At 45.7% G+C, this 72,089-nt stretch overlaps 1 long non-coding RNA gene across 1 annotated transcript; it reads right to left on the minus strand.

The window, feature by feature from the left end:
- Positions 1 to 19,443: 19,443 nt before the first annotated feature.
- LOC140711970 (uncharacterized) lies at positions 19,444 to 54,348 on the minus strand. Its single transcript, XR_012093306.1, has 3 exons — positions 54,180 to 54,348; positions 25,857 to 25,919; positions 19,444 to 19,657 (listed from the first exon to the last, which is right to left on the minus strand). It is a non-coding gene; the product is annotated as an uncharacterized lncRNA (long non-coding RNA).
- Positions 54,349 to 72,089: the final 17,741 nt, after the last annotated feature.

Below are 72,089 nucleotides of genomic sequence, written 5' to 3' on the forward strand. Positions count from 1 at the left end.
GCTGAACTGTCAGCTATCAGGAGAAGAGGAAGGCCATCGGAAACAAACAGCACATCTGTGGTTCCCTTAACTGATGCGTCCTCCCCCGATGCTGCTATTACTGGTTCTGTATAAGGTGCAATGCTGAACGGGACCACTGGCCTCAAATTCCAAGGAAGCAAACATGTAATTAACATAATCAAAAAGCCAAGCACCATGGGATTATGGGGTACTGTGGTCAAATCTCAGAAATAACTGGACACTTTGGGGTTCTCAGACAAGGAATGGGTAAAAAGATACGCTCATTTTCCTTCTAGCGGGCCAGGCAGTTCAGAGTACGGACTTGACGTTGGCTCATTGAAATCCCTGTCTTCCTATCTTATTCTCTTTTGAATTTGCCTTAATTTTTAGTACTTTCCTCCTATTTTTTTTTTTTTTTTTTTTGCCAGTTTTTAAAAAAATAGCTGGTCGTGGACCCTAGATCCCCGTAATCAATTCTGCATTTCTTACACTTTTAAAATACCATTTCCTAAAAGTAAAAATGGTGTTTTCCATCAGCACCCATATTTTCACATTTATAAATCCTTTTTCTATTTTCCACTCCCTACAATTTGTAAGTATACCTTCTTGCTCTGATTATCCCAGATCCCCCCAACCATATGCGAATATTGCTTGCAAACAGATATGATTTTTTAAAATTAGCAAATTATTTGGGGTACTGCTCACAGATATGGAATGAATAACATTGACTGATACCCTATTATTATTTTCTAGTTTTAGAATCCTGCTGACTTTGGGGGTGGAAATTTTAGTGATAGAGCTAAATTTCTGTCCTGGAATAAACAATGTAAATAATAAAACATTTTTCAGCCATCTAACATTAAGCAGACCACGTCAAATGTATTTCAAGTCAGATGCTAGAAAAATGGGAGCATTGTATACATTTACCAGCGGCATCTTGAGTGGGTTGGATGGCTGCATGCAGGGATGCCAGGGAAATCGTCCACTCGGTCTCCTTACCAGGCCTGAGCTATTCCTGGGCATTTCAGGGACAGAGTGGCCTATAGGAAAGTTATTTTGTTCATGTCTTGCCATTCAGTCCCCAATTTATTTCCGATGTGAGCTTTTATCAAAATGTACCCACTGAGGGAGGAGGCAAAGGCAGATAATAATAGAGATAGCTAATGGAGCAGGGTTGCATTGGAATTGGACCAAATCCTCCTTTTGCTCGACTTTGAATGCTAAATGAATCACTCAGATTTATATGGAGGTAGAGGCTCCACAAGGTCCGCATCAGGGCAAAATAGGGTTACAATTCAATAAAACGCGTGGCAATGCTTTATTGACTAATGAACCTACCGTGCCGCCAACTGCTGTATTTTACTGTCGCAGCCCATAACTGCCTGGCAATTACATTGTGAGTGTTTGCTAAAGATGTGTCTGTCTTTTTCCCAGATCTGGAAACAGGTTCAGCAAGAGAAGCTCCGGAAAAGCAGGTCGGACACCTTTCCCAAGTCTTCTGGGGCTAGAAGCCAGGCACAGATAATAACAATACAAACAGTTGATGCTGCTATTTTTAAATAAGCTGTTATTATTGACTAACAGAGGTTGTCGTGGGTGGGATGACAAAGCCTCCAGTGCCAGAGAGTTGCTGCAAAGACTTCCACCAGAGAGCTCGTTAATGAGCAACGGCTAAGTGCAGAGTTAAATGCCTGCCGCCATGCTTTGTGCTCCCTCTTCTGCGGAGGAGAGCTGACTGCTGGCCGGGTGCTCCAGCCATAATCCCTTCAGCCCCTACCATCCTCCAAACATGTTGCCTATGGGCATATCTTGTCATTAGGTAAGGTGGGGAGCCCAGGACATGAGACTTTCCACAGCAGAGAAGGTGGCTGTTTGCCAGTAACCAGGAGTGTTTTTTAATATTGAAAAATACAGTGGCTGCCACTGTAGGTAGCTCTGCTCTCACAACACACAGTCCACATGTGCCCTAATGCATGAGCTAGAGCAATTCCGAAGGGACTCTTTGCACACTTGCATGCATGCACACATTGCACACATGCATGCACACACACACACACACACACACACACAGATGGACTAAGTTTCCTCTGAATTGTTCTTTGCCTTAGTGCATTTAAAATGAACTTCAGTTTAGGAAAGTTCAGTGCTTATGGTCCCAGGTCCCTACTGTGATGTAAAAGGCACTTGGAGGCCCCAGCAGGGCAGAATCAGCAGAGAGAGCTTCTGTAATGCTGTGCTCTGAAAGGCTGGGCCAGAGAGGACCAGTGGAGCAGGAGGAGGATGAGCCAGCATCACCCTTTGTCTCGGCTCTACGTGTCTGCTTTTGTTTGTTGGTTTGGTTCGTTGGTCGGATTACAGACAGGATCTCATTCTACCACCCAGGGTGGAGTGCAGTGGTGTAATCATGGCTCACTGAAGCCTTGAACTCCTGGTCTCAAGCAATCCCCTGCCTCAGCCTCCCGAAGTGCTGAGATTGCAGGCACGTGCCACTACGCCCAGCTAATTTTTGAATCTTTTGGTAGAGACAGAGTTTCACTATGTTGCCCAGGCTGGACTCAGACTCCTGGACTTAAGCAATCCTCCCACCTTAGCCTCCCTAAGTGCTGACATTACAGGTGTGGGATGCCACACCCATTCAAATGCTGCTTCACATCTACTTGGCACGTATGTAGTGATGTGTTGGGGAGGAAATATTGAAGCTCGTGGATTATTTAGAGCAAAGGCTAGTTGCAGAATGACTCAGGAAGTATGGTTGCATCTTTAAACACTTTTTTTTTTTTTTTTTTTTTTTTTTTTGAGACGGAGTCTCGCTCTGTCGCCCAGGCTGGAGTGCAGTGGCGCCATCTGGGCTCACTGCAAGCTCCGCCTCCCGGGTTCACGCCATTCTCCTGCCTCAGCCTCCCGAGTAGCTGGGACTACAGGCGCCCGCCACTGCGCCCGGCTAATTTTTTTCTATTTTTTAGTAGAGACGGGGTTTCACCATGGTCTCGATCTCCTGACCTTGTGATCCGCCCGCCTCGGCCTCCCAAAGTGCTGGGATTACAGGCGTGAGCCACCGCACCCGGCCTCTTTAAACACTTTTTAAAACATCAAAACATACTGAATATATTTGCATGTTAGTAAATGTGTACAAATGATCTGGAAAGAGGCACATCAACCTGAGAGTAATGCTTGCTTACATTACATGTGCTAACATAGTGCCAGGCACTGTTCTAAATATTTCACATACATTAACATGCCTATGATCCTCGCAGCAATTTTATAGGGGCGGTTACCATCCGAGTTTTATTTTACAGAATGGGGAGTTGAAGCACAGAGTGGTGAAGTCACTTGTCCAAGATCACACAGCACAAAGCAGCAGAATGATGACTCCACCCCAGGCCTCTGGGCCCTGGAATCCATCCCGAGAATCCTGCAACATCTGCCTCCGCTTTGGACAAGGCTGTACGTAGATGGGATGAAGTTCATGACAGTGATGAAGGAGAGTTTCAGCCTGATCTCTACGTCTCAGCTTTTAACTGGTGGATTATAAGCTCTTACTATTTGTGAATTGTGTAATGTTATGTTGACAAGGATTATGGAAGCCCAGCCTGAATGCCACCATGTGATGTCAGAGCTGGTGTTTGATTTTATGGTTTGATCAGTTTGGCAAAGTAGTGCAGTCCCAGTTGTTGCAGACTAATGAGAATTGCTGAGAGAGACTTGCTATGAATAGGTGATGTGTTCTGTCCAAGGATAGGCCGCCTGGCACACAGTGGCTGGATGTGTGAAGGTTTCACTCTGTTAGGTGAGGGGATCAGCCCATAGTCCACGCCAAGGCGGGCTGGCCAAACAGGACACAGCGCACTGGGTGGCCCTGATTGCCACTCACACACTGTGAACAGCCTTTTGTGTCAGAGCAGGACAAATCCATTGTGCTGAATTAATATTGCTGATTTAAATTCCATTGTTTTGTAATACCTTCTATTTAAATGTAATAGTTTTGTGGTTTTGTTTACATTTAATTTGCAAATCTGTTTTGGCTGCCCTTGTAGAAAAGCTCTGAGTTTCAGTTGTGTAAAATGGTCAGATGGGAAGAAACTACCAGGGTGCTTCCCTAGCTTATGTTTTTCTCCCCCACCTCCCCCAAGGGGCATTTGGCCTCTAAGGTTGCTCATACTCCATCCTCATTTTGCCCACTTGCTTCCCTCCTTGGTGGACCTGCAAGTCCCCACCTTGGTCAGTTTCTCCCCCAGGGTGGGACTGCCCCTGATTTACCTTTGGGTCCCCCTCCATGTCTGACTTTTGTTTTTGAAGGCAAGGTCTTGCTCTGTTGCCCTGGTTGGAGTGTGGCAGTGTGATCTTGGCTCACAGATCCGAGAGAGATAATTCAGGCTCACTGCTGTAACCTCTGCCTCTGGGGCTCAGGGGATCCTCCCACTTTGACCCCCCAAGTAGCTGGACTACAGGCACGTGCCACCATGCCCGGCTAATTTTTGTATTTTTAGTAGAGATGGGGTTTTGCCATGTTGCCTAGGCTGGTCTCGAACTCCTGAGCTCAAGCGATCCGCTCACCTCAGCCTCCCAAAGTGCTGGATTACAGGCGTGAGCGACAACAGCCGGCCCATGTCTGACTTTTAGTAGATCTTAGCTTAGTGTTTTAAAATGCACTTTACAGAGGTAATTGGAAAACTCATTTATGCTGAAGAGTTGGTGGCTTGTGTTGGAGACAGTATACATTCTTTAAAGAGTATGGCATATTCCACATAAAAAGTCTAAAGGCAGGATTTCAAGTACCATAGAACTTGAGAAATATGGCGCCCATCTCTCCATGTATCACATTGACTTTTGGGGTGGTGAAGATGGGGGAGGTCGTTAGCTGTCTACATATTCCTGAGATCTCCAGCTTCTACGGAAAGGGAGTTGTCGGAAAGAGGTCACAGAGAGGGAACGTGGCTTATGGGACATTTGGACATTTGGCTAAAAAGGAGCTTTCTGTAGCGAGGTGTCCAGGCTTCTGTGTCTAGGGCATGCCTCTGGCATAGTGGGAAGGTTCAGGGATGCAGCTGTGGTCCAGAGACACACCATACATGCTCTCTGCAACTCTGATTTCCTAGCAACAAAATCAAAGGTTTGAAGACGTGATTTCCAGGGGCTCTCCAATGTGACATCCGTGAGACTAGAATTTAGGATGATGCCTGGGGAGGGGAGCTGTCCAGTTTCAGTGGCTCAATTCCCTTCTGCCAGCCAGGGCACCCCATCAACAGTGTGTCTGCTAATGAGTTTTCTGCATTTACCAGAAGGAAGGCTGGCCCAACCCTGCCTCATTGCCAAGTCAACTGGGAAACATCTGGCTGTGCAAAGGGGACCATTCACCTCTGCTCACATTCTAAATGCAAAGCCCAGCGCTGGGGACATAATGGGAATTTGTGACACTCGGTGGAGAACTTTAGGCCCATAAACCATAGACAGTATGTAGTCGCTCATCTGTGACAGACATAATAGGGATAATTGTCACTTAATAAGTAATCCAAGGCTAATTAAATGTTACTAATATACATTGCAAAGATTCTTTTTTTTGCTTCTCACACTATTCAGAGTGTCCTGCATAAAAGGGTGCAGGGGATACTCCTGCAGGTAGAACATGAGGAAAACAGTGAAAAAATTCCATTGCAATGGGGCTGAGAAAAAATCTATCACTCGTTTCTTGGGATCCCTTCAGTACCTCGAGAAGGGAAAATATCCTGGGCCCCCAAAATCACTAAGGAAAACTCAAGCTGGAAACTGCCTGGGGCAAACCTGCCTCTCATTCTATTCAAAGTCACCCCTCTGTTCTGTGGGATAGATGCATATCTAATTTGCTTCCTTTGGAAAGGCTAACCAGAAACTCAAAAGAATGTAAGGGTTTGTGTCCACCTATCTGTGACCTGGAAGCTCCCTCCCCACTTCCAGTCTTCCTGCCTTTGCTTCAAGTTGTCTCGTCTTTCCAGACTGAACCACATGTTTCCCTAAAATGTATAAAACCAAGCTGTGCCCCGACCATCTTGGGCACATGTCATCAGGACTTCCTGAGGCTGTCATGGGTGCGTCCTCAATGTTGGCCAAATAAGCTTTCTAACTTAACTGAGATCTATCTCAGATTTTCTGGGTTCACCACCTAAAAAGGCAGGTAGGTCCACAGAGCTTGGGGAGGGAATGGGGAGGAAAGGCCTGGATCTCCCTGCGGACATGTAGTCAGTGTGGCCAAGGTATAAGCCGTGCCTCGCCCGCCTCTCTTCCCACATAGTGGTCTCTTTACAGGCAGATGCCATGTACCTGATGGATTCACCTGTACAGCACTAGGTACCCAGCAACGCACTGGAAATTCTGTTGCAAAAACTGAATCCTTTATGTTTGAGATAAATTGACTCTGAGGGAAAGCTCTGCTTGCCCCAGGATGGAAAGGCGTAGTAGCTACACCGTCCTTTAGGAAGAAGAGATGCATTCTCCGGCTCCTGAGAAGGCTGGTCCCTGACAGCTTTCAGCTGAATTCCTTCTAAGAATTGACCTCTGCTAGAGAAAGCTGGCTCTCCAAGGTCATACCACTCCCTGGGGGCAGCCCACACCCAATTACTGGTTGAGACAGGATGCAAAGATGGGGCCCTTCCAAAGGTCTTAGTCCATTTTGGCTGCTGTTGAAGAAAAAAAAATAGTTCAGACTGAGTGGATGACAAACAAGAGAAATTTATTTCTCACAGTTCTGAAGACTGGGAAGTCCAACACCAAGGTTCTTACAGATTCGGTATCTGGTGGGAACAGTTTTCCTGGTTTATAGACAACCATCTTCTCCGAATCCTCCCATGGCGGAAGGGATGAGGGAGCTCTCCCGGGCCTCTTTTATTTACGTATCTTACTGTATTTTATTTATTCTTTTGAGACAGGATCTTGCTCTGTCACCCAGGTTAGAGTGCAGTGGCGCCATCATAGCTCACTGCAGTCTCCATCTCCCCTGCTCAGGAGTTTCTCCCCACTCAGCCTCCTGAGTACTTGGGACTACAGGCATTCACCACCATGCCCAGCTGATATTTTTATTTTTAGTGGAGACAAGGTCTTGCTATGTTGCCCAGGCTGGTCTCGGACTCTCCAGCTCAAGTGATCTTCCTTCCTCAGCCTCCCGAAGTACTGGGAGTACAGGCATGAGCCACTGTACCTGGCCATGGGGCCTCTTATAAGGGCCCGAATCCCACTCATGAGGACTCCACCCTCATGACCTACGCCCCTCCCAAATGCCTCAGCTCCTGGTACCATCACATTGGGGGATAGGATTTCAACACAGAATTTGCAGAGGACATAGATATTCAGTTCAGAGCTGCCTGTGGGACTGGCCGAGGCCTCACGTGTGCCTGAATCCCAGTTCACCTTCTCCCTCTGCTCAGTACTTTCCTCCTTTCATTAAAATGTTGACTCCAGAAATCCCTCTTTTTTTTTTTTAATTTTACTTTAAGTTTTGGGATACATGTGCTGAAAGTACAAGTTTGTTACATAGGTGTACATGTGCCATGGTTTGCTGCACCTATCAACCCATCATCTAGGTTTTAAGTTCCACATGCATTAGGCATTTGTCCTAATGCTCTCCCTCCCCTTGCCCCCTGGCAGGCCCCCATCCCTGCATCCATGTGATCTCATTGTTCAGTTCCCACTTATGAGTGAGAACATGGGGTGTTTGGTTTTCTGTTCCTGTGTTAGTTTGCTGAGGATGATGGTTTCCAGCTTCATCCATGTCCCTGCAAAGGACATGAACTCATTCTTTTTTACGGCTGCACAGTATTCCATGGTGTATATGTGCCACATTTTCTTTATGCAGTCTATCATTGATGGGCGTTTGGGTTCAGGGACCCCTCTTAAGGAGATGTCTGCACATGAATCTACAGTGCAGAGTTTGCTTCCAGGCTCCCCTACCCTATGCCCTAACACAGTGGCCCAGGCATTCAGAGGACCTGGCTGAATGAAAATTCAATCAAGTGCTCCTGCACTCACTTCTCTGCCTGCTGCCACTGTATGGTGGGCTCTGATAAAGCAGGGCCTGGCCCAGGGATTTTTATGAGATGACCTCTGAAGGAGTATCCTTGTGCAAGGCCTATTAAGAGATGGAGGGAGAGCCAGGCACTACTGGTGGTATGCACCTGTAGTCCCAGGACTTTGGAAAACTGAAGCAGGAGGATCACTTGAGCCCAGGAGTTCAAGGCTGCAGTGAACTATGATCCTGCCACTGCACTCCAGCCTGGGCAACAGAGCAAGACCTTGTCTCTAAAATAATAAAAATAGAAAAAGAGATAGAGGGTGCAGGATAGGGCTTGAGAAACACCCCAGCAGGACATGGTCTCAGGGAAAGCCTCACCTTGGATCCAAGGGGAAAGGGTTCTGGAGCACAGCCTGCAACTGGTGGCAAGGCCCTGGCCTTTCATCTCAGCCGGTCACTGACTGTGGCTGCCCTGGGAGCGGGTGACAGGGACATAACTTCTCAGGCATGGCATCTCTGATAGCAGAGGCGGTTATCCACAGAAGGGGCACCTATGAGCTATGGCCGTACTTGCTGCACTTGGAGGAGGAGGGCACTGGCTGCCAGGAGCCATCTGGAGGGGACCATAATGTTTTCCCCAATGCCGGAGAGCACGTGTGTCCCCTATGAACTGTGTCCACCCGGGCCCAGCTGACTCATCCACCCATTTCCTGTTTCCACTGCTGAATCCATGTCCGCTTTTCACACCACAGTTTTTTTTTTTTCAAGAAAGATAACTTTTACGTTTGCACGGGGCTTTTGGGTTAAAAGCCCCTTCTCATCACAATCATCTTGTTTCCTGAGCACACGGAGGGAGGTGGGACTGGGATTGCGATTCCATTTCACAACCAGCCAGCACTGAGCCCTAAGAGAGGCAGGGTTCCACCTGAAGCCACCCAGTTAGAGGCAAGAGCTGGGCTCAAACCCAACCCTCCAGTGTGGGACCTATAGCCATGGTTCTGGAAGCCAGGCAAAGGCTCCCATAACGCTGCCACCAGGAGAGCTGCCCATGTCATAATTTGTGCAGTGTGCAGCTTGTGCAGTCGTATACCACAGGCCTCCCCCTGTTCATACTGACTTGAGCTGGCGTCAGACCCCCGTGGTGAGCTGGATGATAAATGCTAGCGTACGCCAGCCACATGGCATGGGTCTACTGCATCCTTCCCTGCATCCCACTAGCCTTGTTTCCTTCTCACAGTTTCCGTTCCTCAAAACCCCAGCTCTCATTGGTTGTTGGTTTGCCAATGTGGCTCTGGTTTTAACTGGATCTGTCTACTTGAAACTGGCCTGCCACCTAGAAGTCCCCTGCCCTCTGACACTGATCTTAGCTCCCATTCCTGGAAGGACGGTGGTTCAGCTTATCTTCTGCTGCTGGGCCAGAGGTCACTGGCCAGTGTAGGGATTGTTCCACGTGGGAACAATGCAATGAAGGGCGTGGCCAGGACACAGGGCAGGCGTATCTGGTACAAAAAGGTGGCCGGTGCCCTTCACGAGGTCTGTGCATAGGACAGGATCCATGCCCTCTGTAGTGCAGGGAGACCAGAGCATCACCGGTCAAGAACTTTGGGAGAAGATTCTTATGCCGATGGGAGGCTGAATGAAGGCTCCCTCCCATTCTGAATTCTGTGATTCTAGGGCCCAAACTGTACCCCTCAGAAATAAACAGAACAACAACTCACCATGTAGATAACTGGCCCATGTGGCAAAGTCTTTCCAGTCCAGCCATCCAAGAAACAGTCTGCCAACAGGCTGTAGCTAGGATTCTAGCAGGTCCCGGTGATCTACAATGGCCATGAGGGCCAGACACATGGTTTTCTATAGGATTGGAAAGAACAGCCAGGTGCATGTCACCGTCCTCTATAGTGAAGTGGGCTTTAGACTCAGGCTGATGGACCTACGTTGAAAGAGAAGAAGAAAGAAGGTTTTATTTAAAAAATAAAATAGGGCACTGGATTTTAGGTCAGAAGACCTGCACCTAGTTGCATTGGCCAACTAGGAGGATCTCTCCAAGCTGCTGTTCTTTCCTCTGAAAAAAAAGGGGGGCATAGTGATTCCATCTGGCGTGGCTCCCAGGTGGTTTTGGAAATCAGGTTGTGTAGATGTTTGCAGAAGCTGAGTATGCCCATGGGGGCTCAGCACAAGTGAGTGTGTGCATGACGGTGACAGAACTCTGGGACTGTACCTGCCCTGACCCTCTCCCGGGCTGGAGTTGAAGGAGGCCCGGGTGTCACCTCTGTCCAACTCCTCACTCTTCATGTGCCCCCAGACTCTCCCTTCGGAGTGCAAGCAGGCATCCTTCTTGTTGGAGGGAAGCCGCCCCACCACCTCCTAGCTCCACCCGCATCCCTCGGGCTTCCTGGAGTCAGTCATCCTCATTCTGCTTTTTTTCTTTTAAGGTTTGCTTCTCTTCAAATCCCCGCACAGAGTAGGGGGGAGCCCTGCATAGCTTCCACCTCTTTTATATACAGTAGCTTGTTTTATGACTTTGTTTTAAAAACTATTGGCTTAGGGTGCAATAACACAGATGTCTTTGCCTCACAAGAGAACCGTGAATTTCCACTTCTCTCTCCTTGGTGACAGCTACATTACCTTCCATGGATAGTCTTTTCTTTGGCCCTGGAATAGGGAGGAGAAAAAAAACCCCGCTGTTTTCTCCTGCAATTGTCCCTTGCAATAGGGCATTCAGATCGATAGAGCTGGCGCCCACTCTCCTTCATGGGGCCTCCTACCAAGTCTTCGGGAGGCAGCCGTGTCAGCAGCCTCCTGGTGGTGGAGGAAGACTTAATGTCCCCATCCCCAAAGGAGTGCTAAAGCCATCGCAGGAGAAATATCTGTTTTCTCGTGTGCGTTCTGCAGGCGCTTCCATAAGTGGTGGCAACCCAGTGGCGGGGACACTTTGTTGGCTGCCTCACTAAATCTTCACCTCCCTGACCCCAGCCTGACAACTTCTTCACACGCACGGAGAACAGTCAATGCTCTGTGCAGAGCCGAGAGTTCCATCAGCCTCTCTGCAAATGTCGGAGTCCCGGTTGGATGAGAGGAAGGAGCGGGAAGGCAGATTTACACACACATCACGGCCAGGCGCGGCGAGGAGGAGGCGGCCTGTCTTGTGCTCGCATGCAGAACTCTTCCCGCTCCTAACATGTCAGGCTGTCAGGCTGCCTCTTCCCCGTGTGCAAGTGGTTAAGGTGTGAGTTTAATTAGCATGGAACAAAATTTCTTCCTATCTAATAATAACACCTTGGGTTTTTATGTTACCTGCTCTCCAACGAGCTCAGAGCATTCCAAATAAATGTGCTTCTTCATGGGGTCTCTTTGTACTCCAGACATGAGGATTGATTGCGCCCCCATTTCACAGAAAGGGAAGTCAATGCAGAGAGCTATTGGTGGCTCACCAAACCATGGAGGGAACCTAACGGCAGCCTCCTAACTTAATAGATTTTTTTTTAGTTCTGTGCAGAATCTGTGGGCTTACATTTCTTGGAAAGAAGGGTGATGGAAACCACTTAGGGGTTGCAGCCACCAGGGCCTTCAGATGATGGGTAGGTGACCTTCGTGAATGGAGTGGACCATGTGTGAGACAACATGGAGTCATAGGATCTGGGCAAACTGGAGAGGGCCAGCTGCCTAAAAGGGGAAGCTTAGCCCCAGGTAATTACTGACATGCAAGAATGCAAACCTAGCCTTGTCAGGCCTTCTGATATTTAGATATACACATTTTGACCAAAAAGAAAAGGAGAAGAAGAGGAAGAAGAAGAAGAAGAAGGAGGAGGAGGAGGAGGAGGAGGAGGAGGAGGAGGAGGAGGAGAAACAACAACTATCCCTGGGTTGCTGCTATGTCTCCTTATTGGGCATAGCCCCAAGGCCTCCAGTGTGTGACTTCTAGACTAAAGCCATGTTTAAACTAGATGGGCACACTGGCCCTTGCTTGGCGAATGAGGGTGGGCTGAAAATGCACCGGCTCGGGAATAGTTGGAGGTTATGCTGCTAGGTGAGCGGGAGAAGACAGGTCTCTGAATTACAGAGTGGCAATGGCATGGAGAAAAGGAGGAGGAGCCCAAAGAAGTGGAGGAAAAAGCACTAATGAATGTGATCCACTGAATGACGGGTGAGCTCACGATGGTTCCGGCAGGAGATTCCTGGGTCAAGAGGTTAGAGAACAGATGAGCCCAGAGACCTCCCTGTGGGATACAGGATCCAGAAAGGTGGACCATGAGGTCTCAGCCTAACGCACTCCAGGTAGCAATAGGACGGGTAGGTAGAAATGTCCCGTGTCCTGGACATGCTCAGGCTTCGGGATTCCAGGTCAGTCCACATGATAAAAATGTGAGCATAAATAGCTACCATCTCTATGTTGTCTCGGAATGAAAATGCTCCCCAAATAACAGATAATCCTTTAAAGAAAATACATTTATCTTTTTATGAAAAACTTATTCCTTGGAAGGCTGGGCATGGTGGCTCACACCTGTAATCCCAACACTTTGGGAGACTGAGGTGGGCAGATTGCTTGAGGACAGGCATTCAAGACTGGCCTGAGCAACACGGCAAAACCCCATCTCTACAAAAAAAGAAAAAAAAAGAAAGAAAGAAAAAAAATTAGCCAGGCGCGGTGGCATGCACCTATAGTCTCAGCTACTCAGGAGGCTGAGGTGGTAGGGCTGCTTGAGCCCAGGAAGTTGAGGTGTCAGTGAGCTATGATTGCACCACTGTATCCCAGGCTGGATGACAGAGCCAAATCCCATCTCAAAAAAGAAAAGAAAAAAAAAACTGTTTCAAAAAATATTTTTTAAAAAAGGTGGCTCCCTGGGCTTTCTTTTTATTTCATTGAACACAAATGACACAGGTGTGTGAATTGCTGTTTGAGAGCCTCTGCTCTGGCTCGCAAGAGCCAGAGAAGAAACTGGGTGGAGTTTGGCAGTAGTCACGAGAGGGAAGATGGGAAATTTGGAACGACACAGGAGCCCCCCAGCACCACTCAGCCTAGGGGAGAGAAGCAAAAATCAGGAGGCTAGGTTTTAAGACCTGGAGGATATTCTCAGTCAAGGCTAGAAGAGAGAGCAGGAGACAAAGAGGAAGGGGTGAGTGTCAGGGTTGCAGGGCAGCATGACGATCTCAAGTGAGATGCGTTCGGAGGGCTGAGGTGGCCTGGTTGACTCCATGGGCATCTCAGACTTCCAACTTGATTCAAAATCACTGGAGCCCCACCCTTTTCACTTTAGGAGCCCAGACACAGGCTCCTGCATCCCTACTGAGCATAAAAGCACACATCCGAAATTCCAGGAACAACACAGCCGCCTCTGGACACCTAGAACAGGCAGGTGAGCTCAGCCAGGCAGCTGCTTGGGGCTGCACCAGTCTCCCTGCTGCCCAGAGACTACCCCAGCAATGGCTCCGCACAATCCATAATCCAAGAAGGCCGCTGAGCAGACGCCTTCGGGAACCATTGTCTGTCCCTGCATTGGGCCCTTGTGCTGACGTTGATGAAGCTTCTCCAGACGCTTGGGCAAGAAGCTTTTCCTGGGATGAGGATTAACCACGGCTATTAGTGTTTGTGAGAGGGGAAGTCTCCTCTTCCTTCATCAGAAGTGCGTGCTTCCTGGGGATTATGAGTTAATGTATCTGGAATGGCGTCCGCCTGTCCAGGTTTTGTGGTCTCCTTGGAAGTCATATTCCAGGGCTCCCATGGGCCACCTGGCTGCAGTTCCACTTGGATCAGGGTTTGCCATTAAATGCAATGAGGAGCTCAGGCCATTTATCACAGTGAATCTCGTGCCTGAATCTGGGAGGAAATGGTCAGTGCTCCAAATCAGAGCTGAGTTCCCTGCCAGGAACTAGGTAGGGCCAGCAGTGCTGGATTTCTGGGACTCATTGAGTTGTCTGTTTGCAAAAATGGTACCATTCATCTAGCCTTTCCTTTGTGTGTCGTCCATGAGGCAATGAATTCCATGGATCACACATCTATTCATTCACTCATGAAATGTTCACTGAACTCTCACTGTGTACCAGGCCTTATTCTAGGTGCTGTCAAGAGATAAGATTCCTGTTTCATACTCCAGGGGAAAAGAGAGACATAAACAAAAGCCTGAGTAACTTGAGAAAGTAATGAATGCTCATAAGAAAATTTAAAAGAGGTTACTATCATAGACAGATATTTAAAAGAGGGCTACTTTAGACAGAGTAGTGAGGGAAGGGCCTGCTCAAGGCAGTGGTATCTAAGTGGATCTGAATCCAGTCAGAGCTGAGGGTCAGCAAGATTATCCAAGGCAGAGATAACAGCAAGTGCCAGGACTCTGGGACCGGAGTGAGCATGGCATATTTGAGAAACAGAAAGTTTACTGTGGCTGAAACCAAGTGAGCAAGGCAGGACCAGTGGACGATGAAGTTGGAAGGGAGAGGCAGAAAAAATGAAGCCTTATAGGCTGTCATGGGGATTTGAGATTATACCTTAGTTGCCAGGGAAACCACTGAAGAGTTTAAGCAGAGATGTGCTGTGTGGGTCAGCATAGGAGAAGTTGTGCTGCAGTAACAAACAACTATATGAATTCATGAACTTAGAACAATTTCTCCATCTTGGCAGGGCAGGGTTAGATGGAGTTGGAAATCTGTTCCTCATGGTTTCATCAGAAATCTCAGATTGACAGGCAATCTGCCTCCTGGAATGTTGTTAGTCCCCATGACATGAAGAAGGGCAGGTCACGCTCTTTCAAAGGTATCCACCCTGGGAACAACACAGGTAATGTCTGTCCCGTTTCCTTGGCAAACCTAGTCATTCATGCTTGCCTTTCTTCAGGAATACTTGTTGCTGGCACTAATGGCTATTACATAGGGCATGTGTTGGTAGAAGGAGAGCCTAGGGACCCAGCAATAGTCCCTGTCACCCCAGCATTCATGGGCCTGTGTTCCACCATTGAACCACTTAGAAACATCATCCCCTCAATAAGGCCAATCCAGGTGTGGAGTTTGATTGCTGATGTGGTACTAGAAATTGCAGTTGTTGCTCTGACCTTTTTCAAAATAACCAGGAAGGAGCTCCAGGAATGCAGCTTTTTGGGAGTACAAATGCAATACTGCAAAATACAATAACCCCTGAGCTGCTGCTGGCCATCCCCACGCCTGTGAGCACTCAATGCCACCCACCTCTGCAGCAACCTGGGAAAGACACTTCCTGGCTTGGGTGACCCTCCCCATAAAAGCACCAGATGTCCCCACCTTCATGGAAAAGCCTGGGATGGCCCAATGACCCAAAGGCTCCCTCCTTTGCTGTTGTTGACTCTAATCTCTGGTGGCTTTCAATCCTGCAGGGCTGTAGCTACTGTGATCTTTACCATGTGGATGTCCCCACTGCTGGGTCTTCCCTCTGTTTCCCTGATGTCTCCTTCTTCAGCCTTGGCCTGCCTGTAGCGAGTGGCCTCCTTATGAATTACAACCTCCTGACCATGGCAGGTCCTCTGCAGAACTCTGGATGCCACCAGAGCATCAAGGATCATTGTCCTCCAGTGTGACCACTCATTGACTGAACTCCAAAGAGAGTGGCGTTTTCCCAGGCAGGACAGGGGCCCTCCACAGTGACCATCAGACACAATTCTGTCCTTCTGCAATGTGACTTCCTGGCTCACCTCAAGTTCTGCTAAGAGGTGCAGGGGTGCCCTGCCTGGTCCACCTGCCTTAGGCAATCCCTTTGTCCTCCCATACATCTTTCTTGACATCCTTACACTACTGCCAGGACAGAAAGCCATTCCCAAGCCTCATCCACAGCCTCTCTCCTGGCCCACCCTGAGCAGTATAGACCTGCCCCTCGGGTCGGAATATGCTCGCAGGGTGTTTGCTTCTGGCCTGCCTGGCCGTGCTCTCCCTTTGCTCTCTGGCTATGGCTTTTGTTTTGTTTTATTTTGTTTGGGACCATCTCTCACTCTGTTGCCCAGGCTAGAGTGCAGTGGTGTGATCTCAGCTCATTACAACCTCTACCTCTTGGGTTCAAGCAATTCTTCTGCCTCAGCCTCCTGAGGAACTGGGATTACAGGCACACACCACCCCACCTGGCTAATTTTTTGTACTTTTAGTAGAGATGGGGTTTCATCATGTTGGCCAACCTGGTCTCAAACTCCTGACCTCAAGTGATCCACCCACCTAGGCCTCCCAAAGCACTGGGGTTACAGGCGTGAGCCACCATGCCTGGTCGCTCTCTGGCCATGGTTTTTGTCTCCTGGACCAAAGGCAGCACTTTGACTCCTCTCTTTCTTGCTTCCTTGTAGCCTGAGGACACTACTGAGCAGTCAGTAAGAACTCACGAAAGCCTCACTGGTTTCAATTGAGTTTTGTGAAAGTGCAAAATTTTCACAAAGTTGGATCTACAGTGCAGTGTTGATGGGAGAGGAAGATGGTCACCTGCAAGGCATAGGCCAAAAAGGTGCTCTCAGATCAACCCTAGACTGGGAGACAGCATCAGTGGCTCTACTCTTGGCTCCATATGCTGCATGACACTGAGCCACTCCTTTCCCCTCTCCAGGTCTCTGCTCCCCTTCTGATCAATGAAGAAGAAGGGCTTCCAGATTGGACGTCTGAGTTTGTAGAATGCAGGTGGTTCAAGTAGAATATATAAAAATGGCCAAAGAAAAATGAAAAAATGCTAACCTTACTAAAGTCACTAATGATCAGGGAAATGTAAATCAAAACCACAATGTGATATCACCTTACTCCTGCAAGAATGGCCATAATCAAAAAGCAAGAAATAAATAGATGTTGGCGTGGATACAGTGAACAGGGAACACTTCTACCCTGCCGGTGGGAATGTAAACTAGTACAGCCACTATGGAAAATAGTGTGGAGATTCCTTAAAGAACTAGAAGTAGAACTGCCATTTGATCCAGCAATCCCACTAGTGGGTAACTACCCAGAGGAAAAGAAATCATTATACGAAAAAGATACTTGCAGGTGCATGTTTGTTTATAACAGCACAATTCTTAATTGCAAAATGTAGAACCAATCCAAATGCCCAACAATTAACAAGTGGATAAAGAAACTAACCTGTGGTACACATGTATGATGGAATACTACTCATCCATGAAAATGAATGAACCAATGGCATTTGCAGCAACCTGGATGAGATTGGAGACTAGTATTCTAAGTAAAGTAACTCAGGAATGGAAAACCAAATATCATATGTTCTCACTCATAAGTGGAAGCAAAGATGTGAGATGCAAAGGAATAAGAATGACACAATGGACTTCAGGGACTCAGGGGGAAAGGGTGGGATGGAGGTGAAGGATAAAAGACTACAAATTGGGTGCAGTGTATACTGCTTGGGTGATGGGTGCACAGATCACTATTAAAGAACTTACTCAAGTAACCAAATACCACCTGTTCCCCAATAACCTATGGAAATAGAATTAAAAGAAAATAAAAGTAGAATAGCCTTAAATTTGACACTTGACTCCCTCCTAAGCCAGGCAAGATCAATGTGTTGGGGGTTACAGAAGGCATGACTAGAAGAATTCACATGGGTTGCAGTCTTCATTCTTTACTCCTGTTTCCCATCAAGCCAGATAGCTCTCTGGCTACCATGGCTGATGCCACTCCGATCACCTTCACTGTCAACCCTATATGGTGGCCGCTGGGAGGGGCTGTGTAGACCTCCTTTCGGGACTCATACGCCTCTCTGCTGGGAGAGCCCCTGACAGCCCTCAGCTGCCAGTCCCTTTCAGGATTGCCTTGGCTGAAGACCACTGCCTCGCCCAAGCTCTACTGCTGTCCCAGGTAATGGTGCCTAGTGTTGATTGATGGGGACAGGGTGTGTAAAGGCCCAGTCAGCACTCTCTCCCTTGAGCTGGGCAGCTCTGAAGGCTCATCCCATCTTCAGGACTCTCTGCCGGGCTGGTTGCAGTGTTTAGCAGAGACTTCATGGCAGCCTGACTTCCTCCTCTGCTCAATCCTATTTCCTTCCTTGTCATAGATGGGATCTCAGAAGCACTCATTAGCAAACTCCTGCACACTAATCTCCTTCCCAAGAGTCTACTTCCCAGGAAACCCAGCCTATGTGCCCCACAAGTGGCCTGCAAAGAGAGAAGAGACTGGGGAAGGGAAGAGAGGTGAGAAGAATCACACACACACACTGAGGACAGGCACCGCCGCCTCCTTCCACTCCCCAGCCATCCTGGCCAGCATTCCAGCCCTGACTTCTCTCCAGGGAATGCCCTCAGGCATGAGTTCTGCTCTCCAGTGCTGTCTGCAAGCTTGGGTTCAGAGGAGCAAGTCTGCTATTCCTGAGTTTTACAAGTGGTTGAGTAAACAGCCTTTACTTTGATCAGGCATCTTAAACAAAGGCATATATCTGCTCTTTTTATCTAATATGGATTATGTGATCTGACAGTGCCAGGGTGGACACCAGGGGTCATTCCCACTGCATCCAGCAGCCTTGTGGCCCTGAGGCCCCCAAAGGTGACAGGATAGCCAGAGATCTCAGCTTGTTGGCCAGGACTGTGTCCTTTTCCTTCACAGCTTTTCCCCCTGCAATCCCTGAACCTCTTACAGACCATCTTTTCAGTTTCTTTTGGCTTCTCTGGTCCTGCAGATGCAGAGAGGTCTTGTCTACTTTTCAGAAGTATTTTCTGAGTACCCGCTTGGAGTCAGGCACTGTGCTGGACACAGAAGGTTCAAAGAAGACCGGAAACATTGTCCTGGTGTTGACACACACGATCCTATGCAGAGACAGACGAACAAGCTGAGAGGGAGGCCACTGAGAAGTGACTGGAGACCCAGAGGAGGGGACTCCCACCAAGTAGGGGTACATCGCACCAAAGCTGGGGGCAGCAAAGCCTTCTGAAAGAGGTAGCATTTGGGCTGGGCCTGGAAGGAGAGTGAGTTTCCTGGGAGTTCACCTACTGTCCTGAGTTGCCAAAAGCCCCAGGGACTCTTTCAAGTGCTGCTAATCAAGGCTTGCTGATCTGGGTCTCTCCTGGGCAAAGCAGCACCCCCTTATGCCTAGACCTAAGCCCTTCACCTGACTCCTATTCTGGCTTCATTTTAGCCATATCCAGAAACCTGCCGTCAGGTGAGCTCTTGGGGCCAGAGAGGAAAATGGATCTGTGGCAGCTGCTGAGAGTCGAGGGAGCCACAAGGGCCCAACATATTCATGAGGAAAGATCTCTGCCCTTCTATTGGGAGGCCCCGAAGGTCCAGTCTTGGAACTCGAACTCCAGATAAGACTCCCTGGTAAAGACAGAGTGTGGCTGCCCTGTTTCAGACAGCAAGAAGAGGGGCTGGGCGGGGCTTTTACCTGGGGCTCAACAACCCCACCTTGGCCAGAGCCTCCCAGCCGACCATCTCAGAGGCTACAAGCAAGTCTCAAATCTCCCTTCTACCCTGGGCCTCTGCATCTCAACTGTAAAACGTAAGCCTTGATCCAGAAAAGCTTCCTGTTTGTTTGTTTTGTTTTGTTTTTTATTTTGATGTAGAGCCTATTTCAGTAAACAATGCATAGCACACATTTAGTGTTCCCCACCCTGTGTCCAGCAGTGGGGATGAAAGGGTGCTCCAGTTCCAGTCTTCGTCCCTGTGGGGCTTATGCTGATTCATTCATTTCTCCATTCTCTCTTCCACTCATCAGTTCCCTCCACAGTTGTGTGACACGTGCCAGGCTCTGTTCTAGGAGTCGAGGATACAGTGGTGAGCAAAATGTGCAGGTCCCCACCTTCATGCGCCGACAGAGTGAGGAAGAAACTCAGTGAACAAACAAATGAAGTGAAATCTCCATGCTCTTCCTCCCCCAACCCCAAGAGTCGCTGCAGGAGCTAATGAGGACGCTATCTCCGCACTCCCCAAGGAGGCCAGATGCTTTAATTGAACTTAACTTTCTCTTAAGTTTAATAGGAAAAAATAGTTTGTTTTTAATTATAGAGATAATGAATCCTGAATACGCCTCTTCAAAGAATGCTGCCCTTCCCCACAGATACTGATCTGTTCTGACCCCTGTTTTAGACTCATGTTGGTAAATGGACAACAACGATTCCGTGCTATCAAGGAGAAACCGAGGCAGTCAGGCAGGGAACTCCCCCACGGCTGACATCTCGTTGGATGTGCTGCCAAAGCCCATCTCGGGGCAGCTTCGGAAGTGGGGGGTGGGGGGAATAACTCCACCCCCCACTTTTGAGCTGGTCTCCTCCTTTCCACTTTGAGCTGGTCTCTTCCTTTCCACTCTGATGCCCTGTCTATCCCTGGGGAGGTCAGGGAAGGGTGGGGCCGTGTGTAGGGAATCTTGAAGTGATGTGGTCAGTTCAACGAAGTGGGTGGTCTGGACTGGCGTAGTTAATGAACATTTTTGTCTTGTTTGGTTTCTCCGTGCTTCTGTTTATTTTTGCCTAATAGAACAGGCTGACTTTTGATGCCGTCCAACAACTGACTTTCTCTCTTTTTCCATCCAGCCTTACTTTGCCCTGGACTGGAAATTATTTCTGTTTTTTTCCCTCTACAGGTTCTAGGGTTTCAGGAACCGCTCAATTGAAAATAATTCTAGCTGAGAGGACTTCTCCAGAATACCAGGGGTGGGTTCCAACATGTGCGAGGGGCGGTAGCCCTAGGGCACAGCCCAGCTGGGCCTGTTGCAGGGTCAAGCATCCGCTAGGAGATTGAAATCACCAGCTACTTAGAGTCGTGCAGAAGAAATAACCCTAGGTGCTTGTAAGTTTTAATTTGGGAATATAGAGATACTTTCATTGACCCAGATGTCGTAGAAAATTAGATAAAATCCAAAAGATGTGTAGATAATAAATTTAATTCCAAACTTTAGAGTCTAAGACACAGACTGATTTTCAGGCAAAGAAATGAAAAGGCACCTCCAGGTCTGTCCCTGTGGATACTGATGACTAAGACATCGACCAACTCGACTGACACCTCCAGAGAAACTATTTGGGCAAGGTGTGGTGCTTGGCAGGGCTCCAGCAATGAACACAACAAAGCTTCAACCCGACACAGAGTACTGTCTTCCTGGAGTGGGGCCTGATGTGGCACAGACATGTCATCAAGGCCATGTGATGTGAGCTGCCACGTCTGGCTGTCATGCTAGTAACAGAAACCCAGGCCCCAATCTCTGGGTTGGGAGGTTGGGAGGTGGGGACAGACATTAGGGAGGGCTACACAGAGGAAGCAACAGTGAAGCTTAAACCTGAGGAGTAAAAGGGTAGACAGCAGTGTTCTAGGTAGAGGAAATATCACGGACAAAGGCCTGGAGATAAGAGAAAAATCAGAACTTCAGGAAACTGAATGAATTCAATGTTTCTGGATTAGAACCTGTGATGTGGGTGGGCAAATGAGGACCCACCCTAGGCTGATGTGTCGTCATAAAGGTTCTTGTAAACTGTGTCAAGGATGACACTGCTGTAGTCTGCAGCAGCGTCTCAGCGTGCAAGCGACAAGATCAAATTTTGCTTGAGCCCAGGAGTTCAAGACCAGCCTGGGCATCATAGCGAGACCCTGTCTTTACAAAAAGTTTTTAAAAATTATCCAGGCATGGTGGGGCATACCTGTAGTCCTAGCTACTCAGAAGGCTGAAGTGGGAGAATTGCTTGAGCCTAGGAGGTCAAGCCTGCAGTGAGCCATGATTGCACTACTGCACTCCAGCCTGGGCAACAGAGCAATACTCTATTTCAAAATAAATAAATAAATAAAATTGCATTGAGAAAAAGGATGCTGGCTGCAGTGCGGAATATGTTGGGTACAGTGAAGGCTGGCAAGATGGAAGCTGTTGTATTAATCAAATGAGAGAGAGTGGTGGTGGTGGATCAGGGTCATGGCAGTGGGAATGGCAAGAATGGACAGATGGGGGAATCAATATAATTTGGTGATTGATTAGACAATGGCTGTATTGGAGAGGAAGAAATCCAGGATGACCTCTTGTCATTCATCCCTAGAAAAGAACCGAAGTCCATTGAACATGGGAGAGAGATGGCAGGTTAGCTTTGGAGATACTCATGAGATATCCAAGAGTAGATGCCCAAAAAGTTTAGGCCTAAAGTTATTTGAAGCCCAAAAGAGAGGCCAAGCTTGCCTATAGAGTATGTAGGGTAAAGAGAAAAAATACAATAAAACCCCAAGGAAATGACATATTGTATGGAGAGAGAGAGAGGGAGAGAGAGAGAGAGGAGATCATGAGAAGTAAGTCTCTGAAGGAGCCCAAAAAGAAATGGCCAGAAAAAGGTAGCAAAGAAAGAACCCAGGGAGGCTGTGGTGTCTCATAAGTCAAATTTTTAAGAGGCAGTTATGCCCTCATGATCGCAGAAAAATAAAACAGGTTAGCTGAAAATTGAAAAGTGTTATCTGTCCGCAAGCATTTAAGCAGTCTTGGTGAGAGTTGGAGGGCTCCAAAGTCAAACAGCAGTATGTTAAAGAGGCAATGGAGCTATGAGAAGTGGGTCCAGCAAGAGATGATAACTCTTTAGAAACTTGCTGGTTGTGAGAACAAAAAGGTCTTTAGGACTGTAGGAGATCTCTTTCTTCATAAGGATGGGAGATGTTTAAGTATGCTTAATTGTTGGAAGGAATAAGCAAAGAGAGAGAAAAAGTGAGAGATGATACAACCTAGAAGAAAGCTGGGCACGGTGGCTCACGCCTGTAATCCCAGCACTTTGGGAGGCCCAAACAGGTGGATCATCTGAGGATGGGAGTTCAAGACTAGCCTGGGCAACATGGTGAAGCTTCGACTCTACTACAAATACAAAAATCAACTGGGTGTAGTGGTGCATTCCCGTAATTCCAGCTACTTGGGAGGCTGAGGCAGGAGAATCGCTTGAACCCAGGAAGTGGACTTAGCAATGAGCTGAAGCTGAGATCGCGCCACTGCACTCCAGCCTGGGTAACAGAGTGAGATTCTCTCTCTCTCTCTCTCTCTCTCTCTCTCTCTCTCTCTCTCTCTCCATACAATATGTCATTTCCTTGGAGTTTTATTGTACTTTTTCTCTTTACCCTACATACTCTGTAGGCATATCTGTATCTATATCTATATCTATATCTATATCTATATCTATATGGGGAGAGAGAGAGAGTTCTCATGATTCCTGGTGAATGGCAATATTCCCCATACATATATGAAGGAATAAATCCACCCAGCCATCGTGCTCAGGAGGCAGGAATGGGAAGACTGGAGCAGAGGGAAATTGAGATGCCCTACCTCCAACACCAGGGTACAGGATTTCTGCTGAGAGGGGAAAGAAGGAGGAAGATGAGGGAGGTAGGTAGGGGTAGGAGACCTACTTCCAACATGGGGACAGGCTTCTCACAAAGAGGGCAGAGAAGGAGAAGGGTAAAGGAGGGAGGTGGCAGTAGGAAAAACATTGGGGAGTTTTGGGATAATCACTCAGAGGATTGATTGTCCTGGGGAGAAATCTCGCAGGAGTAGTCATCAGTGCAGAAGACTCATCAGCACCTAAAAAACTTGTGTTTGTGGTGCCTCCAGTTTGCAAACTTTGCAAAGTTTGTGTGATGTTTCTCTAGTGGTCCTTGCTAATTCAGTGAAATTAGAGGTAGGGGATGAAGAGACTGCTTCAGGAATAAGAATTTGCCTGGGTGAGGCATAAACAAGCAAAAGAGAAGTGTCATAGAGGAGACTCAGGTGTGTGAGAATGGTTGAAACAGAAGACCATGGAGAGGAGATGGAGAAGCAAAGGGAGAAGGCACTGCTCAGAAGGAAAATAGTATTGGCATCTGTATTAGTTCGTTTTCACACTGCTGTAAAGAAATACCCAAGACTGGGTAACTTATAAAGGAAAGAGGTGATAGGGTTTGGGTGTGTTTCTACCCAAATCTCGTCTTGAACTGTAGTTCCCATAATCCCCACATGTCATGGGAGGGACTCAATGGGAGGTAATTGAATCATGGGGGCAGTTACCTCCATGCTGTTCTTGTGATAGTGAGTTCTCATGAGATCTGACGGTTGTATAACCATCTTCACTCTCTTCACTCTGCACTTCTCCTTGCTGCCACCATGCGAAGAAGGACATGTTTGCTTCCCCTTCTGCCATTTTTGTAAGTTTCCTGAGGCCTCCCAAGCCCTGCAGAACTGCGAGTCAATTAAACCTCTTTCCTTAATAAATTTCCCAGTCTCGGGTATGTCCTTATGGCAGCATGAGAACAGACTAATACAAGAGGCTTAATCGACTCACAGTTCCATATGGCTGGGGAGGCCTCAGGAAACTTACAATCATGGCAGAAGGTAAAGGGGGAGGAAGGCACCTTCTTCACAAGGCAGCAAGAGAGACAGCAAGCGAGTGAAGAGGGAAGAGCCCCTTATAAAACCATCAGATCTGGTGAGAGCTCCCTCACTATCATGAGAACAGCATGGGAGAAACCTCCCACATGATCCAATTACCTCCCTCCAGGTCCCTCCCTTGAAACCTTGGGATGACAGGTCAAAATTTGGGTGGGACTACAAACCATATCAGCATCTGAGACCCAGAAGTCTCAGAAAAATAGAAGTAAATGTACAAAAATTAGTACATCTTTAAGGGAGCTAGGATAAGACATTGGATCTGAGAATGAGATGGTTCTAGTAGTTAAGACTTGAGAGAGTTGTAGTTTTGCGGAGAAGGTGTGGTGCACCTAGGGACGCAGATGGCCCAGCACCTGGCTGGCTGGCTAAAGTAGGGTGAGGTCACTGAGATGGGCAAGTGGATCAGCCATCTGTAATGCAACAGTGATGGGCTACAGATCATCCTTGTTAAAGCTGAGTTCACCCTTCATAATGACAATATTTGGTGATGAAGGAAGATGTTGACCCGGTTCTCATGATTCCCGGTGAATGACAAAAGTGCCCAGGAGATTGGTAAATGCTGGGGATCACAAGAAGTAGAGGGTAGCAGAGCCAGATGGTGCTAATCTAAAAGGTGCAGAGGCAGAAGTAGAAATAGTTCTCAAAAGCCTTGGGATACAAAGAAGACACAAACTCCTGATCCTGACATGCCACCCTTGAGGGTTGCAGGGAAAGTTTCTTCCTAAAGTGATTCACCAAGACCACAGCATTCACTGTGACAGAACAGGGACATTGAGGATATAAGGTGTATTTAAGAAGGTTTGTTTATCAAGAAACGTGGCTTCCATAGATTAATTTAGAAGGGAGAGGAGCACAAGGTATGTGCTCAGAGAAAAGCAAGCTGTGTATAACATAGGAATAGAAGATGACTAGAGGTCAAAGACAGCAGGAAGGGGAGGACAGTGAAGTCAGCCTGTACTGGAGAGATACTAGTGAGTGGAGGAAGAGCTCCCTTGCCCTCAAGGACCAGCCAGCAAGCGGCAGGATTCATTGATCCATTGGATTCTACCAAGTGTTGGAAACACTTATTGAATCCCTCCCTACTGTCTTCAGAGGCATCTAACCTGATGTGCCCCACTCCTGTGGGGACCCTCAGGACCAGCCAGGTGTCCATACCCATGGTGGGCCTGGTGCTGGTCTCAGAATTTCAAAACTCCCACTACTGCTTCTTCTGTGAAGCTCCTACTTCATTACTGTCAATCTTAGTCTCTCCTGGAAAATTCATTCCACCTCACATAATGAATAAATGATTCTTTTCTTAAATTAGGATTCAACGGAGTAATTGTAAAATTGGTATTTTGCTCAAAAACCCTTTCTTGGAGCTTACAAAAATGACATTAGAGAGAAACTTTCTCAGCGGTGATTTTTACAAAATGTAGCATATTAAACTGTATTTAAATACATTGAACTTACATAAATTATCACAAGCAAAAAAAAAAAGGACAATTATTATGTTTCCAAAAGATTTCAGTGGCTTTCACATGAGCAAGACCTAATGACTCTGTCTATTAAAACGACTAATGTTTAGAAAACTGTTTTGTGTACCTTAGGACAGGACATCTTAGCCCTCAGGAAACAGACCAGACTGCAGGACATACATTCCATGTCCTGGGTGTTGAGAATTGAAAAACAAACAGACAAACACACAAACAAAACACAGTTTTAAAATTATAACAGCTTTTCTAAAATTTACATAATTTTCAAGGGCATAGACCCTAATTTATTGAATCTTTTTGCTCCTAAACTAGTATCCAGTGCATAATAGTCCTGCCAATATACTTGATAAACTGAACTAAACTCAATTCTCAAGTAGCCAAATTGGAATTCAGTGCAAAAAAGTCATTAGAGTAACTCTTGGGAGAAGGGTGACTTAAGACCAGTATGGATACATAAAATGTGCTTATGGGTATGGTTAAGAATGCAAGGCTTTTTCACTCTCCTCCATATCCACCATGGGGACTTCCTGGAGTACCTTGAGAGGGGCTTATCTTGAGATAGATAGCATTTTCCACACTCTCCCTCTGCTCTCTCCCTCTGACCCTCTTGTTCATGCATTGGGCTCATGCCATGCTACTGCATGCAAAGTACACTGATAATGGATGAATGGATTGATGGACGGACGGACGGACGGACGGATGAATGGATGGATGGATGGATGAATGAGTAAATGGATGGATTAATGAGTGGATGGATGGGTGGATGGGTAGATGGATGGATGGATGAATGGATAGATGGATGGGTGGATAGATGGATGGGTGGATGGATGGGTGTATGGATGAATGAGTAAATGGATGGATCAATGAGTAGATGGATGGGTGGATGGGTAGATGGATGGATGGATAGGTGGATGGATGGGGGGATGGATGAATGGGTGCATGGATGGGTGGATGGGTGGATGGATGGATGGACAGTTGGATGGGTGGATGAATGGATAGATGGGTTGGTGGATAAATTGGTGGATGGATGAAAGGATGAATTGGTGGATGGGTGCATGGATGGATGGAAGGATGGATGTATAGTAAATGAAAGGAAAGAAGAAATTCACCCCTGAAATACTCTCACTCCTAGGTTCAACATCAGTCTGTAATAACCAAGAGAACATGCTGATAGGTCCCTGAGAGGCGGTATCCCAATGTGAAGCCACCACCACCAACTCCCTACTGGCCCCAGGTTAGAAAGACATGGACTTGTCAGTACAACAGATCCAGGATGAGAAGGAAGAAGTGCCTTCCCCTTCTGCATCCACAGTATGGATGCAGAGAACCCAGATTTGTTTGGCAAATCTTAGAGTCTAGAACTGAAACCCCACGTGGTGAAGCCTTCCAGTGGTACCAATCTTCCTATGCTCCCTCCTTGCCAGAGGCGATAAGTATTGAATTTAAGGCCCACCGATAAGTCTTCTGGCAGGCTGAATGAGGAATAAAGTCTGAGAACCCATGACTCTTCTTGGTAGTCCTGGTTAAAAGCCCACACTCCTCAGATGACCCAGACACAGTGGACGATAAGTCAAGTTGGAAAGGTTGAGGAGGATGAGATTCCAGAATCCGTGTCTCTTCCTCCCACCCTGTGTGTTCACCTCCCATTCTTCCTCCTGTTTTTCTCTCTCCCCTAAGTCTCATTTTTTTTTTTTTTTGAGACAGGGTCTCACTGTGTTGTCCAGACTGGAGTGCAGTGGCATGATCTTGACTCACTGCAACCTTTGCCCCCAAGTTCAAGTGATTTTCCCACCTCAGCCTCCCTGGGTAGCTGGCAGTACAACAGGTGCATGCCACCATACCCGGCTAATTTTTGTATTTTTTTTATAGAGATGGGGTTTCACTATGTTGGTCAGACTGGTCTCGAATTCCTGACCTCAAGTGATCCACCCACCTCGGCCTCCAAATTGTTGGGATTACTGGCGTGAGCCACCATACCTGGCCCCCCCTAAACCTCTCACTCAAAAGGGGAAGTGCCTTGGTCTGACCCTGTTGGAATCTGTGATCTCTCTCCCTTCCCCTGCCTTCCTTAACACCTCCTCCACCTCCTCCGTCAGCCAGAACTTGTGCAAATGACACTTGGAGTTCCACCTTCCCTGGCACGTCGGATGAGGAAATGACTGGAAACCTGACAGTCTATCACTACCAGGGAGTGACAATTTAAAAAAAAAAAATGATTCAAGTTATGAGTGTAAGTTTAAAAATGTAACTAAAAGCCTTCATCAAAGTTTAAAGAGCTTCTTGCGCTTTTAGCATTTGCTTATTCTGATTTATTGACAATGACACACCTAGGAACAGTCATCTCTGCTGAGGCAGTGAAGTAATGGACTGTAGGGGGAGAGAGAAAAAGAGAGAGAGGGGGAAAAAGGGAAAAAAAAGGGAAGGTGCAGCTCACAGAAGAGAGGCCGCTGATTACAGCCCACTAATTTGTTATGCACTCCGGCAAATCAGCGGTGATTCATATGACAAATAAGGAGAAAAAATTAACAGCTGTCATGTTGTGATGTGTTAATTTCCTGACAGTCTCTGCACTGAAGCCAATTACTGATTTAAGGGCAGGGAGAGAGAGCCCTGTTCAAGCTTCTAATTAGGCTTCTTCAAGACTAAAAGGATAAAAGCAAAAATAAGAGCAAGAGAATGAGGCAGGTAGCTGGGCTCCAGGAAGCTCACATGCTTTTAAAGCCCCAGTTAAACAGCTTTAGGCTTAAGTGTGTTTAAGATAAGAATTTAGAAACATTTATTCACTTTTATCCCTGACCTGGTGGTTTAGGCTTTTGTGGACTAATTGGGAGCTGAGCAGGGCCCAGGGCTCTTGTTGCCCTCTTTCTGCACGAGTCCAGCCTCTCAGATGTAATCTACTAATAATACCTTTGTTTAGCCGTGTCAACAACCATTCATCACCGTGGTAGACAAAGGGCGGTGGGCCCTCCACCAGCTTCCTACTCAAGGATCCTGCTGAATGCTGGACCTCCATTGTACTAACTGGTCCTGTGGCACTGGCCCCAAAAGAAGGCTGGCGGTGAGAGGAAGTTATTGGGGTCTGGCTGCTCAGACATCTAGGAAGCCTCCACATAGACTCAAGGGAAAGGAGAACTCATACGCTGTTGGTTTGACTTTGGTTTCTTCCAACATACTGTCATGCCTGATCCCAGTTACCTTATTTGTCATGTCCACGGATCCAGCTATCCAGAGTAGGAATGGATCTTTTCTAGGGACCCAAAAGATCTTCCATGGGAAGAGTTAAGGGGTGCTGGCTGCTGAGAGAATCATTCTTGCCCATTCTAGACACACTGGGGATTCAACAAAGTTATCCATAGTAGGAGCTCCTCTCTAGCCATCATCATCAGTCAGAAAAATGGGACTTCGAGAGATCATGTGCCTCTGAGTATGACCAGCTACACAGATAGTGGTTCTTGTTTTAATTTGTTTTCCAAGAAAGGCAGTTCCCTTCCCATCTGTGCCCTTAATTCTTTCCTAGGGCTTTTAAAAAGGCTATTTGTAAATTTACTGGTTACTACTCAAAAGCAGTAGTCATGGATTGGTGCTGTGGTCACAGGAGCACGGGAGCCCTTCCTCAGAGGATTCCCAGGAAGGGCTTCTTCCTCAGATGGAAAGAAGCCTTATTTCCCAATGCTAATGGGTTTTTCCTTGTAGGTGGGGGAAATCCATCAGGATTCTTTGATTGCCTGTGACAACAGAGAGAGAGAGAGAGAGAGAGAAAAGTAGGAGAAGAAGAAAGAGAAGAAGAAGAGGAGGAAGAAGAAGAAGGAGGAGGAGGAAGAAGAGATGAAAGAGGAGGAGGGAGGTGGAGGGAGGAGGAGGACAAGGAGGGAGATAAAACCAAGGCTAAGTGGCCACAGTGAAGAGAGAATTTCTTGGCTCACAAACTAAAGAATCCAAGAAGATCTTGCTTGGGGGTCAGAACTTCAGGTAGGAATCCTGAGGCTTGAAATCACTGCCTTAGCCTCTTATCTCAACCTCATTGGTGTGGGTCACATTTTCAGATGGGCTTTCCACCAGCTAATGACCAACCAGAAACATACTCCACAGGTCCATGTCTGCTCGGAAAGAGAACCAGGTCTTTCTCTGTTAGTCACCCCATTAGAAGTCCTGAGTTGACACTCTGGTTGACAGGATGAGATTCATTAGGGAATCAACTACTGACTAAATTAGACCTTGATATCATTGGAATGTTTTGTACCCTTCTCATCTCAGGCTGAAATGAGATCCCCAGTGTTGGAGATGGGGCCTGGTGGGAGATGTTTCGGTTAAGGGTGTGGATCCTTCATCAATGGATTGGTGCCCTCCCCATGGTAATGAGTGAGTCCTCACTCCTATTAGTTCACATGGGAGCTGGTTGTTTAAAAGAGCCTAGCATGTCTCTTGCTGCCTCTTGCCATGTGACCTGCCTGCCCCCCTCCACCTTCTGCAATGAGTAAAATCTTCTAGAGGCCTCTCCAGAAGAAATTCATGGTGCCGTGCTTGTACAGCCTGTGGAACCGTGAGCCGAATAAACCTCTTTTCTTTGTAAACTACCCAGCCTCAGATATTCCTTTATAGCAATGCAGAACAGACTAATACAGACCTGAATCCTAGGTCCACCATGAAGCTAAGAGAAGAGCACACTCAGACAGGAGCATGAGGAAAAGATGAATTTCCAAAGAAAATCTGGGGATGATCCGTAAAGAAGAAGGAAACCATAAATGTGCCTCAGAGTGAATCAGTGGACACAAAAGAGAGCCTTGCAGAAAGCTTCTAGGTCAATTCTTATGTTTCTGGATTCCTTTCAGCTTCCTAATATTTAAATATATTTAAGGTGATGTTAGCTAATTTTTCGGAAATTTGCAGGCTGGGGAGGAGGGAAGAGCAAGGGGTAGGGGCAGAAGCCCATTGGCGGTCACATTTGCAGCCAGCTCCTATTTTTGTAACAGTGACCCTAGAATTCAGATGCAGAGCAGGGCTCATTTATTGCAGGGCTTTCTTTCAATAGAGATTTATCACATGTCTGGGAGTCAAACAGGCCCCTAACCTGGAGGCATTTGCACGGCCCCTGGTGATGCAGCCCTGCTCTGGGACCTGTGCAGCCCCAGCTGAGGTCACGCCAACCCTCTGCCCCAGAGAATTGCTGCCTCTTGCTGCCCGAGTGTCTGGGTCCAGGGTAAGCACATCATTACTACAATTAAAGAATCACTCATGCGTTGACCGGTAAGGGGAAAATAGGTCCCTAGAGCCCCAGCCTCCTCTGGATGGCTTCCTCCTTTTAGGCAGGTGGTCTGATTAAAAGGCTTCAATGGTTTATTTCATTAGGAGTCACTGTTGGTATTGTCTGAGACAACAAGAATCCTTCGACATTGATTTTGTTGGTGACTGCAACCCTAAACTGGAAGGGATGGCTAAAAGATAATTCACTCTATAAGCTTTGCTCAATCCTGACCCATTATCAATTGAGTTGAAATATGTCAGCACGGTGAGATACGGAGCATATTATCTTTTTTAGGAAGGTTCACTGAGTGAATAACACACATGCATTTACCTATCTAAGTGCTATCCAACAGACTTATGATCCATTGATTTATATAGCACTCTTCATCTGCATCAAGATGTTCTCCAAGAGAATGCCACGGCTGAGGAGAATTCTGTGCTGGCCTTGGGGAGAAGAGGCCACCTCCAGGGTGGGCAGTTTCCACTTTGTCAATCCCCTCTGAGCTTGGAGAAACACTTCCCCTGTCAGGGAGACTGTGCTGGCCAACTGGGGTTCCTTCTATGGGGTGGAGATGATGGACTGAGCTGAGTTCTATCAGAGTGGTGGAAGAAGCAGCCAACCAGCTTTGGTCTGGGAAGGCATCAAGATAATTCTGACCTAAAGAGGAAGACAAGGTTGGTCGGGTGCAGTGGCTCACACCTGTAATCTCAGCACTTTGGGAGGCTGAGGAAGGTGGATCACTTGAGGCCAGGAGCTGGAAACCAGCCTGGCCAACACAGTGAAATCCCATCTCTACCAAAAATAAAAAAAATTAGCTGGGCATGGTGGCGCATGCCTGTAATCCCAGCTACTTGGGAAGCTGAGGCACGAGGATTGTTTGAACCGAGGAAGTGGAGGTTGCGGTGAGCTGAGATCACGCCACTGTACTCCGGCTTATGTGACAGAGTGAGACCAAAAAAAAAAAAAAAGAAGGAGAAGGAGAAGAAAGGGTAGACAGATACAGAATTGAAACAAAAAAGGCAGATGAGAATCCCAGGAGGAAGGCAAAGATGCTTGACAAAAACACAGAGGGAATTCTGGTTTTGATGAAAGCAAGAGTGCTTTTGCAGGCTGAAAATCTAGGCCTGGGATGGGTAATAAAGATAAAGAGAACAACATGAGAAATTCCAGGGTATGTGATCTGAGGCCCTAAAAATCCAGAAAATGGACTGAGTCCTCCATTCCACTGCTTGCCATGTTGCACACCTGTTTGGTTTCCCGAACTCTTCCAGTGTCTTTGAGAAGGACTTGGAGAGACGCTGCCTCTGTTTCCATGGCCCTGCCTCTTCTCTCCTTCTGTCTCTAGCTCTCACTTTCTCCACAGGTTCCCCTGTCTGCCTTAATTTTTCTTCCCTTCTCCTCCCTTTCTCACTGTTTCAGGTCCCTTTTACCATAACCAATTCTGACTATTTTAATCTCTGATGGGTTTTAATTACTACTCAAGGGTTGTAGGATATTTGTGGGAGTGAGAGAGGTCCTCAAAGGAAACAAAACCCAAACAGACTGCATGAGAAGTATGATCCGATGGGCCAGGCAAAAGTCAGGTTTAGAGTCTGCTCACTCTGAAGGTTGACCAGGTCCCTCCTGCCCTTCTGCCTCCTCTTTTCCATGCACAACCATCCTTGCACTGATGTCCATTGGCCAATGAAGAAGATGCTTCCATCGTGGTGGTCTTGGTGACAATTGTGGGACCTTGACATAGGCCATGCATGAAAACCCTTTTCTTCTTGGCTGCTTCTTTTCCATCCAACAAAAGGTATTTTTCTTTCATCTTCCTCCTCCATAGGTACCTGTAGATATTTTTCAGTGCTGTGATTTAGCACCAGAGTTAGGGGGCTGTTGCATTTAAAAGGCATCATTTTCTGATGAGCATGTGGCCTTATCAGCTCCTCTCTCCCTGCGTGGCTGAGTGTTATCAGTGCATGCTGGGAAGCACTTGTGTTAGGGAAGCGAGCCTCAGCTGAGAGGTGCTGTGTTACTACAAAGCTTTCAGGTGATGGAGTGGCTGGTGCAGAGAGACACATCAAGATAGCAGGAATCCGGAGAATGTTCTCTGTAAGATTAAGCAGCAAGAACAGGTCAAACCAGAGACCCACTGTCTAAATGTGTAGGGAGAGGAGAAATAGTTAGGTATGTGGTCCTTAGAAATAAAAAAGTCAGAGTTCTCTCATTGACATGGAAGTGCCTGGAAAGGATTCTGCATTTTACAGGTGTGCAAACTGAGCTTTCATGACTTTCTGCCAGGTACCAAGCCTGTCTGGGCTCTTGGCTGGAGAACCTGCCAGACTTGCAGGTGACCTGAAGGAACTGTACACCCAACAAAGGATTAACATCTAGAATCCACAAGGAGCTCAAACAAATCGGCAAGAGGAAAACAAATAATCCCATTATGAAGTGGGTGAACGACATGAGTAGACATTTCTCAAAAGATGACATACAAATGGCAACAAAGATGAAAACACGTTCAACATTGCTAGTCATCAGGGAAATGCAAGTTAGAACCATAATGAGATACCACTTTACTCTGGTCAGAATGGCCATGTTTTAAAAGGAGAAAAAAAAAAAAAAAGACGTGGGAGTGGATGTGGTGAAAAGGAATCGCTCAGACACTGCTGATGGGAATATAAATTAGTACAACTTCTATGGAAACACAGTATGGAGATTTCTCAAAGAACTAAAAGTAGAGTTACCATTTGATCCAGCCATTCCATGCTGGGCGTCTACCGAAAGGAAAAGCAATCATTATATAAATAAGACACCATCAGGTGTATGTCGATTGCAGCACAGTTCACGATGGCAAAGATATGGGCCCAACCTAACTGTTCCTCAGTGGATGGGTGGATAAGGAAAAAGTGAATCTGTACCATGAATTACTACTCAGGTATCTAGCCCTCTTCCAAAGAAGTGCCATGGCGGGAGGGAGGGTAACACTGAGAGAGCGGAAGGATCTGACAGGGGCACACAGACTCGTTACTCTCCAAGTCCCCATGGGCTCAGAGAAAAACAGGTCAAATCCCAGCACTGTAAGAAACTCCACTCCCCCAAGTTCCACTGGAACCCATTTCAAATTCTGAGTCTGGCAAATCTCAGCTGCCAGAAAAAGTTTATGAAGGAAAGGCAGGGCAGGAGACAGAGCATTTGGTGAGGTTGCAATTGATTTAGGCCGTGTACACAACAAAAGCATCTGATTCCAAGCTCTCGTGAGGGAGTTTCTGACCTGGATCACAGAGACTTGCGTTGATCCAGACATGAGCCCCAGCTAGTCCTAGCAGATCATAAAATGGAAGGTAAAATGCCGGTGATGTGAGAAATAGGCACTTCCTGGGGGAAGTGGGTTGGGGCATAGATTTCATCCCATTCTTAAAAGAGATGGTGACCCCAAAGAGCTGAAGATGTGTCTTCTCACTGCTTCTGAACTGGGCTCTAAAGTCAGACAGACCTGGTTCCAACCTCTGCTCTTGCATGTGAAACTTATACAACCAGAGGCACTTATTTGTCCTCCATGAGCCACAATTTCATAAAAACTATAAAGAGAGGTAACAGTACTGCTACCTCAAGGAACTACTGTTAGGATCAAAGAAGGCATTGCACGTGAAATGATTCCCCAAGCGCCTGGTGCACGGTAACCTCCAGTTGGCACGTGTGTGTGGCAACTGTGCTGGTGGAAGTGGTGGAAGCTGCAGGGCTCTAGCCCTAAGCCTGACCATAACTCAAAAGCCCCTTCTTTCAGGATTGTTGCCTCATCTGTAAAATAGGTACAGTAGTCCCAACCTGCTGCCTCATAGGGATGCTATGATGATGATAAGAAACAGTGGGTAGAAAAGAGTGTAAGGCTAGAACAATGATACATGTAGCCTTTCCCCACCACACAGTTTATTGGGGTGGTTCCCCTGACCCCATTACCAAGCATGGGAGCTGGGCCAGCCTATGCCAGAGGAGGACTGGTGAGCTGGCAGAGGATCTGTAACCCTGATCACCAGGTGGTTTCCCAGAGCCCATAGCTCCAGATCTTCACCTTTTATACAAGCTCAAGGGTAGCTGGGGGCGGGGAGAATTGCCTTTTAATTTAATAGGGAAAATAATTCACGTGCTTATAATGAAATGCGACAAGCAGAACATAACAAGTAAATACAATACAAACTACGTTGCAAGCCTCTAAGGTAACAGAAAATAACTAGTTTTAGTTGCTTTTTTATCTATTATGAGGAATGTCAAGCATTTGACAACAGAGTATTTAATAAAAAATACTATAATTTGTGTTTAAGCGATAGCAATAGATATTACATTTATTTTATTTCTATCCAAGGAGACAGGTTTGGGATTTCTTAAAGGAATTAGGAAATACAAAGTGAGAGGTTTAATGGGCCTGAGATGCACAGGCCGTGGGCTAGGGCTCCCTGGGGCTTGCATGTGGGGACACAGCCAGCTGGAGGGGTGTGTGACCAGCACGTACATCCTCAGTGGAGAGCTAAGGGAGAGATGTGACCACACATGCCAGGGAAAATACTGAGGGACCAATTGGGGGCTGCGCTGGGTATCTTCACATGTGGTCCCTAGGGGCCCCCAGAAGGTCTCAGTACCACTGGGGAGAGGGACCATGACACATTTAGAGAGCAAATAAAACTCTAGGCAAACCTCATTAGCAAACCCCAGAAAAGATGCAGTGTTGTTCTAGCTTTATTGGTGATAGTAAAAAATCCACAATGCACATGCCCATCAAAAAGGGATCAGGGGGCTGGGCATGGTGGCTCACGTCTGTAATCCCAGAACTTTGGGAGGCTGAGGCAGGTGGATCATGAGGTCAGGAGTTCAAGACCAGCCTGGCTAATATGGTGAAACTCTATCTCTACTAAAAATACAAAAATCAGCTGGGCATGATGGTACGTGCCTGTACTCCCAGATACTCAGGAGGCTGAGGCAGAAGAATCGCTTGAACCTGGGAGGTGGAGGTTTCAGTGAGCTGAGATCATGCCACTGCACTCCAGCCTGGGCAACAGAGTGAGACTCTGTCTAAAAATAATTAATTAATTAATTATAAAGGAGATCAGGTAAACAAAATTGTATATCCCTCAGAGGATGGGATTTGGTAAATCTTGCACCTGGATTTACAGGTGCAGGTGGGAGTTGACCTCTGTATTAGTTCATTTTCATGCTATTAATAAAGACATACCCAAGACTGGGTAATTTGTTAAGGAAAGAGGTTTAATGAACTCACAGTTCCACATGGCTGAGGAGGCCTCACAATCAGGGTGGAAGGTGAAGGAGGAGCAAAGGCACATCTTACATGGTGGCAGGCAGGAGAGTGTGTGCAGGGGAACTCCCCTTTATAAAACCATCAGATTTCATGAGACTTACTATCGAGAGAATAGCACAGGAAAAACCCACCACCATGATTCAATTGTCTCCCACCAGGTCTCACCCATGACATGTAGGGAATATGGGAACTACAATTCAATACGAGATTTGGAGGCAGGGACACAGCCAAACCACATCAACCTAAAAAATGCAATGGTGATGGAAAAAAGCAGAAGTGATTTATGTAGATCTAAACACATGCATGTAACCAAACAACATATGTAATTTACAAACGTGTGTGTGTGTGTGTATGTGTAAACATAGATTAGAAAGATTTGGAGGAAAAGTCACAATAATGCTTCCTTCTGGAAGAAGAGAATGGAAGGGGATGAGGAAGAGGTGTGTAGAGACCTTAAGAGTATAATGAAGCCAGCTTCCTGGATGGGACTCAGAATTCCTTGATTTTCTTTTTAAACATCTGCAAGAAATACAGGAAATTTTGATGTTTGGTTAATTTTGAATGTTGGGCATTTAGATATTTCCCTTTTCTCTGTGTTTTTGGTACTTTTTCCCCGAAAGAGCAAGCAAGGTGAACATTCAGATAGCAATATGATCAGGGTGACTTCTTGGGGCCAGGAAAGGGTCTGAGAATGGGGTCAGTGACATAGAAGGTTAGGCACCCTGTCTCACCTTAATTTCATTACTACAGACAAGAAGGTTGGATTTAGATGTCTCCAGGGTGCATCTAGCTCTGGTGTGCTCACCTGCATCAACCAGCTGAAAAATCCTTTTGGAGCTTAGGAAGGAGAAGTTGGGCAGAGGAGTTGCTGAAATGATCAGAGCTCGACTCGAAGCCAAGAAAGGCTTGGACAGAGACAGAGAAAGTGTATGGACAGGACGGTGATGCATGGGTGCCCCAGGAGGAGGGGGCAGCAGTAAGACTGGGTTATGGGAGGGTTAGAGGAGGGCCACCGGGTCATTGAGCAGAGTGAGGATTTGGAGGGTCAGTGTCTCATTGTGTGTACTGGCCAAAATGTGTCTCTTGAGCCTGTGAGAGCTCAGACCCCTTTGAGTGGAGCCAGTATCATGCACCCAGTATCACCACGGTGAAATGTCAGCCCAATGGCCAGATTCCAAGTTTTCAAGAGAAGCCCAAATCCCTTCCTTCTATGAAAGCTTTTAATTTTTAGATGTTAGCTCAACTTATTTTTGTAACCCTTTTGGAGCACAGAACACAGATCTGGGAGCTGCATAGAGCTTCTAGAGATGGTCATGGGTGCTTGGACTCTGAGAACTTTCCATCTGTAGATTTGATAGGAAGAAAGCCCCTAGATGGTCCCACCCTTTCTGCAACTAAATCTTATGGTGGCTGAGCCACTTCCTAAGCATGTGAACTCAGCCAAGTCTTTCAAACTCTCAGAGCCTCAGTTTCCTTAGGGAGTCAAATGGGAATCGTTGGACCTAACTCATGGACTGCTGGGAAGATTAAACAATATCCCATACACATGGGAACGTGTTCAGAACATTGTGAAGTGCTGTTCACACACAGAGCATTAATGCTACCATTCGTGTTGGGTGTTGTGAGTTTTTATAAGCAAAGGATCTGTGTCAAATCCATTCAGTATCCTTGTATCTTAACAACAAATGGTCAAATGTGCCTAACAATTTCTCTTGCGTGGCTCCATGCAGACGATGCTAGCATTTGGGCTCTTTTAAGAAGCTGTTTCTGGTGTGGTCAGACATGACCCTTAAATAAGCGGGAGTTTCCTGGGATTTCCTGCTGGATCTGGTGCCCAATCAACATCAGGTAGCGGCACTGAGAAAGGAGCTCCCTTATCTTGCTCCAAGTCTCATCTCCAGGAGCCCCACTTGGTACTGCTGCACCTGCAGCTGTTCTCACCTGGCTGGGACCGCACCACAGAAGAGAGATCAGCACTGACCTCCCACCTCCCAAGAAGACCACAATGGCGAGAGGCCTGCAAAGGCTGCCACCGGAGAGGCACCCTGGAGGATGTTTGAGGAGAACATGCTCCCTGTCCTCAGGTGAACAGAGGGCATCGTGTGTGAGGGAGACGTAGTTCTGGTATTCCATAGGATCCCAAGTGGGAGGAGTAGGATGCTTGAGTTGTGCAAATCAGAGTTGCATGTATAAAATGGGCAGTTTTGCAAATGGAGAGCTGCGTCTCACTGGAGGAGTTCCAGTCAAGGCGAGTGGCCCTGGAAGAGGTATCAGTTACCATCTGAAGTGTAATCTGGCCACACACCCTGGAGAAAGGCTCCTTCTAGCGTAGGCTTCCAAGATACTCTAGCAACCAAGCATCACAAGCATCCCTGTGGAGCACAGACTGGGGCCTCTTCTGGCTGATCCTCAGAGCAGGACAGACCCCGCCATATCCATGGCCGATCCCATAGCCCACCCCCCACCCCAGGGTCTGTCCAGGTAGCCTGTGGCATAGCCAGAGCAATTAATAACTTTGGCACCTGGATGAGAGGCCCTGGCAGGTTTCTCCCATCCTCCATTTCCCTTCCCAGTCCCTGTGAATAAATTAATCCCCTAATACATAATTAACTTGGAGTTGAAAGGTGAAGTCAAACTTAACCAATTTACTGTTCTGGAGCTGGTTTAGTTCGGATCATGTGATTTTAATTCTTTCCGTATGACCAGGTGATGGTGAAGGAGGCAGGGGGGAGAGGAGAATGCACAGATTAATTTCATTCCTTAACCTCCCTAATGTGCCTGCTTGCTTGCATCGTGTTGCAGACAGCAGATCATCACATGATTTATGGGACTGACCGCTGCCTGCATCTCTCAGGCTAATGACACACACACTAGAGTCATTGATTTGTATGAGTAGCCCCCACTCTTCATTTATCACAATTTAATGTAAGAGTTTGCAATGCAGAAAAAAAAAATTCACATGGGAAACATGGACCCATAGGCCCCGCCGCTAACCAGTTATGAATCATTTGCTGCCTTTTAATATATAGACTCTTCTATTCTGGAAAATGCCCCGTAAGGTCATATTCTTCTCCTGAACATCCCGACAATTAAAGTCCCCAAGAAGCTGTTTGAAGATGCATGGCCCACCAGCACCTTTGTTAGCTCACGCTCTCTTGTAATGCATGCTATCGATTTGCGTCTGAACTCTCCGGAACCCTTCATAAGCCATAACCCGCAAAAGTTTCCGAGGGCAGCACTGTGCAAGCTGAGTGTGTGATGCCCAGGAGCTCCGGGCACGAGCCAGCCAGGCCGCATGTGGACGTGGGGCCTGGCCCCTTCCCCACACAAGCACTGGGGCCAGCCCAAAGGGGCTTGTAGCTCTGAGGGTCAGATCAACTCCCCCAAATTAAGGGCATTTACTTTCTGATTATAAAAAGTGACAAAAGCTAAGAAGTTGGAAGATTTCGAAAAGGAACTAAAGACATGATGAGCAACAATACTGGGAGAGCCTGTATTTTTCAAACTGGGAGAAGGCATCCTGAGCTAACACCTTTGGAACGCTCAAAGCCTCAGAACAGCCTGGCACATCTTCCTGGAGGGACACTTTTAGTCCATACATTGGGAGGAAAAATATATAAATTTTAATTAAAATATACATAGCCCTGTTATATAATGAAATGGAAAACACATTTTGTCAAGATGAAACCTAAGCCTTCAAAATAATGCACTTATTCAGGATCCTTGACTATTCCCAGAGCTGGCTTGACTGTGGAGGGGTGATCTGTGCTCTAGGGTATTAACGGGGGAAGGTTGGGAAGCATAGTTCTTGTAAACCAGCGTCACAGACAAAGAGGCCTAAAGAGCAAAGCAGGCCGGGTGAGGACCCAAGCAGGCAGGACCTAGGAGCCCATCTGCTGGGGAGAGCATGGCTCAGCTCTGGTTGGAGAACTATAGGCCCAGTGTGGACTTGCTTCCTAATTTTCCAGTTATGTATCACATCCTGATTTTTTTTAATGAAAAAAACCCCTATATTTTTAAACTAAGATAATGGAAAGAACACAGTTTAGCCCAAACTGAATGCCGGAATCAGTGAGCAAGTCGCACACTGTAGTGTGATCCGCTCATCACATGCATTCTCTCTCCCTCAGGAAGTACCTCTCATGCCACAGTCAGGAGCAGACTTGTTGCAAGCTGTAGAGATCTTTGGAAAGCAGTATTATTACCCCCAGCAGCAATAGAAAGAGCATTTTCTCAGGCAGGGCACGGTGGCTGTCACCTGTAATCCCAGCACTTTGGGAGGCCAAGGCAGGTGGATCACCTGAGGTCAGGAATTCGAGATCAGCCTGGCCAACGTGGTGAAACCCTGTCTCTACTAAAAACACAAAAATTAGCCTGAAGTGGTGATGCGTGCCTGGAATCCCAGCAGAGGTTACAGTGAGCTGAGATCGTGCCACTGCACCCCAGCCTGGGCCATAGAGTGAGACCCTGTCTCAAAACAAAAACAAAACAAAACAAAAAACAAAAACAAACAAACAAAAAGCGTTTTTGTGGATCCCAGAATAGATTACAGGTCAGGTTCAATCCCAAGGTTAAGAATCCCAAATTAGAAGCTCTGGGTTTGGAGTAAGGAGAAAATAGTTGTCTATTCACCATATTTTTAACAATTAGTGGGTATGAAAGTTTGGTTATGCTAGATGAGTAAATTATGGAGATTTGCTGTACAACATAGCGCCTATGGTTAGCAATATTGTTCACTCAAAATTTGTTAAGAGGGTGGATCTCATGTTAAGGATTCTTATCACAGGTCAGGCACAGTAGCTCATGCTGTAATCCCAGCACTGTGGGGGGCCAGGGTGGGTGAATCATTTGACCCCAGGAGTTTGAGACCAGCTTGGGCAACTTGGTGAGACCCCATCTCTACAAAAACTATAAAAAAAAATTAGCTGGGCATGGGGGCTCATGCCTGTAGTCCCAGCTAATCAGGAGGCTGGAGTGGGAGGATGGCTTAAGTCTAGGAGACAGAGTCTGCAGTGAGTTGAGATCACGCTCTGTGCTCTAACCTGGGCAACAGAGCGAGACCCTGTCTCAAAACAAACAAACAAGCAAAGAGTTCTTACCATAAAGAAAAAGGCATCATGGCAACTCCAGGAGATGTTAAGTGCACCTGTTACCTTGATTTTGGGAATGGTATCACAGGTGTTTGCATATTTCAAACTCATCAAATTGTACACATTAAACATGGGCACAGGGAGGGGAACATCACACACCGTGGTCTGTTGGGAGGTTGGAGGAAAAGAGAGGGAGAGCGTTAGGACAAATACCTAATGCATGTGGGGTTTAAAACCTAGATGATGGGTCGATGGGTGCCGCAAACCACCATGGCACATGTATACCTATGTAACAAACCTGCATGTTCTGCACATGTATCCCAGAACTTAAAGGAAACATTTTTAAAGTACTTTTTTGTGTGTAGTCATTATATTTCAATAAAACTGCAAAAATTGGTATCTAATTATAATATATTTGATACTATTTTTTAAAAATTTATAATAACTGCCCCCAAAAAAACAAACAAAAAAATCCAAACACTCTATCACACTAAGGCTATTTATCAATTCTTGAATGAATTATTTTCTTAAAATAATCATTCTGAAGATGTCATCTGGGTTCATTTAGTATTTTCATACCATCATGTTTATTTTGTAGAAATGTCTACCTATAATCCCCCATTGTTTTTCCAGAAGCACCCCACCCTCAGATTTTAGGGAAAGGGGGAAGTAGAAAGAAATTCTGAAGTAATGACCTGGTCTCTGACTGATAAACTCTGGCACTCTAATAGGTGGGATATACATATAGAAATCCACACCAGGGATTGCAGGGCCTGTGATGCATCCACCTTTGTACCAACCCCTGTGCTGCCTCTGGGGTGATGCAGCAGGTGATGTGAAACATCTCGAATGAATGGGAGGCTTCACCCCTGACTGGAGCAGTCAGCTGCTGGGTGCTGAATTATGAATCAGAAAGTGAGGGCAGCACAGTCCTGACCAAAGTGATGTCAGGGATGGAGAAGATGCCCTTTCCAGATGTCCAGCGGGGTTTCACTGGTGGGTAGAGGTGGGTCAGAGAAGGAACCCAGGGGAAAAACAGCAGTGTCGCTGGCTTCAGGCTGTCACTCTGGCTGGTGAGCCCTCTTTGACTCGAGTGCCTCATCTGTTACTGGAGACAGTAATGCCTACCCGGTCCTCCCACCCGTGTCTGTCTTGAGGCTTTTGGTAGGATTGGTTTGTTTTTTCACTGATTGGTTTATACATTCATTAATTCATTCATTCACTCATTCATTCAATAAATACATATAGATACCTCCTATGGGCTAGGCCCTGTGCCAGCAACCCGGGGGTAGAGGGCGAACAGGATAAGCAGGATTTTTGTCCTTATGCTCTAGAGTGGAGGCAGAGCGTGCATTACTAAGAAAACACATCAGATCGTTTCAGACGGAGGGAGTGGAACCTTACAGTGGGCGGTCAGGGAAGTTCTCTAAAGAGGTGATATGTGAATTGAGACCTCAATGACAAGAAGCGTGTGAGGCCCTGTGAGAAGTGCATTTTTAGTAGAGCTAACGAATGTGCAAAGGCCCTAGGGCAGCAATGAGTCTGACACAATTGGGGAACAGCAATCCATCCAATGTGTCCGGAGCTGAGCTTCACTCATCTGAAGTCACCCTCAGGGCAGAATGGGATGAGGTAGTCGGGGGCAGGGAGCAGAGAGGCAGCCAGGGACACAGCCAATGCTGACCCCTGTTCACAGCATCTGGGCTTGAGGGGGCAGTTGACAGAGACTAGGTGCTGCCCTCTAGGAATCCACAGGCTGACGGGGGAGGTGCATCCCAGAGTCATCAGATGGCAAGATGAGGTCTCTGCAGGATATCTGGGGGACAAGAGGCTCTTGAAGGAAGACGATGAATTTGCAGAGAAGCAGAGGGTGGGAACTGGATGTCCAAGACATGGCCTGGAAAGTGTAGGGAACCAAATCAGCTGTTGGTGTGGCCAGACCTGCAGATGGATGCACAGGAGGGGCTGCAGGTAGGAGAGGAGGCCAGCAGGGAGTGGTAACAGATGAGGCAGAGAAACAGAAGAGTGAGTGGAAGGACTCAAGCCTGATCTGCGAGGCTCCCCATCAGGGCTGAGCTAGTAGCCATAGTGGCCCATGGTTTCCAGAGTGGCCAGTCAGAGAACCCCAAGGATCCTTTATCAGACAGAGGATAGCTACCTAGAGACCTCCTGGACCTCAACTTTCCACCCAGAACAGGAAACTTTAACATCCCCAATAATGCAGACAGCTGGGCCAGCACCACGACAAAAGCCAGGTGAGTACCGGCCCACGGCCGACCCTGGCCTATAGATCTGTGTGTTCTGCAAAAGCAGGTAGGATCTCATTGTCAGCAGCTGTCACACTTGCGCTACCTCACCACCACCTCCAGGCCAAAAGCCAGTCTCCAGGCACCTGGGTGGGCTCCTTGAGTGTGCCACTGCTTTTTTTTGTTTTTTTCTGAGATAGAGTCTTGCGCTGTCCTTCAGGCTGGAGTGCAGTGGTATGATCTCGGCTCACTGCAACCTCTGCCTCCTGAGTTCAAGCAATTCTCACGCCTCAGTCTCCTGAGTAGCTGGGATCTCAGGCATGCACCACCACGACAGGCTAATTTTCATATTTTTAGTAGAAATGGGATTTCACTGTTGGTCAGGTTGGTCTCGAACTCCTGACCTCATGTGATCCACCCGCCTCAGCCTCCCAAAGTGCTGGGATTACAAGCATGAACCACCGTGCCCAGCCTAACCACTGCCTTTTCCTAAAACTGTTGCTGTATGCCATCGGCTCATTTAGTCCTCCTATTAATTTGTAAGGTAAACACAGTTACCACTATTTCATGCAAGCAAGCAGGCTCAGAAATGCTAACTGGCCTGTTCCAGGTTTCACAGTTAAAAGGTAATGGAGCTGGTGTTATAGGACTCATGTCTTTGGGGTGCACAAGGCAGTTTTAGGGGCTAGAAAGATACTATGATTTATCCTACATTTTCCTGAAAGGAGAGCTGGAGCCCAGGGTTATGTGGAGGTGGCCTCCTTGGGAGATGGCTCTATGGAACAGGGGTAAGGCACTAAAGGAGATAAAATCATTCTACTTGGTATTTATCCAAAGGAAAGCATATGAGTATGTCAAAGGGATACCTGGATCCCCATATTCACTGCAGCACTATTCACAATTGCAAAAATATGAAATTAACCTAAGTGTCCACTCATGAATGAATGGGCAAAGGAATAGTATTCAGCCAGTAAAAAATAACGAAATCCTGTTCTTTGCTGCAACGTGGATGGAACTGAAGGTCATTCTGTTAAGTGAAATAAGCCAGGTACAGAAAGACAAATATCACATATTCTCACTCATATGTGGGAGCTAAAAAAGTTGATCGCATGGCAGTAGAGGGTAGAATGATAGTCACCAGAGGCTGGGAAGGGTGTGGGGGCTGTGGGCAGGGCAATGAAGAGAGGTCAGTAAATGGGTACAAACATACAGTCAGAAGAAATAAGTTCCAGCATTTGATAGCGCAGTAAGGTGACTATAATTAACAAGAATATATTGTGTATTTCAAAATAGCTAGAAGAAAAGATGAGCAGTGTTCCTAACAGAAAGAAATGATAGAGATGCAGGGTGATGGCTGTGCTAATTACCCTGATTTGATCATTACACATCGTATGCCTGTATTAGAGTATCACATGTACCTCATAAACATGTGCAATTATTATGTATCAATAAAAATAAATAAATTCCATTTTAATTAAAAAAAAAAAAAAAAACAAGAAAGGAGAGAGGGCTGATTCAAGAGCAGCCCAGCCAGGTGCCCTGAGGGCAGGAAGCAGGAATGTGGGTTGGGGCCTGGGTGGGGATTTTTAGATCAACTTGCACAGTACAGGAGAAAAAGGCTGGCCAGAGACTTAAAGCTGAGGCACAAAGTAGCCCATGATGTAGATTCCATGATGAGAAAATTACCCCTCGACATTTTTCATTCCATCCTGAGACTCTCTGTTCAGTGATGCCTATCTCAGAGCTGGGGCATGAGACCGAATTTAGCTACAATTTACAAATAATGTTTCATCATTGTATTTATTGAACTGTTGTTTCCTATTTATGTCTAATAATAGGGGCTTCCCATTGGTGATCATTGCAGAATGTTTCTTTTAACCACACAGGTCCAGCATGGTACCTCAGGCCTGTAATCCCAGCGATTTGGGAGGCTGAGGCTGGAAGATCGCTTGAGCCCAGGAATTCGAGGCTGCAGTGAGCTATGATGGCGCCACTGGACTCCAGCCTGGGCGACAGAGTGAAGACCCTGTCTCAGAACAAAACGCTAACAAAAAAAACCACACTTGGTTCTGTAAAAGAGGTAAGTGGACGTAATGAAAATATAATGAGTGTGGAGTAGAGGGCCCAGAGACGTGGTGGATGTGGTAAAAAGAGACCCAGGAACGGTGAGAAAGCAAGTGAAGGCTGCGGCTCCATCCTGCACTCATTGCTCCCTGCAGACACCCTGATCCTGAGTGCAAGCCTGGTCCTGTTTTCCAATCAGGCCGTCTCCTCCAGATAAGGCTGCTTGTATTAATGATGGTGACAGCAACAACGACTACAGTAAGAACAATAAGCATCATAGCAGAAATTATCATGTCCGATTGAAGTCTCTTGTTTGCCAAATGCTCTAACATCCATTATGGCATCTGAAGGGGACCTCTGCGTCTGTACCTTCCGCAGAGGCCATTTGGGCCAGGGGAGCCCTGGACAACCAGGCTGGACTCAGTGAACAGCTATGAATTGACTGATTGATTGATTTATTGTAAACACTTACAAGAGGCCATGGGGGGAAGGCAGCCTTCCACGAGTTCTGTTTGCTCATTAGAAACTAGTGACTGTAAGGGTACTTTTGCCTTTACCTGATTAACGTACATCTACTGCTCTGGACTGACAGCCTCATGAGGGCAGGGTCTCTTCCTGGTCCCAGTATACAGCAGGGGCTCAGCAAATGCCGAAGCATGAATATTACCGCTTTTAAAGAGGATTTCTTTCTTCCACGATGTCTTGTGAGGATGCTGAGTGAAGGGGTGGGACTCCAAGCTACAGGAGTTCCTTCCCTGATAGCCAGGCCCTGGTGCCTGGCAGATTGTCGGGCATGTTAAATGCACCCATGATGACGAAAAAGCTCTGGACAGCTTAACTCACTGCCAAAAACTGAGACCTTGGTTGTGTGTCATGATTGTCTTATTATTATTGTCAAGTCACATTGTGAAATAAGCTCATTTAACCAGCACGAATTCAGCAAAATGCAGTTGTAGAGGGAGAAGAGCAGAGAAAAATGTTCACATCCCACCCTCCCATCTCTGACGACATCTCTTTGCTAAATTGTGCACCCTTCATCTGGTCCTTGGAGGTTTGTCCATGGAGGTCACCTCCAAGGAGGCTTTGGTCCTGCCCACAAGCTCCATCAAGTTTGGCATTCTGAACTTGTGGGTGTGGAGGGGCCACTCTGTGGGTCCTGCTTCATCCTGGGTTTCCCTCTGACCTGGAGCCTGTGTGCATGGACACACCACCCAGCCAGTGTAACTCAGGCTGGCCCAGGCAATCAGGCCCTGTCTCCTCTCCCTTTCCTTCTACAGCCATTGGTGGATCCCACAAAACCTACTGGGGCTGTGCTGCCTCTTTGCACTTGGCCTGGAAACAGAGCCCTCACCCTTCTGGTTTCCCTTCCTTCACTCCTCCCAGCTTTAACTCAGACTGTTTTCCAATCTGGCAGCACACACTCCTGGGCCCTTCGTCGTCTCTCTCTCTCCTGAATCTGTCCTTTGAGACTTGCCCCTGCTGTAGGGGTTAGGCTTCTGGAAAGTTACAGTCAGAAAAGATTCCTTTCTTTGCCTGCTTTCTGCTGCTATATTCTGCCCAGGGCCTACGAGATAGAAACAAAATGAACTGAGGGATAAATGAAAAGGAGGAAGAAAAGGGAAGATTGGTTAATATTTTAGAATATTATCCCACTACTCTTCTCAGCTATAATGCATTATCTCATTAAGTTTCATTTTTACTCCCATTTTATAGATTAGGAAACCGAGGGTTGGTGGGGCTAAGTGGCTTCCACAGGGTTATGATTAGTGTATTACAGGCCATTATTTACACCCAGGTGTGTCTGAACCCAGAGCTTATTTCACAAGGGCTGTAGCCTATCCATCCCTCCAGAAGAAAGCTAGCAGCTCAGGAGAGGAGGCAGCCAGCTGGGTCAGGAAGTAAGAAAATAAGGTAGCTCTGAAGCCCCCAATCTCCAGCAGGCATCGTACATGGTGTCTGCAGACAAAAACCACTCACCACTTAAGTTCAACACTTGAAGTTTGCAGAAACAAATTTCCTTAGTAACCTAGTCTTTGTGATTTGAGGAGCTCACATAAAGTACAACTGATTTTTAGTTTAATTTCCTTCTTGGAAAAGAATCAGTTATGTCTGTTGGTGTTGACACAGATGGGCATCCTTGTTTTGCTGCTGTGGTTCATTTTGACATCTGCTATTGTTTGCTGGCGTCACAGAGGGCCAGACTATGAGTAGCAAGCAATGAGTTTGCTCAGAGCTGGGAAACTGTTCACTTTTAGCTCTCTACTCCTGACAACCTTTTTCTGGTGTTCGGCCTTTTTCTGGTGTTCGGAGACTGTGTCCCCTTGCTTCATGTGTGCCAGCTATGGTGGGGCATGTATATCATGCTTTATTTTACTTATTCTTCATATCAAGCTTGTTATTTTACAGACAACTTTACCATGACCCTGAGGAACAGATATGTAAAGTGATTTGCCTAAGATTACATAGTGAGTAAGTAAAAAAGCCAGGATTTGATCCTGTTCTCTATGATTAGAGGCCAGGCCATTTTCTTAGTTTGGAACTTCACATTAAAAGTTAATAATAAAAGTAATTAAATATATAAGAACAATAGCAAAAAGGAAAGAAATGCAAGTATACTGTTCTAAGATTCTTATAAAGTATGTTAAGTGGCATGATATTATTTGAAAGTAAATTGATAAGTTAAAAAAGGTATGTTGTAAACTTTAGAAAACTAAAATACAAAATGGTAGTGGAAATAAAAGGTAGTTAAAAAAATAACTAATCCAAAAGAAGACAGAAAAAAAAGAACAAATGGGAAAATTGAAAAAAAAAACCCAGCAAGGTGATAAATTTAATCATATTAAAAATTACACTAAATGTAAATGGTTTAAATATTTTGATTTAAAAATGTCAGCTTGGATGTAAAAACAAGACTTATCTAAAAGAAATGCATTTTAAATATAGGGCCCAGAGAAGACAAAAGAAAAAGAACGCCGACGTGTTCTTCAACAGATAAGTGAATAAACAAACTGCAGTATAGCTATCCGATAGAATAACCCTACTCAGCAATAAAAAGAAATGGGCTATTGATTTACACAAAATGAACAAATCTTAAGTGTATTTTGCTAAATGAAAGAAGTCAGGCACAAAGTTTACTTATTTTCTGATTCTATTTATATAATATTATAGAAAAGACAAAATTATGGGTACAGAAAACGTATCAGGGATTGCCAGGAGTTAGGGAGTGGGGAGGGGTTGACTATAATGAGATACAGAAGAAAATGTTTAGAATGGATGAAACTATTCTGTATGATTCTTGGGTGGTAGATAGATGGCACTGTTTTTGTATATCAAAATCCACATAACTGTACACTACAAAAAACACTCTACAATATGTAATTTTCTTTAGGAAGTCAACCAGGATATCAAAAGATCCCAGGATGGAATGTAGACCTTGACAAATGAATTTAACTCTATTACAAATATGACATAATGTCACCACTGGGATGAAGAAAAAAGGTGCTGACCTGAATAAAAACAACAAAAACTATATATAAACACAGTACCTTAGGTAGTAAATTTGTTTCTCACAGGGATATAATTTAGCAATCATGAAACTACTGTACATATAAAAATTAGTAATTTATAAAAAAAGGAAGCCAAGTTTCTCACTGTTAGGGAAAGAAATTACAAATAAACAAGGTGTTGGGAAAAGGGAAAAATGTTTGAATAATTTCATACAATAAACATTGTATATATGTGTATATACATGTATATCTATTTATATATGCGTATTTAAATATAAAATTATAGGTATGTGTGTATATGTGTATATACACATACCTATAACTCTATAAGTTTGCATATAAATACTCTCTCCCCTGCAGGAAGTATAACTTAATTCCTTAATTCTGGGAACTTGGTGACTCACTTTCAATGAATACAGTATGAAAAAAACATAATAACTTTACAGTGAAGAGACCTGGCAGACTTAACAAAATGATCCAAGTTAACATCTGTAGTGTCATTTTTATCATTTGCGCCCCTAAAAGATGTGATGAGGACACTTCATGTTCTATAATCCCAGTATAAGAGAATATGTCAGACAAACCCAAATTGAGAAACAGCCTACAAAATACTTGGCTAGTACTTTTCAGATGCATAAAGGCAACGACAAACAACAAAAATACCGAGAAATCTTCATGAACCGGAGGAGACTAAGGAGACATAATAACTAAATACACATGTGGACTCTTGGATAGAATCCTGGAACATGAAAGGAAATTAGTAGCAAACCTGGGGAAATCCAAGTAAAGAGTGTGCTTTAGTTCATAATAATTCACCAATGTTAATTTCTTAATGTTGACAAAGGTACCACAGTTGTTTAAGATGTTAACATTAGGGAGAGATGAGTGACAGTTATGCAGGGAATCTCAGTACTATCTTTGCAGTCTTCTGTAAATCCAAAATTATTCAAAAAATTTTAAGTAAAAGGATGAAAAAATCTACACCATAAAAACACTAATCAAAACTAAGCTGGGGGTAGCTATATTAGTATCAGAGAAATATATTTCAAAGAAAAGAAAATTGCCAGTGATAATGAAGTACATTTCATAAGGATAAAGGGATCAATTTATCAAGAAGTTATAACACACCTAAATGCTAAATGCATATACACTTCATAAAGCTTTAAATTACATTAAAACAAAAACTGAAAGAACTGAAAAGAGAAATGGCAAAAGTAGCGATCATTTTTCGAGATTACAACATTCATCTCTCAGTAACTGAAAGAATATACAGACAAAAAGCAACAAAGATACAGAAGATTTGAATACCACAATCACAGTGGTGTGCTAGAACTAGCTTGCACTGGCTAGTGAAAGCAATTTGTATACTTCTCTTCCCAACTCCACATTTGGTGACAGCACATTGTTAGCTTAAAATCAGCCATGATAAGAATGCATGTACCACAGAAGGTATCAAATATTATATGTCAGGACTTTTTCTTTCCAGATATTTAGTTCAGCATTTACCAGAACACCACTGTCCATTAACCAAAACTGAGTGACATTTAGGGACATTTAGAGAAAATCCTAAAATAGTAGAATGCACATTTTTTCAAGTCTATATGGGGCATTCACTAAGGTAACTCATATTCTGGGTCATAAAACGTGTTTAAATAAATTTTTAAAAATTTAAGAAATAAGAAGTATATTCTCTGACCATAATGCAAATAACCTAGAAATCAATAACAGAAAGGTATCTGGGAAAACCACAAACATCTGAAAATTTAAAACATACTTCTAAAAATGCATGAGTGAATAAAGAAATCACAGGAAAAATAAAACAACATTATGACCTGGAAATAGTATGAACTGAATTTTAAAAAAATCAAAACGTGTGGGTTATAGATAAAGTGATAATTAAGGAAGTTTGCTTTATTTAAAGCTTACATTAGAAAAGAAGAAAAAATAAACTCAGTGATTGAATTTTTACTTGAAGAAATTAGAAAACAAAGAGCCACTGAAACCCAAAGTGAACAGAAAGAAAGAACATAATAAAGATTGGACATTAATAAAATAGAAAAGAGATAATTGAGTAAATCTATGAAAACAAAATTTGGTTCTTCAAAGTATCAATAAATGAAGAAATTTTTACAAAGACTAATTAATAGAAAAGAAGGGGAAAAAGGAACACAGCAATTACCAATATTAGGAGTTAAAAAACAAACATCACTACATATCCCACAGACACTGAAAGGATAATAAGGAGACATGAGAAATAACTTTGCATCAGCAAATTCAATAGCTTGTAAGAAATTGTCAAATTTCTTGAGAGATACAAATTATCAAAGCACACTTAAGGAGTAAATAACCAGAATAGCCTTTTATCTATTAAAGAAATTGAATTCATCATTTGAAAACTTTTGACAAAGAAAGTCTGAGGCCTAGTTTACTTGAATGATGAATTCTAATGTCTATTTATAGAATAAACAGTATCTGTTCTACACAAACACTCTAGAAATTACAGGAGAAGAAATATATCCTCAATCATTTTACATAGCCAGCCTTAATCTGATATGAAAATAACACAAAGACATTACTATAAAACAGAACTACACATTAACGCACCTTATAAATATTCATCCAAAAACCCCTAACAAATTTTAACAAATTAAATCCAGAAAAATACAAATAAAATAATATATCATGACTAAATGGGCTTATCCAAGGAACGGCAGACTAGTTTAACATTCAAAAGTTAATCAGTGCAATTTACCTTATTAATAAACTAAAAACCACAAACATTTATAATAAATTCTGCTGTAACACTTGTTTTGAAATGTGAATTTATTTCAATGCAATTCACACGTTAAGAACAATTTAAATTTTGTGTTTTCTCATGCGCAATTTTGCTATCAAGAAAAACTAGATGAATGCAAAAAACTTCACTGAGCTGAAATCAGCTATGTAGTAATATGTGGAAAACAGTGTACCATTTTTATTAGGTTCTCATCTTTTCTTTTCTTGTGTGTGTCACTGATAAAGTTTTTTAGTGTGGTGCCTGTCACCCCAATTTTTTCATAAGCATTGAGGTTTTTCTTGCAAGGTTTTAAATAGTATAGCAGGAACTAATTGCAATAGTAGATACTGAAAAAGCATTGGACAAAATTGAGCAGCAATTCATGAATAAAAACTGTTAGCAAACTAAGAATATAGGGAACTTCTTCAACTAGATTAAGAGTATCTGTGAAAAACCTACAGCTAAGTTCATATTTAATGATAAAAGATTAAATCTTCCCCTAAGATTGGGAAAAAGGCAAGGAAGCCTGCTTTCACCAGTTTGATTAAAATGTACAGTAGAGGTCCTGTATAGGACAATAAGTCTAGAAAAACAAATAAAAGACACACAGATTATGTGATAATCTATGGAGGAAATCCAAGAAATCTATAAAATAAGATAGAATTAATAAGCTGATTTAGCAACGTAGCAGAATATATGGTCTAGACATAAAAATATACAACATGGGAGAGTGGGGATCATTAATGGGTACAAAAATTAGTCAGAAACAATGAATAAGGCCTAGTATTTGATAGCACAACAGTGTGACTACAGTAAACAAAAATTTGATTGTACATTTAAAAATAACTAAAAGAATACAAGTGGGTTGTTTGTAACACAAAGGATAAATACTTGAGGGAATGGATACACCATTTTCTGTGATGTGATTATTACGAACTGCACACCTGTATCAAAATATCTCACGTACTCCATAAATAACCACACCTACTATGTATCCACAAAAATTAAAAATTAAAGAAGTATTAAAAATTAAAATGTATGACAAATTTTTATAAAGCAAACTTTTAAAATACCTTTTATAATAGTATCAAAAATATTAAACAGGAATAAAATAAGTGATGTGCAAGACATATTCTGAAAACTACAAATTATTACTGAGATAAAATAGAAAAGACTTACATACTTTGAGACATATAGCATGCTGAAATAACCATATATGCACATGGAAAATATAAACTTCATTTCTTAGCCCACATTATACATAAAACTTAACATTTCTAGAAGAAAATAGATAAAAAACATCCTGTGGTCTTGGCCTAGGTAAAAATTGCTTACATAAGACACAATAAAACACAAACCATAAAAGATTAAAACTAATAAATGACTTATCAAAATTGGAACTTTTAGTCTTTGAAAGAGATAGCTAAGAAAATGAAAAGACAAGCCACAAACTATGAGAATATATTTGCTAGAAATATTTGAAAAAGGAGATATACCCAGAATGTATAAGGAACTGGCACAACTCAAATATAAGAAGATAATCAATCTAAATGGGCAAAAGATTTGAACCAGCCTTGCACCAAAGAAAATACTATGGATGTCAATTAGGGACATGAACAACATCATTAGTTTCTAAGGAAATGCAAATACTACCACAATGAGACACTACTATACATACACAAGAATGGTAAAATTAGAAAGACTGACAATACCAAGTGTTGGTGAGGATGTGGAGCAATTGGAATGTTAAACATTACTGGCAGGAATACAGCCACTTTAAAAAATAGAAAATTTCCTATAATGTAAATATTTATTTATCATATGGGCCAAAAATCTCACTCCTAGATATTTGTCTAAGATAAGTGAGAACATGATAACACAAAAACTTATACCTAAATGTTCATAGCAGCTTTATTCAGAATGGCCTTAAGTTGGAAACTACTCACATGTCTACAACTGGAGCATTGACAAACCATTTTATGGTATATCCCTATAGTGGAATACTACTCTGCAATATAAAGAAAAACACACAGCAAATCAAACACACTGCAAAATCAAACTGATCAAACACACAACAAAATGCCTAACTCTCAAAAGCATCATGCCAAGTAAAAGAAGCCAGACATAAGAAAGAAGCCAGGAGATATTATATAATTCCACTTAGGGGAAATTCTAGAAAAAGAAAAACTATAGTGACTGAATGATCAATACTCACTAGAAGCTGTAGGAGATTGAAAGCAAAGGGCCAGGGACATGAAAAAACTTTCTGGGGTGATGCATTCTAAATCCTGATTATTGTGGTGGTTCTGAGGTAGGAGATAGGACTCGACTCCGAAGGTGGGGCTTGAACACTGGACCAAATTGAGAACCAGCTGAAACAGGGGAGGGGTGGAAGCAGTTTTCCTTGAGACGTGCCTACCATTGTGCCATGTCAGTTTGCCATTGCCATGGCAACACTCCATGGGCACATCCTGCCCCTTTCCAAGGCAATGACCCAGTGACCTGGAAGTTGCCACTCTTTTCCTAGAAATTTCTGCATAACCTGCCACTTAATTTGCATGTAATTAAAAGTGGGTATAAATGTGTCTGCAGAGGTGCCTCTGAGTTGCACCTCCAGGCACACGGTCTGTGGGGTGGCCCTGCTTTGCAAGGAGCACTCCCTCTGCTGCTGTGCACGGCCATTTCCATAGAAGCTGCTGTCTAACACCACTGGCTCCCCGTTGAATTCTTTCCTGGGCAAAACCAAGAAATTTCCCAGGCTAAGCCCCAGTTTTGGGGCTTTCCTACCCTGCCTCATTTCCACAACGGTACACATTTTCCAAAACTTAACAAACGATTGGTACACTTAAAACAGATTGCCTATATTTCATGTAAATTATACTTCAAGAAAAATAAGTTTTAAACATGGATGATGGGTGTTAGGGAAGCCTTGGGACAAGAAAGTGGACTTGGGCCAAGGACCTCCTGGAACATCTGTCTAAACAGATGTTTTCTGTGAAGGGTAATGAGGATCCTCTTTAAGGAAAGCTGTCTGGGCAGAGAGGTCGGGTCATACATGGCTTCAGGCAGTGAAATGAGTGCCGGGTTTTTCCAGACGAGCTGGGTTTAACCACAGCTCCTCTCTTACAAAAGACATGAGGGTTGCCAAACTCCTTGTCTTCCCTGAGCCTTGTGTTTTGTGTCCCAGCCTGTATCATGTGTATTGAGTTCACCCTGCTCTGCTCACAGACAGCTGTGCTCACCATATAAGTTGAGACAGGTTGAAAAAGCTCTACAAACTTCAGAATTCTGTGCACGCATGAAAGGAGACACAAGGAAGCTAGGGTCCAACGTGGCAGGATGAGTTTTAGGTTTTAAAATTGTGTGAGTGCACGCAGTTTTAAAATTGCTGTTTGCATTGGTCAAGAAGGGAAAAGAGAGGCTCCTTTCTTTCCACTGGGTATTTTGACCACTTATCTTGAGGCTTCAGTGGGTTTGTTTAGATTTAAAGATATGTTGTCTGGGACCCTCCAGATCAAAGAGAACAAAGCTCCTATGTATGGAGGCCCTTACGGGCCAAACTAGATAATGTCATTATCCTATAAACAGGTGATAACGGCAGAGCCAGGCTCATCTCAAACTAATCCAGTTCTAATCCCTTCAAGGGTCTGGAAAGATGTCAGAGAATAAAAGGCCACTGCCACTTAGCAAGCTGTATCTTGTGAGTGGATTTGTCACCCTTCAGGCCTGAGCATCTGTCTGGTTGTCTAGACATGACAGGCGTGGTGGGCTGTAGGGAGAGAGTGGGAGGCACTCCCTTTTCACATGACTGAGGCTGGAGCTGTCCTGTGCTCCCTCCCCCTCCTAGGTACCAGGATTCCAAGAAAGATAACTGCTGATGGCCCCTTAACCACAAAGACTACAGCAATAAAAACTACTCACAAATACCGAGCCCACATCATGGTCTTGTGTACTTATTTTTGTTTTAGAAATGATTAAAGAGAGGCTGAGAGACAGGAAGCAATGTCCAAGATCACAGAGCAAGAGAGAAGCACAGCCAGATTCCAGCTTAGGGAGTCTGATCCTACAGCTTCTGCAACCACTGTCTCTCAGGAAGCAGAGACCTCCCCTGCCCACTTCCCTGTTCCAGGCTCCTGCAGGCCATGGGGCACTGGATCGGCTCGTTTCTCTGAGCTTTGGTTCCCTGACTCTAAATGACGATAAATAGGGTAGGAAAATATTAAGTGGGATAACGGATGTCAAGCACCTCTGAAGGTATGTGGCCCTTACTAAATCACTCAAACATGTCAGATTCCATTTTCTTTCCTGAATACCTTTAGCAAGCAATTCTCCAGCCCTGGGGATAGACAGCGAGTGTGGACCTCTGAAAATGTTTTAAGCAAAGATCACGAAGGGGAGCTGCCCTCCTTGCTGGGGAGACGCGGCCAAGGCCGCTGCTAATGGAGTTTGTGGACGTGAAACTGGGTCTCCACCCCAGGGTGGAGAGGCCCTCGCTCTGCCCCAGCTGGGATCTCCGTGTGGACAAGCCCCAGTCATTGATGCGGATGGAAGTTCCGTCTGTATTCCTGTTAGGAAGGACTGTCCACAGCATCGAGGCTGCCACGCCCCGGAGGCCTGGGAAAAAGGAGAACCTGCTCTCAGTGCGGCTTGCGGGTCCCGGAATGACACCCTTCAGACTGCAGTCAGTCCTCAAAGCCGGCGATTATGGAGGGATCTTCCTGGTGGCCTCTGTGCAGCAGCAGCTCAGGAGCGCTCCTGGGATAAAAGGGAAGCTTGCTTTATCCTCTCTTGACAGGTTCCTCGGCAGTGCTCAGAATAGAGATGGAGTGACCAGAGCTCTGGGCAAATGCCGTGGTCTGGTGGGGAGGGGGGAGCAGCAGGTCCTCCCACCCCAACGCACGGCCTCTGGCCACAGCCCGGCCCCCATGGCTTGGTTCCACCACACTAACCACCAATTCCACGGTCTGCAGTTATGTTCAGTAACTACAAGATGAACATCATCTCAATTAACAGAGTACCTTTAGGGCGTCTCTCCGCCAACTATTCCGGCACGATTGTCCACCCTGTCATCAGGGCCTAATCAACTAATGATGGCTGAAAATGAGGGAGGCAATCCCAATAAATTCGAAGGAAAGTCATTTTTCTCTTTTAATGCCCCTCTCCCTCCTTCTTCCTTCTTCCCACGGCACAATGCAGTAAATTAATGTCACGGTGGTTATTACAGTACCGCTGCTATGGCAAGTATTCAAGCGACGATCCTGGAATATTTTACCTCAGCATTTATTTGTCCATAAAATAAAACAGGATTTATGGCATGACTCTCCAGTTTGAGGGTTGCATGGACAGCAGCTGGGGCCCATCCTTATCTCCTCCACAGGTAAAGATGTAGGAGCTGGAGGAAAGGGGTCCCTCAGAGCCTGAGGCTGAGAAGGGCGTGTCCCTCGTGGGGGGCCCACTGGCTGCTCCAGCTGGAAAAGGCTTCAGTTACAAAGGCAGTGTAGCTTTGAGATGGGGGATTTGGGTGCATGCGCGGGAGACAGATTGTTTTTGACAAACAACCTGGTCCCCTACTTTTGACACCCTGATACCCTTCCTGCAGGCACCCAGGAAGCCAGGGCTGCGACCCAAGTGTGCCTGTCAGGTACTGGCCCCTGGGGGCCCCCAGGACGCTGTGATTGTTTCTGTTGTCCCCTGCAATCTGTTTGGGGGGACCGAGCACTGACGAAGGCTGCAGCATCCAGGGTTGGAGGGAAACAACGTTCTGCTGAACAACACACTGAAGTACAGTTCATTAAAACACGTCTGCCTGCACAAAACACTTCCTGGGAAGGGAGAGAGATTCCACCTTGGAGGATACACTGTGAAATTATAATTCATTGATTCGGAAGCCAATCATTTCGTATTTTGACTGCTGGCTTAGGAATATTCATATTTTCCACCGCATTTAAATTTCCCTGTGCCATTAAAATCTCCGAGCTCTATAATTAGGCCTCTCCTGATAGATATGGATGAGGTCTCTGTTCCGGGGAGAGCAAGCAGGAGCCTCTGGGAAGCAGGGCTTTGCGGAGTGGGCTTCCCCTCTAGGCGCTGCGCTCATTCTCTCCCCTCCCCAGCGGGAACCCTTCCACGCTGCCCACCGTCCACAGGGACCCTGACTGGGGGTCTCTGCAAACAGCCTGCACCCACTGCCTGCTGCCCTATCCCCTCCTGTGCTAGGGGGGATTGCGGGGGCACACAGTCTCTGCAATGTTTACTCACTTAAACATAATTTGCATTCCAAAAGCTGTATTCTCGACTCAGATGATATTTATGAAATGAAGTCCTGCTGGTCGCGCAACCAAAACAGATGTGGCTGGCTCCTCCGCGACGTGTATACCAAACCGTGCTCCTGCTCAAAACCAACTAAATAAATAAATAAAGAGGCGTCTTCTCCAGAGGTAAATATTGTTTTAGGAAATGAAATACAGCGCCGAAGCCATTCCTGTTTTGTCCTTGTCAACACGGCCCTGGAGCTGGAGTCCTGGAGCCCCGCCTGTTCGAGTCCCACACACTGATGTCTGTGACCGGATGCACTCTGCGCATGGCCAAAGCCACCAAGGCCGCCCGTCCTGGCCCCCGTCTCACCAGTCAGGTTTCTGCTGAGACGGACCGAAATAGCGGGTCATGAAGATGGAAAACCAATACAGAATGGGGGAAAATAAAGAATTGCTTAGAATGAATTCTGCGCGTAATTACTTGCGTTTTTGCTAACTACTGTATAAACAACACTTTTAACAAGGCAAATTGGAATCTTCAAGACAATTCTGCTTAGGGATATAGCTTCAATTTATTATACGAGGATAACTGAAAACTTTGTTTCTGCTGCGTTGCAGTCAATTTCCACAGCACACACATTTCGAATGTGTGATTAATCATATGAGTGCGCCGGTTGCCAATAAATACCAAAACTCTAAAACTCTTAACAACTTCTCATTTTTTGTGGTCATTCCAAATAGCTAAACAGCCTGAGCCTGTCAATGTGCACCAGGATCAATGTTCTGGGGTCTCTGCAAAAGATTGATTTTGCTCTCAGAGGATTTCATTTCGCTTATCAACAAAAATACTTGCCTCCCTAAATAATCTGATCCCAGGCCTGGCTTCAGTGTCGTGTCCTACCTACGGCTGCCACCATTTCCTGCACTGTCAGCCAGCCAGCCAGCCATAAAGGGCTTAGTGTGTGCTAGAATCTCACCACTTCGCGGCCAAAAAGAGGACACTTTTGGTCAATGGCCACTACAAAAAAATAAACAAAAAAGAAATAGAGGGAAAAAAATAAGTCAAAATAGCTTAGGTAATTTGAACAATGAAGCATGCATTTAAAACGAAGAAATTACAGGAGAGAGGCAACAAATGCTATCCTAACTTAAGCCTCTATCCTATTAATGTTATCATTTCTGGGTCTCTATTTTCTTTTTCTAGGTTTTGATCAATCTTCATTTCTTATGCATAGTTTCTGGTGAACAGCTCAAATGTAGTTTTCAGCATGCCTAGAACTGCTACTGGTTAATAATAGTATATATATACACATATATACACACACACACTATTATTATAATAATAGTATACACACACACACACACACACACACACACACACACACACACACACATATATATGCTATTTGTTTGGTATTTAACCCTGAAGATAAGGCTCCCTAATGGTGGAGGACAAGGATGAAAAAAACACATTGGCATGTCAAATGCACCCTGAAGAACAGTGAAGTAACTGGGAAAAAAAATTAGGTGTTTCTACCTAGTGTCTACAAGGAGCTTAAAGTGGTTGCTTTACCTACGAATTAGCTGGGCCTTTTGCTAAGGGGCCCAAGCCATTCCTCATTCAACATACAAAGCCCGCTTTGAAAGAAACCTTTCTTCTAAGGGAGGAATTCCTCCCTCCATGGCCCCCACCCAGTGTTGATCAAGCCCCTACCTTCTCATTAAAACAGCTTGCAAAAAGACCTAGAATGCCTACACCTCAGACCAGACTTCATAAACATCAGAGCAGCGCTGAATGCCAAACACTTTTCTAAGGGGGGAAAAAAAAGAATAAGGTGAGATCACTTCATTCTTCTGCAACCTAAAAATAAACGGAAGGGGCTTCTCCCTGCTTCAGGGAGTGCATATGGATTTCTTGCTGACATTTGATTCTCTGAACTGAATGTCACACTCGCTGAGAACAGTTAAAAAAAAATAATAATGCTAGACTGTTATCATTATTAGAAGGGCAAGAAGAATGAAATATCATGATTATCATTAGGAAACCCTGTAAAACATATTTGTACATTATCTTGGGGCAAATACAAGTGTCATGTGTTACCAATTGTTAGGCAAAGAACGTGGTAATATATTGTTCCCCTCCGGCCCTCTGCACAGCTCAGCACAGGGCAGAAATGATGTGCACGGTGTGTGCCAACATGCAGACTATGCCGGCACGGTGCCTGGGGGGCAGAGGGCTGCCCCAGGACTTGTAACACAAGGAAGCAGTTGAACCGCGGGATGGATGCAGTAGCGGCAAAGGAAGGTATTCCAAGGCCAGGCTGGCCACCTAGAAAGGTGGACCAGACCTTCCCTGTGGGAAAGAGTCCCAGGTCCCCTCTTCACCAGGGGTTGGACAGGGCCCAGCAGCCGGAATGCGAGGGCTAGCTCAGCGTGTAGGGATTTGATTTCACACTCAGGAGGCCTGAGTTTCCCAGGAAGAAACTGATTTGCCTTTTCTCTTCTGAGACATTACATGTCAGAAAAGAGGCTTAGGAGCAAAGTTGGTTTGGAGAAAAACATTCCAAAGAGCCTTACTCTATGAACCCTAGGCAAGTCTGCAAATGAAGGGTGTTTTGTCCTGTTTTATTTATTGTTTGATATTTTAACATCAAAAGCCTTTCTGAGAATGTCAACAGGGATGGAAATGAATAGGTGAACGTATTTCACGTCACTGTTGTGGGCTCACAATCCCCCTTCTAGTTCATCCAGCAGTCCTTTGAGGCCCCGGGTTTCCCACTTAGAAACTTGTAGTCCAATAGCCACAACATGAAATCAACCTAAATACCCATCCACAGTAGACAGGATAAAGAAAATGTGATACATATACACCATGAAAAGCTATGCGGTCATAAAAAGAACGAGATGATGTCCTTTGCAGGGACATGAATGGAACTGGAGGCCATTATCCATGGCAAAGTAACACAGGAACAGAAAACCAAATACCACCTGTTCCACTTATAAGTGAGAGCTAAATGATGAGAATATGTGGACACATAGAGGGGAACAACGCACACTGGGGCTTATTGAACAGTGGGATGTGGGAGGAGGGAGAGGATCAGGAAAAACAACTAATGGATACTAGGCTTAATATCTGGGTGACAAAATAATCTGTACAACAAACCCCCATTACACAAGCTCACCTATGTAGCAAACCTGCACATGTACCCCTAAACTTAAAATAAAAGTCAAAAATAAAATAAAAAATAAAATAGACAAAAAGAGACACCTTTGGTCCTTGCATTCTTGAGGGGGCTTTCCAGTCTCTGGCTTCCAGAGATCCCTAATTCCTGGGAGCATCTCTGGAGCTCTCTGCTCCATGTTGAACATCGTCTCAACAGCCCCCTGGATGCCCAGGAAGGAAGGGAGCTCTCCTAGTCCAGGGACCCACTCAAGGCCCCTCATGAGTCCAAGGTGGGTGTCTACTATTCCCAGTACCCTCTCTGCACCTGGTGGTTGGACAGAGGGTCTGAAGTGGTTAGGAAGCCCTAGGACAGCACTCTTGGTGCAGCCACAGAGAAGGAACTACCTCTGCCTAGGGACAAGAGGACACTGCTTGGAAAATGCATGCCCACAGTCTCTGGGACTCCTGGATGCTGTAGCTGAGACCACCTTCCAAAGGCTCGGCATCTCTCGGAATCGGGTTTGCCTAGAGAAGCAACACTGTCTCTGGGCCATGAAGGAGCTGGATACCTTTGTCTTTGCAGATCAGAGCTCACCTAAGGCTTCCTGCGTGCTCTGCTCCTGGAGACAGCCTAGGGGACAAGTCACTGTGTGCCTCTGAAGCCAGCCCTCTCTCCCCAGGCAGCCTCCCTCATCCCCTACCCGACTGTGAGAGAAGACGATCTACTCAGAGAAGCCTGGGCTTGCCGCCTCCTTGTGTGCAGTGACATTTTGTAAGTAAGCCTCTTTGTCCTCAAAGGAATGATGCACTAATGATAGCATTTCGGGCAACTTGGCTGGAGGCAAGGAAGGTAATTTGGGACAGGAGTCCCAACTCACACCAAGTCTGAGACATCTAAACATAATACGGTCACCTGCTAATGATTCTATCCCTTACAGGACACTAGAATCCTAGAATAGTGATAGGAGCCTCTTGCCTAAGCTCCTTGTGGGAAGGCCCTGGGTGGGAGAGAGAGCGGGGATGAAAAGCTTACAGGAGGTTCAGACAGAGTCTAGGCCTGGACTCTGATCCCTCCTGGGTGGCATCTTTCCATTTGGCTTTGCACCCTCTGAGTCCCAACCTTGTGTGAAAATCAGCCCTCTGGGTCTGGGTGCCTGATGGTCCAGGGCATGGATTTGAGCTGCTTAAACTCCAGTGCAAAGCTCACCTCTGCCTGTGGCTTTGCTGGCTTCCTTTTGCAGGCGCTGAGCACCAGACTGTCCAAAGTCACTTCTCAAAGTGTGGTTCCACCCTCACACACCCGCCCAGGCCTCCCGAATCACAATCCGCATTTCCGCAAGATTGCCGGGTGCTCTGCACGTGTGCTAGAGTGTGGGGGGTGGTGGTCTCAAGTTTCTCTTTTGTCTTCACTCCCAGGACACTTGGAGCCGAGTCTCACATGAGGAGGAATTGGCTCATCTCAGATCTTTTGATTTTCTCTCTTCTGGTTTTAGCTCTCATTTTTCAAATGGAGTGTTTAATTTCCTGAGCAGTTACAAGCCAGGCAGGTAGGATATGAAGAGGTAGATGGTCAGTTCAGCTGCAGGCAGCCTGCCTGGACGTTGTCTGCCCTGAGCCCCTTCCCAAAGCCATGGGCTCCCATAGCCCTGAACACACTCCCGCTGCCCCCGACAAGTCTGAGACATCTAAACATAACGCAGCCACCTGCTAATGGTTCTGTCCTCTATGGGAAACTAGAATCCTAGAATAAGGACAGGAGGCTCTTGCCTAAGCGTCTGGGGGGAAAACTGAGGCCCTGGGTTGGAGAGGGAGAGAGGGGGTGAAAGGCTTGTAGGAGGTTCAGGCAGAGTCTAGATCTGGACTCTGATCCCTCCTACCGCTCCCCATATGGACCCACACTGACCACCAAGGACCCCCAGCGGTCCCCATGGACTCCCCATAGACTCACTCCAGACCCCATATTTCTGCAGCTTCCAAAGCTCTTCCACAGACCCCAAGCATGTCCCTCAGCCTCCAGTGGACCCGTAGGCCACCCACTGCACATGGGTGACCCTGAACAAGCTGCTGTCTTTAGGGGAGAAGCCCACTCCCACCTGGCACTGTGAGCACCCTCCTTTCTCTTTGCATTTTAGCCCCCTTCTCCCCCGACTTGCCCACTCGTTCTGTGTACAATGCTAAGTTGTGAAAAATGCGTGATGACATTAACCTGAGGTGTTATTTATAAATATGTTATAATTTATTAAATTACATAGCACTCGACAACAACTCAGATAAAGAGAAAGCACACGGGAGTGTGAACACAGCACATGCACTATTTTAATAATCCCTTTATCTTAAAATATTGCCTCCTATCCAGCTGTCATGGAGCAGCAGGAGAGTCTGTTAAGCATGGAGACAAGGGGCGTCTCTCCAACAGGCTCCACGGTGAGTTATTAAATGAGCGAGAGGTGCCCACTCATCATTTGATCAACACACGTAAATTATGTATAATGGGTTCCTTCATGTAAAAAGCTCCTGGAATGTTGAGGAAGACATATCCCACCCGGGAGTCCAGAACAGAGTGTCCCCTCCACCTGCTCCTCTCTGTCCTCTAAAGCAACTTCTGCCCGACTCGAACCCTAAGCTTTCCTCTAGCACCCTCATCATTCTTGACCACACCCGGGGAACCATTGGTACTCTATTTTACTTAATATTTTTATTGAATTTATATTCATTCTTTTTTACTTAAATGGATTTAATTTTTAAAAGAAGTTTTATATTATTACTATGAATAGAAAACTAATAGCACTTACCATAAATATGAAATAACCATTAAAAAGAACTTATAATGGAAACAAACCATGTAATTAAATTTCGGCTCAATATGAAGGCTTGATGAAGCCTGAGTCCTTCTCTTTCTATTAAAAGGGGTGGCCAGCCAATGTCACAGAGACATTCAAGCTGTGCCGGAGCCAAAGACAGTCTTCTTCCCTGACCTTGGGGGGACTGAAAGTGTCCAGCCAGGCCCTAGCTGGACACCATGCTGGCTGGATACCATTAAAATCCCCTTGAGTTTCCATGGCAGGACTGCCCCACATTTTTGGGCCCAAATCCAGATCAATGATCCCATCACTGTTCTCTTAGGCTTCACAATGCAGGTGGAACAGGTGAGAGTCCTCCTTCCTGTGTGCTATTGTAGAGGGTATTGCGGAGTGGTGAGGGCAGGACCCAGGAGGCTGGGAGCTGAGTCCAGTTCTGCAGTATGACTTTGGACAAGTCACCCCTTCTGTCTCCCATCATCAGAATTCAGGGTGGTTTTTGTTGCTGTTGTTGTTGTTGTTGTTGTTGTTTTGTTTTGTTTTGTTTTTGTTGTTGCTGTTTTAACACAAAGTCTCGCTGTGTCGCCCAGGCTGGAATGCAATGGCACAATCTCACCTGCAACCTCCGCCTCCCAGGTTCAAGAGATTCTCCTGCGTCAGGCTCCCGAGTAACTGGGATTACATGCACCTGCCGCCAAGCCTGGCTAGTTTTTTTTATTTTTAGTAGAGACGAGGTTTCGCCATGTTGACCAGGCTTGTCTGTCTCGAATTCCTGACCTCAGGTAATTCACCTGCCTCGGCCTCCCAAAGTGCTGGGATTATGGGCATGAGCCACCCTGCCCAGCTCCAGGGTGGTCCTGATGGCTACAGAGCTTCTCCAAGACCATGCACCTTCTAGTTCTCCAGCTTCCTGTATACACATCAAAACTAAGACATTTTTAAAAGCATCTTACTGGGTATATACTCAAAGGAATATAAGTCACTGTACTATAAAGACACATGCACATGTATGTTTCCTGCAGCACCTTTTACAATAACAAAGACATGGAACCAACCCACATGCCCATCAATAATAGACTGGATAAATAAAATGTGGTACATATAGACCATGGAATACTATGCAGCCATAAAAAGGAATGAGATTCTGTCCTTCGTAGGGACATGGATGAAGCTGGAAACCATCATCCTCAGCAAACTAACACAGGAACAGAAAACCAAGCACTGCATGTTCTCACTTATAAATAGGAGTTGAACGATGAGAACACATGGACACAGGGAGGGGAACAACACACACTGGGGCCTGTCAGGGGACTGGGCGGCAAGGAGAGGGAGAGCATTGGGACAAATAGTTAATGCATGCAGGTCTTAAAACCTAGATGACGGGTTGATAGGTGGAGCAAACCATCATGGCACATGTATATCTAAGTAACATACCTGCACGTTCTGCACATGTATCCTGGAAGTTAAATTTAAAAAAACAAACAAATAAAAAACATGTTTCATGCCCCCTGACACAAAGCATACGTTGGAAAGAACGACTTAGGACCATGTTATTTGAGGCTCCTTTCTCAAACTGGAGAAAGGTAATGCTAGATCATCAAAATGCAAAGCTGAATAGAGAAGAAAAAAAATAAACCTAGGGGAATCTCTAAACCCTAAAGAAAGCCAAAGCATCTTATTTTCAAAATAGAAGTCCAAGCCATGCAAAATAGAAATATCTGGACGCGAAACCAAGCTCTCCCATCATACTTAGAACCCATTTTAAACCAGGAGAGAGAATGTCAGATAATCAAAATTCACATGTGAAAACAGCCACGGTTCTTCCTGTTAGCTGCGATTAATACTAGCAGTTAGAGAAAGGCTAAAAAAATGAAGTCATACATTATTTTTTTTTTCCTCATAGGTATGGATTTTATTTGACCTATTGCTTTTAAAATAGAATACCTTCCCAGGCACACTTTACATGATAAAACTCAGAGACAAAAGAGAGAAAATGCAAATCAATTCTACATTACATGTATGTTGCTGCATTTGGCAAAATCAAATGAGATCTTTTCATCTTCTTACTGTAGAACAAAAACAGAGCAATATTATGAAATCTCACAGAGCTTTATTTCTCGGCGTCTTTTGTGTCCAGCCTTTTAAATTCAGGTTTTTCTGCCTTTTTTACTGACAAGCCCACAATTTTCAGAAAAGAAAGCTAGCATTAATTAAGACAGTGCCAGATGTAATTTTCTTGGGAAGTAAATTTCTGCACAACTAAAGGTTACGGAGACCTTTTCACTGTCAAAATTTACTACAGCCTGTGAATGTTAATGTTTCTAATGAAGACATGTTCTCTGTCCCTGAACTTAAAAGTACCCAGAGAAGAAGGCAAAGACGGAAAAAAAAAAAAAAAAAAAAAAAAAAAAAACTCTATTTGACGAATGTATCTGGAGCCTGTGCATTAATGTAGGGAACTCTCGGCTTCTGGTGCACGTTGTAATTATAGTGTTTGGATAGCCTTGTTTTCTAAACAAGGAATATTGCCATAAATTGGCAATTTTGCATGAGGAGTGGGATTGTAGTAGGTTCCTTATGTTACAAATGAGCTCCTAGTATAGTAAGCATTCGCTCCATTAGGCTTAAAGATGTTCACCTTCTGACTCTGGGACAGGTGGGGAGGGAAGCTGGCAGGAGACCCACGTCTTCCAAGACTGGCCACCAGCATTGGCCTGGGAGGACCCTGGGTTTCCCGTTCTCTGACCTCTCAACATCTGTGCTCAGAAGGCTTTTGCAGGCTGCCTTGGTGTCTGAAGACACAAAATATTTTTTCTTTTTTTTTTCTTTTTTCTGGCCAGTCTTTTGTTTTGGAGTCTTGAATGCCAATTACATCAGCATTTTCTATCTAACTCCCAGGGAGAAGACTGTGTGGATGGAGAGGAAGCAGGGCCTTCCACCTCTCCCTGGGGAGCATGGCGGTGATCTTGCTAGAGGTTCCTGGAGTAAGACATCGACAGGATCCAGTTTCACGACTTCTTGATTTTTTCTTCTTTAGTAAGTTGAGGAAGGAGGTACCATGACCCTATTTGGGATTAAAAGACAATCATTTTGTTCACCTAATAATGCTTTTCCAGGAATCTCTTTTAAGGAAACAATCCATAATGACCACAAAGATGTGCACACAAAGATGTCCTCCTTATACAAAAATGGCAATGACAAGTAGAAGAATAAAAGACTGAATGTTCAACAATGTGGAAATGATGAAATAAATTATGATACACTCATAAAATGGAATATTACACAAGCATCAGCCTTTTTGATTAAGTAGATACTTCAGTCAAACGGAAAGTATTTATATCCTATAACATGTAAAAAGCAAGATGCAAAATTTTGTGATCTTAACTTTGTTAAAAGAAAAAAAAATGCCTGATTTGTGCAATAAACTATATGATTACTGCTCCAAAGGTGAATTTGAGGATGCTGTATCCTGTGCAAGAAGAAATCACGAGGATTCAACCATCCACATAACTCATATAAAAAAAATAAGTTTAAAAATAAAAAACAAAAGCTAACAATTACAATGAAGTAGCACAGATTCTGCCCCCTGGTCCACTGGGGTGGACAGAATCTATGTCTCAGAGTGAGACTGAGGTGGAGGCGTCACTGAAAAGCTTCCAGTCTCAACTTGGGGCCGGGCACACTGGCTCACACCTGTAATCCCAGCACTTTGGGAGTTCGAGGTGGGCGGATCACTTGAGCCCAAGGGTTTGAGACCAGCCTGAGCAACAAAGTGAGACCTTGTGTTACTACAAAAAAAAAAAAAAAAATTAGTCAAGCATGGTGGCATGTGGCTGTAGTCCCAACTAAGGAGGCTGAGATGAGTGGATCGCTTGAGCCTGGAAGGTTATGGTTGCATTGAGCTATGATGGCACTACTGCACTCTAACTTGAGTGACAGAGCAAGACCCTGGGTCAAACAACAACAACAAAAACATTGAGTTGGCAGATCCTGGGAGACTATTCAGTGGTCATTTTGCCTTTTGGTGATTTTCCCTTTGTGCATGGCTTTGGGCTCTACCTGCCTGGGAGGATAGCACACGTCCCTGTCCCCCACTCCTGTGCCCGCCCTGCCCCTGGCATGCTCCTGTGTGCTCATCCTACAGAGCCTCTCCTCTCAGTCTTACCTCTTTGCCCTCCTCCAACCAACTGGGATGATTCTCTCAACTGACTCCCTTGGAATTGCCCCAGACTTTTCCAATCACATCTCCGCAGGGCATCTGGAGACCGGGCAGCCAGCAGATGTCTGTGGAGTGTCTGTATCATCGCCTGAAAGGGTGCCCTCATTCAGAGGGTGACTGAGGAACAGAGGAAAGCCCACAGCAGATGAGCGAGCTTACAGCCATGGAAGGGAGTGGAGGAGGGTAGGGCAGGAGAACAAGGAGAACATAGGCAATGCGTTACCTCCAAACACCTCGGTCCCATCTGCCTTCGGGACTCCCAGCCTGACTCTAGGAAAGGAAGAAGAGCAGGAGGAGAAGTAAAACCCTGGATAAATCCAGCCTGGCCCAGGATTCACACTTTTCCAGTGGACCACGGTTCTCTGACTACGGTGAGTGCTGTCCCCAGACCGGCAGCATCGGTGTCACCTAGGACCTTGTTAAACATGCAAATTCTCAGGCCTCACCCCAGATCTCCTCAGTCAGGAACTCTGGGGGGCTGGGGTGCAGCCCTCCAGCTGCTGCCGAGGAACATCGAGGTGTAGGAGTCAGAGTGCTAGAGAGACAGTGGGATCCAACGTATGTCCAGTGGCCTTTGCTCTTGAACAGAGCTAGAGTTAGAAGGAGGCGCATGAGTTTGAGTTGTTTAAATGATGGTAAATGCGCAGGCACAGTGGCTCATGCCTGTAATCCCAGCACTTTGGGAGGCTGAGGTGGGCAAATCCCCTGAGGTCAAGAGTTCGACACCAGCCTGGCCAACATGGTGAAACCCCGTCTCTACTGAAAATACAAAAATTAGCCAGGCATGGTGGTGTGCACCTGTAATCCCAGCTACTCGGGAGGCTGAGGCAGGAGAATCACTTGAACCTGGAAGGCAGAGGATGCAGTGAGCTGAGATAGTGCCACTGCACTCCAGCCTGGGTGACAGAGTAAGACTCTGTCTCAAAAAAAAAAAAAAAAAAAAAGACAAAAGAAGAAATGATGGTAAATGAGTGACTGATGGGTTGATGTGTTCTGAATTGACTGACGATCCAACAGTCTGTGTCGCTGCAGACACAGGGTGACGCGGTCTCTCAGGCTGTGTGGAGACAGTGTATGCATCACTCTTCTTCTGTGCTCTGTGAGGTTTCCCTGAGTGTGCCAGGTCAGTGCCCTGTCCCACTGCCATTTACCTGGTGAGTTGAAGTGACTGTCCCCTACCTGACCCACGTGAAAACCATGCCTTTCCAGCATGCTCAGATTACTAAGCAAACCACCAAAGTGCCCAGGTCTACACAGGCCACACACAGTCAGCCACACGTGTCTGGGGGTCACCTGAACAGTCGAGGACAACAGCAAGGAAGACCTGTCAAAATGACAACTGGCCACACTCCACCTCCACTGTCCAGGAGGAATTTGTAACTTTAGAGCCTACATAGGTGAAGGGAAGAGCAAGAGAGAATTTGAGACCTGGGTTACATGATTTGAATCCCAGGGTTGACCCAGAGGTGTCCACATTCCCCTGCTGCTAAAAATAAGACACACCCGATGACTTTCACCAGTGCACCGTCCCCAGGCTCCTGTAGGGATTGCAACATGGGACGGATTCCTGCAGGCCACCCCAGATAGGGCATTTGGACTTCAGGGCTGGCTGTCGACATTAGAGGGGCAGTCATGAAAGGAACAGCAAACCTACCTGCACACCTATTATTTTTCTCTTTTTGTGTGTTTACAAAAGTATGAGTTTCATACCCAGCACCCCCACCCTGAGCGCTCTCCATCTCTATTAGGCAAAATAAGTCTTTTATTTCCCCCTTCCTCCTTGCCCCCTTTCCTCCTCCCCTCCTTCCCTCCCTTCCCTCCTGCCTTTTCTCTCTCTGCCTCCCAGCCCTAGTAGAGGGACTGAGACACGTGAGTAGGTAAATCACAGCCTGGCTGAGCCGTATGTGGAGATCCAAGGTTGCCAAAGTGCTGATGAGCTCTCTGCGGGTCACAGTCTCAACTTCTCCCACCTATTATTTCCCGCAAATGCTCATTCTCTCAACAGGCTTGTAGCATAGGTCTAAGGGAATCTCTGCAACTCACACATTTTCTTTGCAAATGATCATTGAATGCCCCTCTGCCAGCTCTGAACTCGGAGGGTCACAAATACTGATGAGATAGGGCCTGGCCCTCCAGTGTGGACCAGCACCAAACATGGAAGCCACCTTGTAGGAATCACCTAGAGGGGCCAATGAGATCCCCAAGGGGCAGGGTGCTCCTGCTCCCACGGCCTCGGGGAAAATTCACTTTCTAGAAGACATCTCACAGAACAGGAGGCTATGGGAGTCCTCAGGGCGATGAGGGGAAAGTGTTTTATCTCATCACAGCATCTTCTGATCAGCCCTGCCTCACCTGGCAGGTGCAAAGAGCTTGGAGTGGAGGCACAGTGGGATGCCGGGGGTAGAAATGTGGCTTCAGCTCAAAGCTCTGAGAAGAGGTTGGCACGCGAGTCATGAAATATAGGTGGAGAAGGTCACTGAAATGGAAAATTTCTCTGCATCCGTGGAAAGGGCAGACTCAGAGAAGCTGGGAAAATGACATCAGTGAATTCGCCTCAGGATACGAAAATGCATGTGCCTGTGCTCAAGAACTGCCCAGACCTCCAGGGCGTGATCTGCAGCAGGTGTCCCGGACCTGGAGAGGGTGATCTGCTGTGAACGCCCCGACCTGCAGAGGGTTATCGGCCAGAGGGTGATCTGCCAGAGGGTGATTGGCTGTGAACGCCCCGACCTGCAGAGGGTGATCGGCCAGAGGGTGATCTGCCAGAGGGTGATTGGCTGTGAACGCCCCAGACCTGCAGAGGGTGATCTAGGGTGAATGCCCCAGATCTGTAGAAGGTGATCTTTGGTGGGTGCCCCAGATGTGCAAAGGGTGATCTGCAGTGAACGCCCCAGACCTCCAGAGGGTGATCTGCGGTGGGCGTCCCGGACCTCCAGAGGGTGATCTGCGGTGGGCGTCCCGGACCTCCAGAGGGTGATCTGCGGTGGGCGTCCCGGACCTCCAGAGGGTGATCTGCGGTGGGCGTCCCGGACCTCCAGAGGGTGATCTGCGGTGGGCGTCCCGGACCTCCAGAGGGTGATCTGCGGTGGGCGTCCCGGACCTGCAGAGGGTGATCTGCGGTGGGCGTCCCGGACCTCCAGAGGGTGATCTGCGGTGGGCGTCCCGGACCTCCAGAGGGTGATCTGTGGTGGGCGTCCTGGACCTCCAGAGGGTGATCTGTGGTGTGTACCCCGGATCATCAGAGGGTGATCTGCAGTGGATGCCATACTAAAATCTAGCCAGGCACTAATGGTGTCTTTTCCCTTGGTCTCACCCTTATTCCGGCAAGGATAAAGGGCCCCTTCCAATCATCTGGAAGACCCAAAGAGGCCCCACAAGGAGAAAGCCTCCCACTGGCCCCATGAAATAAGGGATGTCCTTCCTTCCATTCAGAATTGTAGTTTCTCATCCTGAGAGTTGAAAGAGAGGGCATAAGAAGACACTATCCTTCCCAGAGGCCAAGGATTCCAGGTTAACAATGAGGCCAACAGCTATTTTATACCATACACATACTTTTGAAATTATAATGCAGCTTTGCCAATTCTCGTTGAGCTTGGGGACCACTGTGACCCTTAGCTTATTTTCTGCCCAGCTTCCCTCAGGCTATCACAGGCTCTTGTCTGATAGAAAAACTGGTAGAACTCTCTAGTTC

Source organism: Chlorocebus sabaeus, chromosome 6, assembly GCF_047675955.1.
Source record: "Chlorocebus sabaeus isolate Y175 chromosome 6, mChlSab1.0.hap1, whole genome shotgun sequence".
NCBI lineage: Eukaryota > Metazoa > Chordata > Mammalia > Primates > Cercopithecidae > Chlorocebus > Chlorocebus sabaeus.